Below are 53,753 nucleotides of genomic sequence, written 5' to 3'. Positions count from 1 at the left end.
AAGCCTGCAAACGAATTGAATTGAATTGAACTTGAAGTTATCAAGCTTGATTTGAAATCTTGGGATCGAACTCGAATTCGAACTCTTGTACGAGTTTAAATTTAAGCTCGAGTTCGATTTGATTTGATATTTATTAGGTTCAAGTTCAATTCAAGAGCTCGAAATTTTATTTATTTTTTACATTTTAATATTATTTTATCAATAATAGATATATAATATCTATACAATAAAATAATAAATGTATTATTATGTATAAAACACTTATATATATATTAAATAAAATAAAAAAAATTTATTCGAGCCTAATTGAGCTTTAACGAGTCGAATAATACAAGTTCAAATTCAATTTGATACTTTAATCCAGTTCTAATACTGATTTGAAATCGAGTTCAAACTCGTTCAAAATTGAATCTAAATCAAGTCTAAATGAATTGAGTCCGGACTATTCGTTAAGGATCGGTCAGTTTACAGCCCTACTCACCATTTTACAAACAAAAAGTGGAATATGACATTCTGACTTCAAACAAAAAGTAGAATATGACGTTCTGACTTTTATGCTTAACCAATTGTTCATTAAGGTCCAAAATAGTAGGAAACGAACTCATTGCAACATTAAAAATGAAGATGATTGAGAAATTCTGGGCTAGGATAACGGTGCACTGTCTACGTAGGCAACTAAGCTTTGTTAGTCCATGCCATGGAACTTTTTGGGGTATGATGTCCAGCCAAATGATTCAACTCAAAGATGCGAGAGATTAGAACTGTAAATGAGTCGAGCTGAATCGAACATCTCTTGTTTAAACTTAGCTTGTTTACTAATTCAGCCTGGTTCAAACTCGTTCGTCAAGTTGACAAGCTGGAAGAGGTTTTCACACTAGACTCGTTAACTGAATTTCCAGCTCATTTAGCATAATGAAATTGGAAACTAGGAAGAAATAATTCCACAAACATTCATCAAACTATCATATGACACCAAATGTACATTGCAGGGATTGATATTTGTAAACTCAGTCAAGATTCAACCGCAAGAAGTTCCAAACTGAGATTGCACCCTAATGAAAGCAAGCCAGGTAAATCAACTAAAATACGACATATATAAGCTTAAACTGCATTTGGATCATTTAGTAGGATACTTGGCTTCCATAGCAATTCCACACAAACCTTCCTTAGCAGCAATATCTCGTTGCATCCTCATGTATCCATCCTCTCCCCAGTCAACACCCCATGAGTTCTTAATCAGCCAATACTTCAACTTGCCATTACTGGTGCCGTAGCCAACTAATGTTACACCATGGTCTAAAGCAGTTCCACAGTCTCCAGTGAAGACACCACTCGAGTAAAATTGGAAGTCCATACCAGAAGCATCAACTATGACAGCAACTGGTTGGTTAGCTACTGCCTGCATAAGCGCATTCTCATTGTCAACTGGTACATTCTCATAGCCACTAATTTTTGCCACAGGTTCGTCTTCCTTCTTGGTGTCACAAGTGCCTACATTTCCTTTAGAAGGGTAGTTGCTCTCAGTAGTCAGCCCATGCTGTTTAATGAATTGGAAGGCGTCATCTGTAAAACCCCCTTCGCAACCATTGTGACCACCACCATCACAGTCCAGAATTTCTTGAACTGACAAGGTGTACAGCTTTCCAGTTTTGATCTTGGTAAGCCCTTCCACGGCATCAACAGCGGGAATTGTCCAAGCTCCTATACAATTATTATGAATTCTATAGAACAATTGCAAAATAACAATCAATAAAGAATCTAAAAACTGCTTCACACTTACCACATGTTGAATCCCTGATAGGTGTAACAGCTCCTTTCTTCCTCCAATCAATGCTAGGGGGAACTGAGGTGACATTTTCATACATGAGAGGGTTTGCTGTGCTCGACTTTGCTGTCTTGGAGAGGTTTCTTTGTCCAATATGAGCAGCTTTAAACTCATCATTGCTCAGGTCTGCAAATTCATTGACAGCTAGCTTATATGGTTTATTCCCTGCATTATTAACAAAATCTATATACTTGACATTTGCCTTGAATATGTTATAGCGCCTTTCCTTCTCTGCAGCGTCCTTGTACTGGCGTCCATAACTAGACATCCAGTCTTCATGCCTTTCTATCATGGAAACATCAGGGATCATTCGAGACAATGCCTGTGGTTCCCATGAAATGATAATGATCAGAAAACAGCAAACAAACTGCTTCAAGATACTTGATCCCATTAGTCTATAATTGTCTAGAATTGATTTGGAGAACTCTGATGACCAGTTGTTCACAAGATATATCATCTTATATAGGTCTAAGGAATAAGCAATGTACTATTAGCATTTAGCACTCAATTTTTTTTGCTTAAATACACTGATTTCCATTTCTTTCCTACCGTATGGAGCAAACTAATGTCCTTTTCTCTTGACTTTCGGCTTGTATTTTGCATATGTCGTCTGATGCTGTTTTTCTATCTGGATCCACAAGGCATTGCCTATCAGCTGAAACTTTTATGTTGACAAATGAGGACGTTATGGTGGTCCAAATTTCGATATTTTTGACAAATATTTGCCTTGATGTCTGATCATTAGGGCTCTAGAAATAAACGTAGTAAAAAAAAAACAGAGCAAGTAAAATTACAAAGATAAGCTCACAAGCAAAAGTTAGAATATGACATTGTGACTTTTATGCTTATCCTATCTCATTAAGGTCCAAAATAGTAGGAAACAGACTCATTGTAACATTCTAAATGAAGATAATTAAGAAATGCTATGTGAGATAAATGGAGGACCGTCTACGTACGTAGCTAACCTTTGGTTGTCCCTGTCATTGATAACAATGATATGTTACCGGGCTCATTCGGGGGTCTAATTTCTAGGCCAATTGGTTAAACGTAAGATGCAAGGGAAGTCTATCTATACGTGTTCTCACCTTCTAACGGAGAATATGGCTTCACATCCTAAAAAGCAACAAATTCCCAGTAAATCAGACCTGAAATTTGAAATACAGAATTTTGGACGATTACTAGCTGTCAGAAGATATATCATAAAATGGCGGGTATTAGCTTTCAGGTTCATGGTGATTTAACGTTTCTATTACTTCCACGGTTCCACCAAGCACCGACATCTCCTAGTTAGAGTGAAAATATGATGCTTGGGAACTTTGCCTCTCTAGCGATTCAAGTATTCCCCGCAGTGGAAAGCAAGAAGTCTCCCAATTTTCCTTCTTGTATGACTTTGTGCATATACTTATTGGTCCAAGTTTCTTATCAATTATCATCAAACTATGGAAAAATTACTGATTGTGCTATCGTTGGCACAATCTCCTCTCGTAGATATGAGGTTCTTTCTCTTAAACTGGCTTAGTTTTAAAGCCCATTTAATTCGTTGCATGGAAATCTTCGGAACAAACCAGTCGAAACTGATAGTCTGTCAAGGTTTGTCACATGCAACACCATACCAAGCTTCCAATGGTTCTTGATAATCTCCCTTCTAATTAAGTTGCTTCCTCTTGGGAAATGTAGCAAAGCGTGCTTATGAGCTATTTAATGTTTTTAACATTTGAAACTATAATTTTCCTATGATGATAGACAAGCCTACCAAATTCTCTTGATTACAATTTGTCCCCCCTCAACTGGCTGATTGGCTTTATCAAAAGGAACAAAAACTCAAACACAAAAGGGAAGATTGCTTGAAGCCTTTGGAGTTAGGTTGTGCAGAGGTAGTCGAACAGATGAATTAAACAGCTTGAGAGGACAACTCAATGTCATTTGGATCAACTTCATCATAATTTTTATACATCCATTGTATATTAACCATTGGAGTCGGCTGCAAAAACGAACCGAATCGCTCGCGAGCCGCTCGAGTCAATTTCGAGTTGGCTCGAGTCGAAATCGAGTTCGAACTTGAGTTCAAATTATTAAGCTCGTTAGGCTCGCCGGCTTGAGTATATATATATATATATATTTTTTTTTATTTATTAATAGTATATATATTTTATTTTAATAGTAAAATTATATATATATCCTTAATATTTTATTATTTATTAAGAAAAAAATATTATCTTATTTATTTTTAAAAAATAAAATAATTATTTTTTATATTTTCGAGCTCGAGATTGAGTTTTAAATTATTAGCTCGTCGAGTTCGAACTCAAGTTCGAATTCAATAAAATTAAGTCAAGACTCGACTCGATTAGATCAAAACTTGACTCGGTTCAACTCGTTTGAAATCCTAGGAGTCGCTCCAATGATTTTTTTTCGTTGAAGCGATAAATTCTATTTTATACCTATTTCTACTATAGAGAATGTGAATCCAACTGGATCAAAGAAGAATTCGGATGACATTGAATCACTATTAAATCAAACGAATGCACTGTATAAGTTAAAGGATTTAATCCCTTGATCCGCTTCCTAATGGCCAACAACTATCAAGGTCGTTGGTTAGTCGGCGCAATAATTACGGGAGAGCTTTTAGCATCTTCCCCGCTGCCAAATTAGAATTCGAGTCCTTGGCAGCTTGCGAGCCCCCAAGCCTCTACCCGAGTCTACTATTTGATAACTGATTTGCTTTATAAGATTCAAAGAATTCCTAATCAAAACTCAAAAGATTATTTTATAGAGGCGGTACACTGGTTAGAAAACTAAGCTGCGGCATAACCAAATTAAGGTAAGCCTCGATGGACTTCGACCGCAACCTAAAACCCTTTACCATTCTATAGTTTACGCCGGCGTGTGACCAACTTACAGGCCTAACCACCACACTCCCCGCTCATAACTCTTTGCAGAATCTCTCCCATTTGGGCTCCTCATTTCCAGCGCCGAGAGCAGAGCAGCCAGGCCTATTTGGGAATCTTCCTCTGGGAAACTTCATTCTCAGCCCTTGTTCTTATTCCTCGGTATTTCTGGTTTTTCTATCTTTGTTTTTTTTTCTTTTTTCTTTTCTTTCTTTTTGGTTTGGGAATTCTCGATGGAGTTAATTTGGGCCCAAAATGATCGAAATCTATATTCTGTAATTTTATTTTTTTTTGTTGCTTTGCTTTGTTTACTATTTATTTGGTTGTATATTTTGAGCATTTGATTTTCAATGTAAATGCAGAAGTTTCTGTGGTGTAATGGGTGTGATTGAGCTACTGGGCAACACAACATTGTCATCTCTTTGCATTGACAGACCAAAGCCCATCTGGCCATTTGAGGGAAAGCAGCAAAGCATCTGTAGCAGAGGCAACAGAGGATTACAGACTTCGATTAGCATTATGGCATCGTCAACTGTGCCTGCAGCTGCTGTCAACGAGAAAGACGATGGTGAACAACTAGAATGCTTGTCGAAGGTCTCTGGGGACTCGTTCATCCGATCCCATCTCCGAAAGTTGAAACCTTATCAGCCCATTTTGCCTTTTGAGGTGACTGAAACATTAATTTTAATAGTTCTGTTCCGTTTACTGTTGTATTCTTCTTTGAGTAATAGTTCCATTTTTTTTGTGGTTCTGTTATTTTATCAATACGGAAATGATAAACAGTTGTTTGAGACTGTTTTAATTGAAACAAATGCTTAAAAGTGAGCTGCTGAGTTGAGTTGTTTGAGAAATTTGTAGTGCTTCTAGAGGAGTGTGTTGGCGTGCTAGCGTACTTGATTTGGTTGTGCTTCAATTCAATATGCTATTACTTACCTTGTGAATTTTTTTGCCTTTCTCTGAAGCAGTTAGCTAGTTATGCGTTCTGTAGAGCAAAAGTCTACTCCTTTTAAAATGTGATCCTTTGCCTCTGTTGCCCTTTATCCTCAAGCTAGTACTATTTGGACCTTGAATATCTGTATGAGCTATGAGAAACTGCTACTTCCTATTAGCTTTTTGTTTGTTGACTTCTTGAGATCTTGAAACCTTTTACTAATTTATTTTTCTAAAGTGTTATTCTTTTCGCTTGTTTAGTGATCATGCCTTGTTATGAAGCCTGAGGATTTTGTGAACATTACAATGCTTCTTATTAGGTATTGTCAGCTCAACTAGGTAGGAAACCTGAGGATATTGTAAAATTGGACGCCAATGAAAACCCATATGGCCCACCACCAGAGGTAAGTCATGTGTTAAATAGTGTTTTTCTTACCTAAGTTTATCTATGGGTTAATATCAGTATAGGTCTTTTAAGAAAAATATGCTTTCCGTGCAATTTGTAGGTGATATTTAATTTTCCTGGCTGCTAAGATGTCACTTTCTTACAGGTTTTTGAAGCTTTGGGAGCAATGAAGTTCCCGTATATTTACCCTGACCCTGAAAGTCGACGACTGCGTGCAGCCCTTGCTGAAGATTCTGGTCTTGGATCTGAATACATTCTTGCGGGCTGTGGTGCAGATGAGCTCATTGATTTGATTATGCGGTCTGTTTTCTAAGATGATGTACTTTATAAAGTGCATTACTTTTGCAGGTTTCTTATTGTGCATTGTGACTTTGCAATATAATCTTTTGCATGTTTTTGACCTTTAGCTTTTGTTTGCATGTATCCCGTGCAGGTGTGTACTAGATCCAGGTGATAAAATTGTGGACTGTCCGCCTACTTTTACCATGTACGAGTTTGATGCAGCTGTTAATGGTGCCTTTGTAGTTAAGGGTAGACAGAATTTTGATATTTGTCTTCTCTTAATTATCTTTTCCAAAGTTGATTCTAACTCTGTTTACTTCCTGGTAATATACCAGATTCATGTGTCAATTATTTTGAATCCCATTTTTAACAAACTTTTTTTTTTATATTTTTTGGAGTATTTGATTTCATCCCTTTGGTCATAGGTTGCATTCCCTAACAATAACATGAGTTATTGAATTCCTTCTCAGTTCTGTTCTCTATCTTGTAATTTTCTTTCTGATCTAACATTTTTCCTAGCAAGAATGCACTTTTTAGTGATGATAAAGAGGACAATTGTGCTAATCATAAAATGAGGAATGGTTCAATTTCTAAAGCTAGGTTTTAGCTGGTTTAGTGTCTTATTTCTGGATGGTTATCTTCATTATTTCACGGATAATAACATTGGTCATCTTTAACTGTTACAGTACCTCGCAACTCGGATTTTAGCTTGGATGTTGAACGGATTGTGCAGGTTGTTGAGCAGGAAAAACCAAAATGCATTTTTTTAACTTCACCAAATAATCCAGATGGGAGGTAATCTAATACTTCATCTGTTCTTTAATGGTACTTCTTGCTTTAAATGTGGTCAATCTATGTATTACCTTGCATCAAATATGGTACTTGTTGCTCCATACTTGTTGCAACATTAAGTTTGAATTTGATCACTTAGGAGTCTCTACAGTATGTTCTTCCGAGTCAATGCATGTTTTTTCTAATGCAAAATTAATATTTGGTTACAAGAATGCTGATCTTTTTGTGGTTTAGTTTGCAATTTGTCTTTTGACAGAATGAGATTAAATTTACTGTCTAGTCATCTGGTCTTCCATTTTCTCATTGCTTAATTTTGATGTAGTTGTTATTTTTCATTTAGTTATTCTCTTATGTTTAATGAATGAAACTTTACCAATTGCTTGAATAAGACTAAAATATAGAACATGAATGGAACGAAGTACCGGCAACAAGAAGAAATGGAGAAATGAGAAAGCATACCTACAGGTTTTGTTTAGGTGGGTCGCATTACGGATATCTCATTTCTAGAGTGGGGTCTCTAGAAATAGCGGGTGTCAAATTTCTCTGTCAGATGTTTGTCAGCTAGGCAAAGTAATATGATTTCAAATTATCTTTTGTCCAGATAAGTAAAATAAGGATGGCACTTGATAGGCGAGGAAAACTATGACAAATTGATTTTAAATGAGCTCTAAATATTCTTTCTGCCAGAATCATCTCTTCAAAATGAGCTACGTAACCTTCTAAAGCGGAATTCTACATAGTTTAGCTATTAGTTGATACTAATTCACTATGAAGTAATTTCCGAAGTTACTTCAAATTGACCAAATTAGAATCTATCAAGCATCTTACTGACAACAATCCTAGTCAGTCAAGTAATTTCCTTGACTAAAAAACTCATACTAGTTCAAATTTGGGCTACAAGAGGCTAACATTAGTGCTGCAACAGTTGATGTTGGCTAATTTAGATTCCAAGTTGGGCATATTTGAGTCTTATGCTATATAGGAACTGGTTTAATTTTTTTGTACCTTTATTTTGAGAAGCATCTTTCTTAGCAGGTATATCTTCTATTATAGTTTATCACAAATACCTTTTGCAAGGTGATATTTCTCAATCAGATCCATGTATATATACTCTTAAATGTGCCATAGTAAAGGCTGAAGGAGAGGAAGGGGAGGAAAGTGGGGATTCTGATGTTTTATGGTTGTTTAGCAATTATAGCCCTCCAAATTGCTACAGATATGGTAGAGAACTATGAATAATAAGATTGCATAAGAACAACCAAATTATAGTAACTACAAGGTTGGCAAAGGGAAGCTAAAGTGTACGATTAGAACAGTAAGTGCTGCAGTAATTTATTTCCATGCAATTGTTGAACATGGAAACTGCCCGGAACTCATCATGCAAGCTTAATTATTGTAATTCATCACTTATTAGAGTATGAAGAAAGAGAACAAAGATTGTGGGAGTACAGTATCCCTGTTCTATAGTTATTTTGAATAAAAGATTAAGATGTTGTAATTAAGGAAAAAATGGAATGAACGGTCAGATTTTTTAGAAGACCAATTGCTTTTACTTTATTCATAGATTTATTCATATGTCTGGTAAAAAGATAGATGATTCTTTGTATTCAAATTTTACTTCTTAATCATACTGCAGTAAACAATGATGATATATTTGTGCTTAAATATTTGTCATTTAGTTTTTTCTGTTAAGACTTTATTTGCTAAAGGCAAATGATAATGTGAACTTCCTGGATTTTGTTTTAATATGAACTTTTTTGGTGTTTGTGTGGAACAGCATAATTGGAGATGATACTCTTCTGAAAATACTTGATTTGCCCATATTGGTTGTTTTGGATGAGGCATACATTGAATTCTCAGGAATTGAGTCTAAAATGCAGTGGGTGAAGAAGCATGAGAATCTGATTGTTCTCCGCACATTCAGTAAAAGAGCTGGTAGGTTTATACGCCCTCAGTTTTTAACGGTCTGGAATTTTAGGAAGACCTTTCTCCTATTTCTATTTCAAGGCGTATCTGTCACAACCTTGACCGGTCGTAACAGTTACTGTGATACTGTAATGCCTGACCAACCTCACTACTCACTTTGAAGAGAGGATGGTTTTATTTATTAGTTAATCAAATTGATTTAAGTCTTACACCCTGCCTTGCATAATATGGAGCCATACTACATGGACTTGGGTATGGATGTTGGACAAGGAAATATTTCTAGGTGTCTGATTCATGAAATGTCTTAACTAGGATTCTGCATGGGGATGGGTACGGGTGTGCTATATTACCCTGACTCTTCACTTTGCTCTGCCATACCTATGTCCAACTCTTCATTTTGCACTAGAGTAGTCGTGTTGGCGGGACTCCCATACCTCAGTCCGGGTAATATAGTGGGCGTCTTTCTTCTATCCTTATTTCTAAGTTATATATTTTGAAAATATGGCGACAGAGAACCAACTTAAATCTAATTGATGGCTCATGTTTAAATTATGTGTATGTGTCCAAGAATTATTTATTAGTCATGCATGGGGAGAATATAAAAGAGAAGAAAAGGCACTCAAATAAAACATCACATTTAGAACCCTGTGGAACTTTTACTCTCTGCTTTATACCTATCAGTTTGGATTGGAATGTTTGTCATTCAGGTTTAGCTGGTCTTCGTGTGGGTTATGGAGCTTTTCCCCTGAGTATTATTGAATACCTCTGGAGAGCAAAACAACCATATAATGTGTCTGTTGCAGCAGAAGTCTCTGCATGTGCAGCATTGAGAAACTCTGCCTACCTGGAGGTAAGCTCAAGACTCTGGCTTTGCAGAGGGCCTAAAAAATTCTGATGTTCAGATCGATCGGTAATCTTCACTTTTGATGTCCCATTGACCATCACCTATGTGATTTATTTTTGCCAGAAAGTAAAAGTGGCTTTGGTGCAAGAACGTGAAAGGCTGTTTAAGCTTTTGAAAGAAGTACCATTCCTTAATCCATTTCCAAGTTATTCTAATTTCATCCTCTGTGAGGTTGCATCTGGAATGGATGCCAAGAAGTTGAAGGTACAATACTTCGTTATCATGAAAAAATTTTTTGAGTTTTAAATGATCATTGTTGTTTGCCACTATGAAAGTTTGGGTTATTGTTCCGTCTCCATAACTCAGTTTAACCTCCCTATCTTTAAGATTGCTGCCTTTTCTTTCCCTTATGAAAAAATGTACTTGTGTGTGTATTTATGTATCTCCTGTGTATGACTGCTAAGTTGCTTGCTGTTAACCTCTTTGAAAAATATTCATGAACGTTACTATACAGCAGCTCTTCTATGGTTTGAGAATACAGAATCCACTCTGCTTCTTCCATCATTGTTCCATTTTTTGGCTATTCTTTTGAGCCACCACTTATCTTGGCCAAAAAACGGAGCTTCATCTCAGCATTTGACCCTTGATGGCTAGTCCTGTATGCAGTTGCAAACCCATCTTCAGCTTGTTTCCTTAGTTCATGAACAGGGTTCATATTCTTTTCTGCCACCTTGTACGCTAGAATTATTTGATGAGCCAATTTCCTGCTTACCACAGTCAGCAGGTAGCCAAGCAACCTGAAATTGGTTCTCTTTGTCATCTCCTCTAATAGTTGTAAATTTACTTCAGATTTAATCAAGAGGCACAATGTAGAAAATATATTATACTTATAGGTATAGAAGTGATTATCCAACTATATCTTGCTCTAGAGTCGAGTATGATCAATGGTTTTCAGTGTTGCAACCTACTCATTATGAATGTGTATGGCCTGGTTTTTCTTCATCTAAAAGAAACTCCAAACCTTTCCCGTCCACATTTTTTTGTAAGTTGCTACCTCATTACTTCAACAAGATGTTATTGCTCCATCTACTTCTTTGGCTTACTGGCATTCGGTGTCTTGCAGGAAGACCTTGCCAAAATGGGAGTGATGATTCGTCACTACAACAACAAAGAATTGTCAGGTTATGTTCGTGTGTCTGTGGGCAAGCCTGAGCAAACAGATGCCTTAATGAAGTGTCTCAAATGCTTATCTTAATTCTAAAGCAGCACCAAGTACTACTGGAAAAGGAGAATCTCGCCATTACCTGCTCTGGTGACTATATGCGGAACAAAAGCTGCAGCAGTGATTTGGTGACCATTTGAGAATGAAATAGAAAGTTGCTGTAATTCTGGAAGGGCATAAAAAAATCTTAATACCCAAGGAAAGATATCAGTTTCCTGGTACGTACGTTGAAAACTTTTAGCACCCTAGGAAAGACAATAAATAAGTTTCCTTGAACGTTGTAACCTTGTACTTTGAGAATATTATTATCTTTTGGACGTTTCATAGCACAATGTTCTACTGGCACCGGCTGCCTATTGTCCTCAGCACCAGTCTCTGCTTATCAAATGGAGCACACGCAGACAAGGACTCCCTCTTTGCATACGCTCCGTGTAATTTAAGAAAAATTTGTAACCTTTTTTTTTTTTGGTGTGAAAACTAATTAATGAAAATTAATTTCAGAGTTTAAATGGAAACATTAAAGTTTTTTACTTCTTTTTCTACTGCATCTCTCACTGCTTGGGTACCTATTGCTAGTTATTACACTGGTGAATAGGAGTTAATTTTTTTTCTTAGTGAAAAGGTAGGGAACCATAAAGCAATCCATCCAAATAGGAGCAAATGGTGTATGATCATTTCCACCATCAAAACCTATTTTAAGCTTCGAATGATTTATCAAGCAAAGCATCACAGAAAGACTTCCCTTACCCCCCACACAACCACCACACAAAAACAAAAAAAAAACAAAAAAAAAAATCCCTAATGGTATATCAATTGATGCAAAAGTAATTGTTGGCAGTTTGGCATAATGCTTGTACGATTATTACTATATGATCAGCTCAAAGCACTTGGGACTAATCAACAAACTTCAAGAAAATAAAAAATGGAAGATAAAACATTATCAATTCCTCCAACCAGCTGATCAATTTTTCTCGTTACAGCTTTTAGTGCCTCCCTCAGAACTACGTTAACAGCTTCCAACAGCCTACAAAACTCCAATTATTCATATTACCTCACTAAAAGCTCCAGGTTAAATCACTTGGATGATACTAATGTTACCTAAAAGGCTAACTGACAAGGACTAATATTATATCATCATGAGCAAGGACGCTAACAATGTTACAAATTTTTGGAACATGCAGGTTTTGATATTCACATTCTGCAAAATCATAGTACCACAAACAATCCCCCAGTGTATTCTAAGTGGCAAAGAGGTTCCTGCACTCCTAGTTCTTTGCTCAAAACCCCAACCCAGACAAAATGAAATGTACATGGCTAAGAGACTAATAGATTCACGGCTCATGATGGATGAAGGTAGAAATATGAGATAGAAAGAGGCCAAATGACTCCAGATAATTCCTGAGAATGTTGAATTTCAACTGCACTGGCGATGCCAATAAGAGTCAGAAATCGACTATCTGCAGATCCTAGAAATGACCAAGCGCCATGTTGTTAGCGATGCACTCCAAAGTCAGACTAACACAACAACATTTAGGTAATGTTAGCATAACAAATCTACTTGATGCATTGACAGGAGAAAAGGAGTTGTTACAGGCATCAAAGATCAAGAAGCATGTGGCAACAAACAACCTCATCATCTGTGTTAGAATGTTATCCACAACTAGTTTCTTGCAGGAACTAAGACCAAGTTGAAATTGGATTTGTCGTTTGACTTGACCACTCTAAAACAAATATATCCTCACTGTCATGATTAAAGGGATGTACTCGCTCAGAAAAGGCAACTTCATGATACAACGGCACACTTCTGGACTGGTATAAAAATTAATGGTGTAGCATCATGAATGATGCAATTGCTACATTTCCCTCAGCAGCCCCAGACGATAATGAAGGTTACCCTTATAAAGGTGAAAAGGTGTTTACCAGAAAGTAGGTTCAGTAGCAGAAAATATTGCAGGCTACAAGACAGTGATCTGACCCAGATAACTAGCTAACACAAACGAAGTTTGCCGCCAAACAACCACTCTGATGCCATACATGCAAAGACTCCACGATCCAAATATTCATTATGCAATCTTTTTGCAGGAGGTCACAACTGGAAAGAATAAAAACATTTGCTCGTTACAAACTCACTAGGCACCAGCTGCAATGAAGGGGCATGCAAAAAAGTAAAAAGGCCAAACCAATAGCCAAAACAAAAAGATAATGCCATCATAGAAGGCCACAGTGGCAGGGCCATTAATAAAGAAAAAGAAAGCTGCAAGTTTAGAGCCCAGCCATCGAGAGGTATCTAATTACAGCATTTATTTTGGTTAAACACATTCCTGTTTTGGAAATTTAGCATCTGGCTTCTACAAGTAATCACATCTACTTTGGGAATCGATCATCACTAGAATCATTCCTGTCGTCTCTGTGGTAAATTTAACACTAGTTTGAGCAGCATACTTGTTACTTTCTCATTCCTTGAAATCGCATTTCAATTAACCAGACAAGAACAGAAATTAATGATTGGCACAAACATACCATATATCTCGTACAAAACCAATTTCCCACATGAAATGGTGAAGCATGAGTATAAATCACTAATAGTAGACATTACTTTTCCGCACCTACAGAAAATTGATTGAACAGTCAATATTTAGGCACGTTTTCCACTGCTTGGATTGGACTTTGGGCAGAGGTCCCATCGACCCTTGGCACGACGTCGCCTGATAATTGCTCTTCCACTTGTGGTGCTCATACGCTTCCGAAAGCCATGAGTTCTAGCCAAAGACTTCCTTGACCTATTCCTCTTTGTTTGACAAAGAGCATATTTTTTAGCCTGCACAACCAAACCGCGCCTTTTCACTATCTTTGCTGCACCATTAGAATGCAAGTCCCATCCCAATGACAAACCTGAAATTTTTTAAGAGATGTTAGTGCCAGTAAAGAAGCCAACAATCCATCAGCATTCACTTAACAAATTGAAAGGAAATTAAGTAATAGTGGAAATGCCAATCACATAAGGTCCAGCACCACTTAGAGACATGTAAACCTTCAAAACACATGATGAAATCAGCAGTTAAAAGCTATAGCTTTTCAATCAGGGAAGACCACCATAGAACACACAAACAAAAAGGAAGTGAGTGACATAATTCAGAAGTCTGCTATCCACATGGGTATCTAACTCTGTATGAACTATATTTGGCATACTCGTATCCATTTTACCATAATTCTCTAATTCCCATTGATTTAACTTTTCTTTTTAATGTGTTGAAAATTTGAAATTTGACATGTATTACAATCAGAGAACACTTTAAACATTAAAAAAAAAAAAAAAAAAAAAGGAATGACCAGCCAAATGGACAAAAAAAAGCCTCAAATTTTTCATGAACAATTGAAAAGATAGTCTTCCTTCATTGCTTTCCACTTCTACTTTTCTTTTTCTTTTTCTTTCTCTTTTGGAGTGAAAGTGGGGAGGATTGGGAATTGAAGCAAATAAATGGGAATTTTGCCCAGCTTTGTCAAACTTGCAGTTTTTCTCCCCTCAATAAATTATCAATTTCCAAAAACCATACTACAAATTTCATTTCATCCCAAGAATTGACTAAGCCAATGTCTATGAATACTCAATAAATTCAAAAGAAGCAGCCCTTAATAAGGAATACAAGTCCATTTTCTAGAATAAGTGGATAAAGGTCCTTATTTCTTGTCTAAGAATGAGAAGATTCTACTCTTAAAGTCTCCAGCCTCAATGCCCTCCTAAGTCCCAGCTTCTTCCTCCCCATCCTTGCCCTTCTTAAAAGAGGAAAAGGAAAAACTAAATTTTTTAGAGAGAAATACAAAATAAAAGTCTAGAATCCACCATTTACCGTAAACCAAAACGCATAAAGCTAGGTACCAAGAAGCAGCCCAACAAAAAAGCTTCAATCTTTATATAGCCCAGCAATTCAGATTGATCAAACATCAACATTCAAAACCAAAAAGAAAACCAAGAATTTGCATTACCTGAAAAGGCAGAGTTGGAAGAAAAGGAGAGTGAAGAAGAAGGGGCTAAAAAGGAGCAGTGAAGCAGCCCAGAAGAACGCGAAGTGGCAGCCTTGGCCTTGGCTGCAAATTTGAGAGACCCATGAGAAGTTGTTTTTGGACCGGTGAGAATAGATAATGAAGCTGAAGGGACAGTAAAATTGGTTCTACAAGACAACATTGTGGCCATTGAAATGCAAGCCATTTTCTTCCTTTTGCCCTCCCTGTCTCTGCTTCAGTAGTACAATCTCCCTATTTCTTACTCCTACCTTACCGCTGGTTTTTTCTTGGGTTCTGTTGTTCTGCTGAATTCTCCCACCTTATCGCCTTTGGCTGCAGATTAAGGAGTGTTTTTGTCCTGGTTAGTCTAACCAATAGTGAAAATACAATTTCGAGAGTTAATAGTCGTGTGGCCCTCCATAATCTGGAAAGATGTCAATTTGCCCTCTAAATTAAATAAAGGAGTTTCCAAAGATGTTATAACTAATAATAAATGGTGTTATAAATCATCACTCACACAACAAACACATGTTGCTGTCAGCTTATTCTTGATGAAGAGAGAAAATTTAACACTCTTTGCTTGCTTTCAAAATTTTGGACATTACTAATTTAATGGAGACCTTGTTGAAAACAATGTTTTGAAAATTGGACCGGACCGGCCGGTTCGACCGGTTGAACCACGAACCGACCATGGCACCGGTCTGGTTCAATGCCATAGTTGACTTTGTCAGAAAATCGGTCAAAAATCGGTCGAACCGTAAAAATCACGATCGAACCGCTATTGAACCGGTTTTCAACCTTCCTCTTTTGTTCGTGGTCATGGCACCGGTCTGGTTCAATGCCATAGTTGACTTTGTCAGAAAATCGGTCAAGAATCGGTCGAACCGTAAAAATCACGATCGAACCGCTATTGAACCGGTTTTCAACCTTCCTCTTTTTTTTTTTTTTTGCAAAATGCAGTTATGAAGATTCAAACTCAAGACCTTTGTAATTAGAAGACCAATGTATTAACCGTTACACCATCACATCCTATTAAATTTTTTTGATAACTTATTTATATAAAGCAAACACTCATATTTCTTTTTTCCATTTTTCTTACAAAATCTCATCCTCTCATGACTCTTTCTTTTTAATTTTCAACTCTCTCTCTCTCTCTCTCTCTCTATCCTCTTTTTTTTTTGTCACTCCCTTTTTAATCAAACCTTTTTATTTTTAATTTATTGATGTTTTCTTCCATCTTTTAATTTTGTTTTTGTCCATTAAATTGAAAAAAGTTCAAAAAGAATTATTTTTTTAACCCAAATTATTTAATGCTACAACCACTCACTTTTATCTCATTTTTTATTTCTTATCAAGTTTACATTTCTATTTTCGATTTTCTTGACTTCCTTTGAACTCCAAACTTCCTTTTTTAAATTGCAATCTCTAAAACGTAAATTAAAATTTAAGTTCACAATATCTAAATTCTCATAGACGTGAATTTTGTATAATTTCAAAATATTGTGATATTTTTGGGTTGGATTTAGATATAATTGAAATTGAGATGAAATTTATTTGTTTTAACTTATAATTTAAAAAATTTATTTTTAAAAAATTCAAGTTATTAAAAAATAGTAAACCTTTCATCATATAAAGTATTAAATTAATCCATTACATGTCTTATTTTGTACATATATATATTTATATAAATAATTTTTAAAAAAATTCATTGAACCGAGATTGAACCGGTCCGACCGATTGAACCTCGACCCTTTCACTTCACCGGTTCAATGAACGGTCCGGTTTTTTAAACATTGGTTGAAAATCAAAAGTTTCAATGGTTAAGTCTTGTAAAAAAAAATTAAAAATTAAAAGAAATCCAAATTTCTTAACCGAATTCGTGATTACGAGCCCATGAAATGGTAACAAATACTAAGGTCTTCTCAAAGGCAAATTTAGATGGATACACGTAGGCCTGTAAATTTAGCCCAATCAATTTGGCCCAATGATCTAGGTTTCCACAAGTCGAGCTTGGGCAGAAGGAAAACTCGCAATTGTCGACCTAGCCCACTCTCAAAATGACATTTGTGAGGCTCTATCTGTACCCATTTATTGATCAGGGGATTTGAGCTAGGCTTAATTTTTGGAGAAAATGTGTAGTTTTACATTCTAAAAACTGTTAAACTATACTATTAACCGATTAAATTTTATAGAATTATTTACTGGATTAAGATGATACTATGGTTAGCTAATGCAAAAAAAAAAAAAAAAAATTAAAGAAAGTACTGCCTCTAAATTGTTTCATTATATCTTCTCTCACATACATGCTTTTTGTTCCTTTCAAAATAAAAATGAAGATTTTTTTTTTTTTGAAGATGAACTTATCATATCTGTGCAATATTTTGACTCAGTGCTTAGATTCAATTAATCATTAAACAAGTGTAACTTTGCTAGTTGAGAAACTTAGTATATTCAACACTTAAATTTTCAGGTCTCAAAATTCAGAGATTTCAAACTTTTGTTTTTATCAAATGGGCCTTAGTGTTTAGGAGCCTTTATGATTTAAGTTTTCTTCCATTATACATATGTTTGAGAAATGGTAAAGTTTCAAAATTGAACTTCCTCTGTATTCTCTCCTTTCTCTTTTTCCTATATTCCCTCCCTCTAGCCTAATTTTTTTCCCTAAATCTTAAAATCAGTTTCCTGCTATATTATATATGGTTAGATATATTCATCATATACTAGTATTTGTGTTAAAATGTACAAAATCTTGTGTTCGTTTGTGATCTTGTACTGTGTTTTTCGTTTAAATTGTTGCTAAAAGCAAGTGAAAGAAAAGAGGGATTAATTGTGTGTTTTGCAACGTTAAGGTTATGTGCGGAATCCCATGTTTTAGGTTCTGTTTTTAATTTATGACCTACATTGGCTACTTAATCTTTATAAACACTATTGAGAGGGGACCTTACTTGGAAAGTCCAGTTGGCAGAAGTCAGTTACTGGTAAAGAATAGCAGCTTGGATTTCATTGGTAAAATTCCGATTCCTTGAAACCAATCTCCAAGTCTAGCTCCAAGTTTCCAATGTCTAGCTCCTTGAACAGTTCTTTTATGGTTTGGACTAAAGTGTAAAAGTGGTAATATTTTTCCTCCATAATAGACCTGACATAAATGTTAAAATTACCCCCAATGTCATTATAAAAATTAGCTATTAACCACAAGGGATTATGTATAAATTTTTTTAAAAAAAATTATAAGAGGATTACATCGAAAACTACTAAACTATAGGACCTACGTACTTTTCCATACTACATTTATATATTTCAATCATTTTTATTTTTAAATTACGATAATCCTGACATTTCACTTGGTTTCCTTGTAGAAAATGATTGTCATGATTTGACATTTTCGTCCAAATTGCAAGAGAATCGTGTTATGATTTTTGAAAGCATAAAAGAGTTATGTTAATTTACCTATTTTTATGGATTTCAAGAGATATGCTTGTCATGGCTAAAAGTTTTGGGCAATCCTCCAAGGAATTGAAGTCCTGCATGCCGAAAAGTTGAAGTGAATATCAAGTCATCACATGCATGGAGCCAACTTTCCTAACTCTATCAATTTCGTAGCGTAATTCTTAGTGTTATGAGATTGAAATCTAAGGATTTGTTTGATAACTCTACTTACTACCAAATATTAATTCATTTAAAACTTTTTGAATTCAATATATTTGATAACAGAAATGCTTATTACTTAATGTATCAAGCACTGCTTAATTTGTTTACAAAGTTTTTAGCGAAAATTTTTCATTAAATTTTCTGAATTGACTACACATACTTTAGCTCTCAAACATATAACACGCTCTCAAACATACTCTAATAGTACAGAATACAGATTTTTCTCTTTCTGTTCACACACACGCATGCAAATATACACTTTCCTACATAAATATGCACATTTAAACACCACATACAAATTATTTCATTATCTTCCATTTCTCTCACTTATATACATGCTTTTCTTTCTCTCTAAATACACAAATAAACGTAATTTTTTTAAACAAAATAAAAAAAAATAATTTTATGATATTTCAGTTCAGCACTATGATTCAGTTAACTATCAAACATGTATAATTTGATCAATTCAACAAACACTTTCAACACTTAATTTTCTGATTTCAAATTTCGGATCTCAATCTTATCAAACAGACCCAATACAAACTTGAATTCGGAAGTGCTGGTTGCTCATCAAGGCAGTCACTGACCAGCCCTTCGTAGTATCGAAAAAGGTTCATGCAACGGAAATTTGGTTACTTCAAAAGTAAAAGAGGCGGTATAAGATTAACTGTCAAACAGATATGAATAGTTAGCAAATCAGAGAATCTCCATTTCAGAACGTGGTAATTACCTACCACATTTTTTTTTTTAACACCTTTATTTAGAATCATGATATACTAGTAAAATTAGAATATGGAGTTAGAACATGAAAATCACCAATCTTGATTGTTTTTGCCTATGAATCTCCCAACCTCTTTGCTTAAAAAGTGTGCCACTGAGATCCATTATTGCACATAGGAAATTGCTGTATGGATCCAATCCATTAGTGTATCAAATGCTTGTTTTGGGGAGTAGTGTATTTCTTTAAAGAGCACAATTCATGATATGGTTTGTACATTGCCGTAACAATTGAAATTATTGTTCTTTTATGTACACATATCACGCGCCACCAGCCGCTCAAGTTGGCGTCCACCCCCGCCTCCCGCCCCACCTACAGCCCACTGTCTAGAGTAACCACCTTGACCTTAGCCCATTTTGGATTCAGTATGCTCTCCACCAATGGATGTCTCTCTGCTTACACTACCACATTGCCCAGTTCTGGTCCAGCCAACATCCCATTACTGTTTTTTTTTTTTTTTGGAAAAAAATTTAGGTGGATTTGGCCATGGTTCGGCCATTACTACAGAGTAGAACATACTTTTAGAACTATAGATCGTTTACAAAAATTTTTATACACTGAAATTATAGATCATTTACAGGAATTCTTATAGATCGTTCATTAATACAGTCTTTATATCGATGATAAAATTTGAACGCACGATCTTTAATGAATAAGTAATCCGTTCTTATCATTGGAATCAACTTGTATTTACAGCTAAGATCGCAATATGGAGTTGATACACAACCGTACTCCACCCAAAACCATGAACTATTGGGGCCTTGAGAAAGTTCTTGAATTCGTTTGCGATATTGGTGCGAGACATTTGGAAGCTGAAGCGGATTCTCAAATGAGCGTTCATACAATAGATCATGCAATCGAGGAGCCTCAATACTACTATACAATTTGATTTGGCCGAAACTGGGAATGCTTTAGAACCCACGTTTTCTCGGGAAGGTAATTCATGTGCTAATATTCCATTAAAGCATAATTTCCTTTACTGGTAATAAAAAGCATAGTTTCAATTTGCAAAAAGGATTGCATCTTCTTCTTTCAAGTTTCAACTCACCACACATATAGTTAAACGATGTTTAGTTGAAGATTTAATGGGTATAATCCATAATAGAACTATGGTAATTTGGCTTCGGCCTCTGACTGACCTAAAAAAATAATTATAAACTATACAATAGGATGAATTATCTAGTGTTATTTGCCATAATTACAGAACTTAAACTATACAATAGGATGAATTACCTGGTGTTATTTGCCATGATTATAGAACTTACTTCTTAGCTTTCCAATTTTTTCTGTAGTATTTTCTCAAAATCCGTATGAAACTGCAAAATATATTCCAAGGCAAATTAGTTTCTTCATAAATAATAATACCAAAGTCTTCCCAATATTACACATAAAACTACATTTGTGAGGTTATCCATAATATGGTGAAAAGATTAAATTTTCCTATATTGTGACCCTAATGTTTTTTTTTTTTTTATATTGATGGCCTAGATTTATGACATACGACTGTAGTCAAATTTGAAATCTTTTTTTTTTTTTTTACGTATGTGGCATTTACATCCTGATTTACTAAAGTTAAAAAAAAAAAAAAAAATCTTTCCATTAAAAGTGTAGTAAACATTAATTCCGTGTAAATCCAAACACAATTTACTCAAATACTACGCATTTTTCATGAAAACCTAACATGAGGTGGGTGAAACGATCAAAAACAAAAGAAATGTATATAACTACGACAATCTTTTTGGAAGTCATAATCAGCGTCCAATATAAATTGAATTATCTAAACCCATTATTCAAGTGGTGGAGCTCAAGAGAAGATATTTGGAGGCCAAACTAATGTTACTGTCCACCGAAAAAGATTTTTTTTTAAATAAATTTTCCACTGGACAAAAATTGGAAAGCAAAGCACACAAGAATGATATAATCATGCAGAAACCATAGTTTGAAAGAGACTGCAAGTTGAGGCAATCCAGTTCTTCATCATTAAAACCAGAAAAAGAGTGAAAATGAGAATTTCATAATGCGGCTTGACTTGCTATTACCATAGCTGCCAATGTAAATGTGCTAATTATTTCATTGAAACCATCATTTTGTCATGCAATGATGACAATTATTGACACTCTAAAAAAAAGTTTCCAGCCCAAAGTTGACACCCAATTTGTCTAAGAAAACTTCAAGCTTCTCCAAATTGGAATTAAGGGAATTGAAACAAAAATAGAGCTGTTCCCTCAGGATTATGAGTTAGTTAGTTGAATGAAGCTCTATGTGGGGCGATTCCAATCAATTGAAGTTGATTAAAATGACCTCATACGCCTAATTATAAGCCTTAGCCATGTAGGTACCAATAATTGGCAATAATGAGCAATCAACTATTAACTTAAGACTCTCTATAGCCTCTTTTTTTTTTTTTTTTCCCAGAAGATTACATGCGCATAGAGGTGAGATCAATTAACCTCCAAGGGCTTTTGCAATCAATTAGCCTCGATCTAATTTTAATAATCGAGCTCAATTGACTTCAGCAAATGAACACTATATATAACTCGTTTTGATATGTGTTATATCCATATAAATACAAAAAAAAAAAAGTACTAAAATTCATATAGTTTATAACTCTTAATTTTGTCGTACAAGTCATTAACGCATAACTCAAAAGGAAAAAGAAATCCTTACTTGGCTCGCAAGGTCACGGGACTACTTTTTCTATTCAATAAGAAACTTCAAGATCCACTTGCTATATTAATCCAGTATTGTTGAGGACAATCAAATCAAAACTAAAGGTATCAAGCAGCAAAGTGTTGAGCCTTCTAATCCACTCATTTTTTGACAACCGAATCCACTCATTTTTTGACAACCCTCCTCGAGCAACCACCATTTCTTAATCATGTGACTTCTATTCTACTCTAGAATGCGGCTAATACATGTACGTCTAAAAGAGAGGAGGACCACAGCAGGCCCCATAGCAAAAACCACTAAGTTGCCATGAAACGGAGAATGCCAAGAATGAGTTTAATTAGAGGTGGTTTGCACTTGGAGGGACACAAGAAGACATCGACGACAATATATCGAGGCATGCATCCATTTCTCAGTCATTTGATGTTTGTTTGGTTCGTCTGAATTCCATGAAGGGGTGGATGATCAGTGATGACCTCTTGGAGTGTGCAGATTAGTTCTTCCAATTCCAAACGTGCTTATGCTATCATGGTCCTGTAGTGACAGTGATTTCCCATTCACTATCATCTTCAGAGGAAAATGCGCCATTGAAAATTCAATATCGTGGATTTATCTATCCGGATATGTATGTTTGGGTGAATTGTGATGATGGGCTTAAGATGGAGGCAACTTTTTTGGAAATGAGGATCATATAGGTTGCACGCAAGATTTGATCACATAGGAGTGGGAATGTTCGATGGGGTAGATTTGCTTTGGATTTTTAGGTAGTGCGAGACATTAGAGAAGTGATGATGGAGGTGATCAGCCACAAAGTTTGTATCATGGGAAGCCAGGGAGGGAGGCAGAGGTGTGTGTAAGGTTGGAGGCGGTGGCTTTCTTTTTTTTTTTTTACAAAGAAAAAAGGTTTTTAGCAGGAAAAAAGATGAAATTTTAAAAATAGAGAGAAGAAAGAGAAATTAAAATCTACGACATCTAAGTTCTTGAGTTTTAATTTCAATCATTAGAACAAAATCTCATCAATAACGGCGATGATTGCAAAAAAATGTTCCTCAATTAACAACTTTGTCCCTTTTAAGTTTTTAGACACGAAGAGTAGTGTTGTACAATTTTTTTATTATCGGGGCAGCATCCTACAAATGTATAAATTACGGGAGGTAGGTTTAAATTTTCAAACGCAGAGATCAGAGTCAACAAGTGTCAAATCGAAAAGCCACATTAGTGGTTTCTGATTTCCCTAACAAACTTACACCCGTGATCCATCCCCCAAAAAAAAAAAATACTTACCCCCGTGATACTAAACTCCTCCACTGTGACTAATTGTCTAATGACTGTGCGTTGAATTTTATTTCCAAGTTGTACGGGAGATGTAGCTTAGAAAATGAAATAATGAAAAATCTCTTCCCCCTCAAGCCTCCCATAGTTCTATGTTTCCCTGATTAATTATGATCTATTTCAAGAAAGACAAAGAAGAAGGGTTAATTTCATTTTGTACCTTTAAATTACACCTCAATTTTCACTTGATCCTTTAATTTAGTCTGCAAAATTTTGCTCTCTGAAGTTTTAAACTCGTTCCACTTTAGTCCAATCATTAACAAAATGCACAAAAAAAAAAAAAAACTGACATTGTAATTTCTAGCTACTCCCCATATCCTTGGCACTAAAATTAGAATATTTTATATTTCATTAATGTTGGACTAAAGCAAATTGAATTTAAAATTTCAGGGAAAAAAGCGTCCCAATTTTAACTTAGGGATCAAGTGAGAAATAAAGTATTGTTTAAAACAAAATAAGGGTGTAAAATTAATTAACCAAAATAAGAATAAGTACATGAATGACTTGGAAGGAGAGGTGGGTTGGGTAATATAAAAGGAGTGAGTATAAGTGAGAAGTTCTTAATTCGAAACCTCTCACTTGTAATAAAAAAAAAAATTAGATGCATGAATTTAAGCAAGTAACTTGAACTACTATTTTGTTTAACAAAATTTACGACTAATTTGAGTGCATGAATGGCTTTTAGAAAGTAATTTACTTTACCTATTTTTATTTCGTAAGCAAATGAAACTGTATTTACTACTTAGATACTAGCATACTCTATTGCATGCATGACTTCAATTTAGAAATTAATTTAATCATATATATATATACATATACATATATATATATATTGGTAAGTTATAAATAAACAATATTTGCAATTGCCGATTCAAGATTTTGAGCAGTATTGACACTATTACCATAAATAAACACTCTTTCCGAGTCAATCCAAAAAAACCCAACTCATGTAAGCGTGAGATACAGAAATCAATCCGCCTTCTACCACCTCTTGACCGTCTGATACCCCGAACCAAAAACCTCCAAATTCCCAACCTCACCATTGCTTATGTACCTGTCCGTTTCTTATCGTACGCAGAGATAAATATATCCCCCCTTGCCTGGTCAAGAGGACATCTTGCTCATTGCCAAAAAGAAAAATACTACAAAAAAGAGAGTACAGCTTGTTAGCCTTTACAATTTCGTCTCTACCTTTTGAACTTTTGGGTACCGAAATCCAAGAGGGATTTTTGGTACAAGAACCCGTGAACCATGGTTGTTTTTCATCAATCAATACTGTTGTTTGCTTCTGCTATTGTGTTATTTGCAGTGCAGCATGCAAACTCATCATCAGTTGAGACAGTGCATTATAATGTGACTGGATACAGAGGTCGACACCTGGGCGGTGGATGCAACTTGTTCCAAGGAAAATGGGTCGTCGATAGCTCTTTTCCTCCTTATGAATCCTCAGGATGTCCCTTCATTGACTATGAATTTGATTGCCAAAAATATGGCCGCCCAGACAAACAGTACCTCAAGTATGCTTGGAAACCTGACTCTTGCAACTTGCCCAGGTATCGAATGCACCTTCCCTTTTCACTTGTATTCAAAGCCAAGAATTAAAGATTCTACGCAATTTTCTTTTTTAAATTTTCAATGATTGTTTACATATTTTTTTTTTCTCTTTTTTGGGTCAAAAGGTTTGATGGCTTGGACTTTTTGAAGAGGTGGAAAGGGAAGAAGATAATGTTTGTCGGAGATTCTTTGAGCTTGAACCAGTGGCAATCTTTCCTGTGTTTGATTCATGCGTCGGTGCCAAGTGCTAACACCAATCTTGTGAGGAAGGAGATCCTCTCTTATGCGACTTTTCAGGTAATTATTATATGTAGTTCTCTTTTATTCTTTTTTTTTTTATTCCCTTTTGTTGTTTTTCTTGGGAGAGGCCAATTATTCCTCTGAAACATCCAAAACGGGGTGGCGTTTTCGTATCTTTGCTAAAGCCTAAACGTTTGGCTTTACTAGTTGTCGGGAACAAACATTTGGTACAATTTTGTTGTGTTTTACCATTTCCTATACTTGATAAATTCAATGTACAGCCAACATTATGACTACTACGTAAGCTCTTTCTTCAGTTTGCACCATTACAAAGGATTATGTTTCTTCAATTCTATGAAAAAAATTCCATCTCTCATGGCACTTGATACTGCTGCTACCAAGTTGTTTATCCAATAGCTCACAAATTACTGCACATCTGATTAAAATGTTGGTCTAATTTTATTGACAATGTCTTGTAGGACTATGATGTAACCATCTATCTTTACCATTCAACATACTTGGTGGATATAGCACAAGAAAATATTGGCCGGGTACTGAAATTGGACTCCATTGATCGAGGCAATGATGCATGGAAAGGAATGGATGCTTTGGTTTTCAACACCTGGCATTGGTGGCTCCATAGGGGAGATTCTCAGCCGTAAGAATCAGCATATTCCATTTTCTGTAACTTTGAGGCATTCCATTTTTACTCCATCTTCCCTTAAAAGTATCAATTCATGTAGATGGGCTCAAGCGGGGGAATCCTCTTTTGGCCAGAAAAGAAAGAAAGATGTACTTTTTCACATGATTATCATATTTTGTGCTTTTTGCAGATGGGATTATGTGCAAGATGGTTCCACTGTCTCGAAAGATATGGACCGTCTAGTGGCATTTTCCAAAGGCTTGTCGACTTGGGCACAATGGGTTAATCAGAATGTCGACTCTTCTAAGACCAAGGTCTTTTTCCAGGGGATCTCTCCCTCACATTACGAGTAAGTAACAGATGAACCTCCGGCTAGAAAAATCCATCTCTGGAAACTAAGTCTACTTTCTTTTTACCGTAAAACAGTGGCAAGGAGTGGGGTTCAGATTCCAAGAGTTGCTATGGAGAGCAAGAGCCACTACAAGGGTCAAGATATCCAGCAGGATTACCCCCGGCTGTGGACGTGGTTAAAAAGACCCTAAGCAGCATGCAGAAACCAGTTGTGCTGCTTGATATTACAACACTCTCACAACTGAGAAAAGATGCTCATCCGTCGGGTTACGGTGGTTCGAAATCGGGTAATGACTGCAGCCATTGGTGCCTTCCTGGGGTGCCTGATACTTGGAACCAGCTCCTCTATGCTTTGCTTTAGCTCTCGCAGGAATGATCTGCATGACCTGTATTCGTGGAAACAATCAAGGCTGCAGATTTACTTGTCCTATCATTAAATCTACGTAGAAAGGAATAAGACAGAGAAAATCATGCTTTTGGAATTACAAATGTAAACATATACAAGGCTGCTTCCGTTAGGAATCAACTCACGCTTGAATACTTGTACAAGTACAGCCAAGAATGCAGTCTATTTGTTATTTGCACCTCTATTCTGTTCTTAGCCCATGCCTCAAGTGAACAACAACATTCCTTTTTCACAAAGCCAAGTTGCTCGGCAATTCAATTAAACAAGAGATTCTTCATTAAGAGCAATACGGTAGGTGGATGCATGCTGCAGAGAGTGAAAACCAGAGAAGAAAAATGGGCTCTGTCTCAAGATAGCGTCTCAGTATAGCAAGCACCAACACAACCTCTCAACTACTGACATTTCATTTACCATGTAAAGTCAGTCAAAGATACGAGTAATTCGTTAGGCCCCTCATAATTATAGCTCAAATTCTACTACCAAACGAGAAAAGAAAAGCAAAGATAAAGGCTCAGGACGTGCAAAGGTAACCAATTGGCGGACTTTGGCAAAGAGAAATCTGTCTCAACCGGAAAAGTAGAGACAAAAGAGAGTACAAAAACTTAATCCTGTATACACCTCATGATCAAGTATCTTTCACGTGTTAGTAACACAAATGCAAGCAACCAGGTAGAGATGACCCCAATCATGATGTCGGCATATGAGAAAATTCTGATCCTCATCTTCTTTTGCCCTTACTCCCTCAAGTCTTGCTTTTAGCATGCATTGGGATCGGCGGATCATAGCAGCAAGTCAGCAAAGAATACTATTTTTGTCATGCTAGATGCGGTGGCGGTAGCGGGATCGGCAGATCATAGCAGCAAGAAATGCTGTTTTTGTCATGCTGGATGCAGCAGCGGTGGCGGAGGCGGTAGGTAGCGGTGGTGGTAGCGGTGGCGGTGGCGGTAGCGGTAGCCGTGTCGGTAGTTTGACATGCAGAAAATGCCAGAGAAGACATCACGAAAAACAGCATCATTGGTATCGGCATATTTATCAATCTCAGACAACATGTGGTAAAATTCAAACATCTCAAGGTCTATAAAAAGACAAGCAACACAACCACAACAAACAAAGGCATATTAGCAAATCTAAGCAAGACAGACATGTCGTGTTTGTCCACACACATCTCTGTGTGAGTCAGCAAGAAAAAACAAACAAATCCACTATTTTGAATCATTTTGTGCCTATTACGTTATCTGGAAAAAGAACCATCTATCCTACGCAGTTCTGGTAAGCCATCAAGGTGAAAGTGATATACTTGGTAATGAGGACAAAGGGATAAAGCTGACATCTTTAGACAGTCACGAAAACAACTCAATAGCCAACGTAAACAGCAGCATTCACAATGTAGCAGTCATCATTCTTATCACCCATTTCTTCTACGTGCACACCACTTGAGCATATCAGCCCACCATCCACGACTTCAACGCTCAAGATGCTTCCACTGTCAAAGAGACAAAAAGACAGCCATGAGTCGCAGAGAAAGAACATTTTTTGAGGCAATTAAAAGAAAAGGTTGAATTTTCTCCCAGTTCCCCTTCCCCCCACCTACTGTCCTTCTCGAGCTGAAAACCAACCCCCAGTAACAACAATAAGGAGAAAGAAGAAAAGTAACAACATGAAATCTAACACTTTCAGAGTTACCGAAAAGTTGGGAAATAGAAAGAAGCTTCTATATAAGACCCTGTATTCTTGAGAAAACTCCAGGACAAAAAGAACTTTTTCTTTGAAAAGATGGTAATACTTTTGTTAATTATGCATCATTGTTACTAAAAACTATAAGAGAATGCCATACAACAAGAAGAACAATAGACACACAGCTTGATATATCAGCAAAATTGACATATAATGGGATTTATCTAGGATATCTTAATTACAAGTTAAGAATAACCTAAGACAGAAATGGACAACATGACAGTACCTCAGCGATAAGAATCTGATGCAAACTTCATAAAGAAATTATGCTAAGCTCCAATACGTATTTGAGAATCAGAAGGTTGGGTTTATACACAGTACTGAAAAGAGTGCATTATACTCACTAAGGGAAAACAGACTTGACTTTCTCAATTTCCAGGGAATTCTGGAGAGGTCGAGGAACTCCCAATTTGATCTGTAGTTTCATCTCATTAAATGAAACACCAGGTATAGAACCTGCAATAAGCAAAGCATTCTACTACATAAGTTACTACTTACAACAATAAACATTCAATTTAAAGGCTTACAAATGACAACATAATGCCGCACTAAAAAAAGACCAACAACAGAATATCCAAATTAGGAGAAAAAAACAAGCCATAGTTTGACCTAGACAAAGCAAACCGTTTGCAACTAAAATATTTGAAGTGCATTTCCTTGTTGTCATAAATGCAGAATTACATTTTCTTCACATTGTTAATTTTTTCTCTTTGAATATTCTTAATATGGCTCAGCATAGAGCTTCTGGCTGGCACAAATAGATACCAACAGTTTCTAAAGTTAATAATCAAAGAGTGCAAGCTTCAAATTTGAGAGAGAGAAGAGAATCAAATATAGGATTTTTTCTTTATAAACAGATAAATATAGAAAGGTATCCGTGCAAGCACAAGGTTGCCGCAAAATGGTTTGCATCTCAAGATTTGCACACGCAAAGCTATGACAAAAGCTGAATCAAATGTTCTGCTTAACTTTAAAAACAACAAAGGGTTCAAATACATGTTTCAATTACTCATTCTAATTGGCAGCAACTAGAAAAACCCAATTGTACAACCAAGACAATTGAGGAACCAAAGATTTGAAAAAAACCAACATAGATTTCAGAATTCAAAAACCTGCACGGAACATCTGAGCTACTGCTTTGATGTTCTATTCTCTATCCTTTTGTCTATACCTTGTTTCTTCTTTCAAACAACAATAGAGGTTCAGCCAATGAATCCTGACCTTTCTAGTCTTTCAACACATTACACAAGGAATGTGCAGCGCCATCAAGATATCTAATCGTGGTAAAGAAGGAATGCATGGTTAAGTCAGCTGTTTATGATAAGAATACTATTATAATCAATACATACATCACGAAGAAAGCCGAGTAATAGAAATCACAGTACAACTGAATATGTGCTTGTTACTCATGGTATCTAAATAAAAGACACTATCGTTTTTGAAGCAGTTAAAAGGTACCTTGAAACCCAAGCTTGCTTATCAAAAGAGGACAAACAGCACTGGGGGTGAGGATAGGAAACAGAAAGCGAGCATGAAAACAAGTTTGGCAATTGATGGTCTTAAATTGGGCATTGATAGGTAATAATATCCTAGTTGTTCAGAGAAAAAGGGAAGCTACAGTGCTCAGTTCAGTGAGAAAGGCAGAAGGCATCTTCTAAGAAATGTTTGACTCTTGAAACGTTTTCACCCTAGTTATTCCAATGAAATACTTCTATCTGCTCAGAGTCTGAGTGGACTCTGCAATTTGGTAGCAAGCAGACTAAAATTCCAGATTCAGATAAGAATATTTCATCTTAAAATGTTATAGGATGCATAGTATCCAAGATTAAGAGCCAGAAACAAATATAGGCAGTCCCTCTGGCTAACAATTATCAAAACATTGGCTTTGAGTTAAAGAATAAATGGCCAGAGGACCCTCATTCATATCTTAGTCCCTGCAGCAACAAGCCTCGATCTCCAAATCGCAAAGACACTCAAGAAAAGGTAGGGGAAGTATTCTAGTTATGTTTCTTTCTAAGTTCAAAGATGTTCTACTTGAATTGCTAGCATTCTGGGGTAATCAGGCATACATTCTTTCTGAATAATGAAGCAGTAAATCCAACCCCACATGTGAATTCATAAATTAAGTTGGAGCAATGAAAACCAACAATTATTCCTCGATCAATAAGCACAACAAAAAGTGTTCACATATGACCTTGTAATTTTCAGATAGTTGCATATATTGCTTCCATACATAATAATAGATGAATAAATCATCAGAAACTTATGAACAGATTAACACTTTAGTTAATAATAACAAGGTGACAATTACCTCTCCTGAAGGCAGGAATGGAGTTGGAAGAGATAGCATCCCTACAAGCTCGCATGGCAGCTGAAGTAATATCTTGCCTGTTCATCCATTTGTTTAAACTGGATTCAGTCCAAAATCCCATTCTACTCAAACCAACATGCACATTAGCTTATTACTGCATATCATATGGTCCAGTCCAAAATCCACGAAATTCATCTAAACTATTGACCTGCCTGTTCATTCACTCATTTCCAATATGCTTAATCCAAGATCCTTTTTTTGTTTTAACGAAAAAACATACAGCAAACAAACTGCTCTGTATAATAGGGCTCAGGCCAAAGTCCCATCTCTTTGTATTCTTAAGAAATCACTAGCAAGCTACGTCTTACCTTTCCATTCTCTAATTTCAGCTAAAACTACATCCAAAATCCCGCTTTTATGCAATGGGCTATATACTTGAATTTTGAAACTTGTGTTGAAATTTTGAAAACAATATATTATTTCTAGTTTTAATTTGTTATTCCCAAACCAGGAAAATTTGTGAAAAATCCCCTCTAAAGTTTTAATGTCATAGAGGTCGACTTTAAAGTCAAATCTCTCAGAGATCGCTTTCTTCTTCCTTTCCTGTTTCTGCTCTCTCTCTTCTTCCGCTTATTTGACTCTTTATTCTTTTTCTCCCCATATTCCCTCACTCATTTTTCACTCTTCCCTCTCCTTCTCCATCAATTTCCCATACACATACGACTCCCAAGAAAGTATCAATTCCACATGACAACGTATGGAGAACCACAGTTATTCTATATATCCACTTCCCAATTTCTTTAACACTTGAAAAAAAACTCAGATATCGAAAAAGATTGAATATCGAAACAAAAAGGTGGTAAGGGGATTGAAAAAGAATAGAAAGTACCCATGTTGATCATATCCAACACCCATTTCAACGAACAACAGCTTCATTGAAGGGGAGGGAACAGTTTCACTAGCCATGCTTGTTTTGGGTTGCGATGGTGGTGGAGCTGCTGGTGGTGATGATCTTGAAATTGAAGCCGTGAGAACCAGGTGGAGGACACGGCGAGGCGGAGAAGAGGACTGTTTGGTAGGCGTCTTGTGTGTGAATCCAAGAAAAGGGTTAGAATTGCGGGTTGCAGAAGAAGAATGAAGAAGTTTAGCAGTGGAGGTGGCAGTGAAAGAAGTAGAAGCAATCATCATTTTGTTTCTTAGCTTCTTGATCTTGCTTCCATTGGGCACTAATAGCTGTAGTTTATTGCCAAAATAACTCTTCTTTTAAAATATATATCCAAAGTAATCTAATTTTAAAATTTATTATCTTTATAATTCTTTTTTTTTTTTCATATAGGTTGCATAATTGTGGTAAGATAGAGATAGAGGCACATAAATATTGGAAATAAATTCAATTGGATGAGGAATTTGACCAAGGAAATTCACATAAATATTGCTTAAAAGCTATTTAAATTTATAATTCATCCATTATCAAAAATCAAAACACGCTTTGAACCTGACAATAATTTGTGATTTATAAATTTAAATGTCTTCTTAAATAAACAATTAGAAAGATTTGGGAGGATTTCAAATTTTTTGTCAAAATTTTCAATACAAACGTGTGACGACCCCGCTTTTCCTAAGGGCGAACCCAAGGGTATCGGCGGGCCGCCTGCCTAACTCGCGCCAGGACTCAAAACTTAACGCAATAAAACTAGATAAATCGAAAGATCACTATATACAATATATACAATCCCAAAAGTTATATTTACATCTTCAAAAGTCTCGAGTCAAACCACTCTAATACACTATAACCACCACCAGCAGAAGATAGACCCTAAGAAGGGTTCTTATACAAACCACAAAAACAAAAACAAACATTCTAACTGTTCAACTAATACAAGTCAATCTAACTATACTAGTGTACGAGCCAAAACTCCCCGCGTCGGCCCCTGCTAAGGAAAACAAAAGCAATGAGGTAAGCTATATGCTTAGTAAGTAAACAGGGGCAAAAGCGTAAATTTCACGTAACAACAGTGACATAGTAAGAGTAAAGCAAAAGCAGAAAAATAACATCACATAATAAGGATACAGGTGGCTCCAAAACCAATTCGTATGCCATGCGTGATCTCCTGCCGACACTCCGTCGACCACACTTAATGGTCCGTAGAACTTCACTTGTACACCCACCGACACCTTATCACCCTCACTGGCCAGTCACCTCACAAATTTGCCCGGGCGAACGAAATCACAAACTTGAGCTTGAGTCACAAGCTCGGGTCACAAACTTGGTCCACATACTCGGTGAACCGGATTCACAAACTTGGTGACCTCCAACCAGGTTGGACTGACTTCGACCAAGCCCTAACCGGCTCGAATAGTCCATCTAGGTCAAGAGCTCGCCCCAAACTCACAAACTTCACAAAATTATTCAAAATCACCCCGAGCCACAAGCTCAAGGGTTTTAGTTCCAAAATGATTCACATACATATGTCATGTACAAATATGAGCGTAAATTCGGGTTTAGAGCGAGTGCGATAAAGTACACCCTCGCCTAAGTACCCTCTTCATACATGTCGAAACACATAAGCAACTAACACATAAAAGCGGCCTGAATACTTACTCAAAATACAAAAGTAGTACAAAAGCAAAATTGCTTCGCGCATGTTTCGCTAGTAGTGAGCCCCACCGGCTCCGCCTAACTCACCACTGTCTGAAATAGAAGATTGTGTCATAATATATCACAAACGGCCACTAACGTACTTAAAACAAGCCGAACGACAAAATTGGCACGCGCAAGTGCAGAAACGGCAAAAAGGGGCACACGCGTATGCGCGGAACGGCAAACGGGACGGCCAAATCTGCCATCTCAAACCGTTTTGGTCAAAAGTTAGGCTAAAAATGTTGGATCAAAGTGAACAAGATACCGTTTCGAAGCTATGAGATAGAGCTACAATTTTCATGAAGACACCTTAATCTAGATCTGAATCAAAGCAGGCCGAAATCGTGGAAGACGGTACCAGAAGTTTACGTCTTAGGGTGACGAACAGGGTTTTTGCTAGACCATAACTCCCAGCTCACAACTCCAAATCAGAAAATTCCAAAGGCATTAGAAAGCTGAGACATAAGGTAAAACTTTGATGTTTTGGCCAAGACCTGAATCCACTCAAAACAGAACGAAAATCGAGTGCCAAAGTACCCGTCAGAACTGTCCAGATACAAGGCAGTTCTGACGATCACTTTTATTTCGGTCATAACAGGAGCTACGGAACTTGGATTTCGACGCACTCTATACCATTTCGAAGCTGAGACCACGATCTAAATTTCTTATGAAGGGATCAGCACCCAATTCGCAAGGTATCAAAACGGAAAAACCCACGGTCAGAAGCTGAAATTCCAAACGTACACCAAGTAATGTCTAAAACAACAGGCCTGAGGTTTTTGTCCATAACTCAGAGTACACTAATCCATTTGACCTGAGATTTTACAGGTATATTCAGGACTCAAGGGGCTACAATGTTGAAGAAGACCACTCAATCTAGTTTCGAGTATAACTAGGTCAAAATGCAGTACAAAATCCCAGAACCGCAAACAGGTTCACAAAATGCAGTCTAGCGTAAACATCATAACTTAGCCTACACAAGTCTAAATCCAGAAATTCCAAAGTCATATGAAAGCTTAGAAACAGGGCTACATTTCATCAGAAGACCACAACAATCAATTCGGAAGCATTCCTAGCCAAAACAACCAATTACAATCACAGTTTTCCAATTCTGGGTAAACCAGAACAGCAATAGTAATTTCGAGTTATCTCACTCTACACTACTCCGATGGACCTGAAATTTGCAGGCACTTTTAAAACATCATTACCTACAACTTTCATGTTTTAAGCCAAGGCCAATTCGGCCTCTAACCATGAGATACAAAATCGGACAGAATTGGGGATATAAAACCCTAATTTTCTCAAATTCCTTCCAAATCAGAAATTGGGTGCAATTAATCACTTGTTCCACCTCCTAGAGTTATTATATACCATTTCCCATTATCATAGATAACCATACCATCATGCTTATATTAAAACAGAAAATTCCCAAAAATAATAAAACTTCATCACTACAACCACAAATCAAGAAATAAACCATAACTTTGCATCTTATGCTACCACTAAGTATGATTTAAGCATCAATTAAAGGAAGAAGGTGGTTCTTCACAACTTACCTTAAGAACAAGAGAGAGAGCTATTGACCACCTTAACTTTCCAAACAAATCCACAAAACAACTCATAACCACCACTTGAAGGTGTTTTATGGAGCAAAATCAAGGTTGGATGGTTGGTTTTGATGATTTGGAACAAGATTGAAGTGTTTCTTCCTTGTGCTTGGAGTAAGAGAGAGAGGAAGAGAAGAAGAGAGGGGCGGCTCTTATGGAGGAATTTTTGATAATTTTTGGGTCAAATTTTTGAGATATTTAAGCAAAATGGTAAAAGTATGAATAGTAAGTCAAATTGTAAGAGTTAATCTTATGGTGACACTTGTCACCTTATTTAATGCATCTCTATCACTTTGTCTCTCTCCACTCTCATCCATATAACAACCTTCAATTATCTCATAACACCTGGTAAATGAAATCCAATATCCAAAACTTAACCTAGTTGGCCGAATTTTTCCGAACTTTTCGCACTAGTGGGTCCCACATCCGATGTACGTTCTTAATTTCGCAAAAACTAACCGATACTAGAAAAATCATTTAAAATCTATATTTACTCATAAAAATTATCTGGGGAATTTTTCTAATAAAGAAAATGTAGAAAAGGCGGGCGATAAACAAAACTCCTCTTAAGCTTTCTAATATTGTAACACTAGAGGTTTACTAATCCAGAGTTTACTAACCATTTTCAAACTTGTTAAACCTCTGTAAACTATAACAAATCTTATTTTTACTTGTGCCAAAACACACACTAGAATACCGCAGAAACTAGGGTTTTATCATAAGCAAAGTTAGGGTTTTCAATCTTGGCCGAGATTAGGGTTTCTCCTTAGCCCTAAAACCTTAATTTAACCGTACAAAATAATGAATAACCCTAATCTCAACGTACGAACGGACTAGGTCCTCACAAAACGCAGTTGAATTGCAATTTTCTTTTTTTATTGTTGGATTTTCTTTCTTTATAATTCACCAATGTTTTCTTTACAAATTTATGAGATGCTTTCTTTATAAAATTAACCACTATCAAACACAAATTACAAGAGTTGAATTGTTAGTTTCATGAATAATTTTGAGTTTTTAAATGAATATTTTTTTCATAAAGTTTTAATTCATCTTTTACTTAACATACATTACATCTCAAAGAATTATTATGAGTGCTATTTTTAACACAAAGTCCAAATGTACAATTCAAAGAGTTTTAGTGTCACCACAATTTACATAATGTCTATCTTTTCTCCTTCCCATTGAATATCAAAAGGAAAAGGTATTTCTATAATATTTTGTTTACGTGGAAGCTTTCTTACTTAACCAAGAAACTAATATCCCATATTAGTTGAGTTAGGTCTTGAAACATTGAAGAACCCTTATTAAAATATTTTTGTACTTTTTATTTTTTTGACATTTGTTCAAGGATGGTTCTAAGTCTTGCAAAGGAAACGAAGATTATGGAAGGTATGAGGATGGAATTAAGGATCTCACGATTACTTAATTAATATCTCTATGGTTGACACTTGAAGTATTGTGTTTGGATATCCAATTTTTTGCAAATATCATTTTTTTTGCATCTTAAATATATTTTCTAAGCAATTTTTTATAATACGAATCACATTTTTATTTCATATATTTCGTATCATTATATTATGACGTCTTATTCCTAATCTTTCTCTTAGAATAATCTCCTATCTAACCACTCATGGAGGAGGAAGACACGAAACCCAATTCAAAACCTTCGATGAGCACAGCCGGCCCAAATTTCTGAAGGGGTTGTGTTCACTGCAATTGACTAATTTGATGGCGAACAAGAGAACATCCGCCCCACTTCAATTTAGCACTACGCCGGGACATGCTCCAAACTTACTTCCAAATGCAGTTTTCTCTTCGAGAAAATGCTTACGCAAGGGAAGAAAATCATGCCAATTCTTATTAAGGGTATGTTTGGAGTTGCATGGTTTATCAGGAAGCATGTTAATTAATAGAACTTTTTATCAAAGTACTAATTAAGTAGTTAATCATATTATGTAGGTACGTACTTGCATAAGTACTTTTTCTATTTGATAATAGGTGATTTTGAATTTCTAAAATATATTTATCTCTTCATTTAGTTCAAAATTTATAATAAAGTTGTTAAGTTAATTTTTTATATTTTTAAACATAAAAGTTGCTCTAAAATCAATAATTTTGAGCTTATGCTAAAAGAACTTTAATGGCCAAAAACTCTACTCCTAAATTCTAGGAATGATGTTGATCAAACATGTTAAAAGTGCTTTTATCTTCTAAAAGCACTATTTTAACAGAAAGCACCGCAACTCCAAATTAGCCCCGTTTGGAATTGCAATGCTTTTAGTAAAAAAGTACTTTTAGGTGTTAAAAGTAACTTTTAAAGTGTTTGATGAACATCATCTCATAAATTTAGAAGTAGAGTTTCTGGTGCTCAAAGCATTTTTAGCAAAATCTCAAATGTGATGCTTTTAGAGTAGCTTTTGTGATTTTAAAAAATAAAACATCAAATTTAATCATTTTATCCTATATTATGAATCAAATACAAAGATAAACACTTTTAAAAATTTTCAAATTACACACTATTCAATACAATGAGTATTTGTTGAATTATGTCTTCAAATAATATATTTAAAAGTATTTAAACAGTTAATAAGCATTTTTATTTAAAATCCTACTAGAGAAGAAATATTTTTCAATAAACTACCGCAGCTCCAAACGCACCCACAAATCATCGATTGAATTAGATTCGAAAACCTCGTGCAAACATTGGCCCTTGCAAATCTACGAAGGTGGGGGGCTCGATGATTTTGGCATCCACCAAATTTCAGTCTTCTTCTTTTAAGTTGAGAAACAATTGAGGTTATTATAAAATAAATCAATGTATATATTTAAGTGCAAAATGGCAGCAGGCAATTGTATATTCACATCTGTGATTATCCCTCTTGTATCTTTACACCAAAATGTCATGGAAGCCAGTTTCTGAAGCTGAGTTGGCTACAGATGAGATTATTAGTAAGCTGTGGACCTGCAAAGGTACTTGTGTTGTTGCTGATTTTGACATTGTACATGGCAGGACCTTGCCTTGTCCCTCAGCTCTTGAAACGCCCTCATTGTCTCCACATCAAAACCACCAGCGAACTGCAACAATGTACAACCAAAAATCAATTAGGCAAGCATTGTAGCAAAAATAAATTACCTAATGAAAACATGCATTTTGATTACTGATAACCATGCTTAATTACTAAAATGCCCTTGTAAATTACCAAATTAATATGGTAGTACTATATCTTTGGTAGTGTGTTAAGCCCCATTTGGAGTTGCAATGACGTATAAGAAAGCACTTCATGTACCGCAACCGCAAACGAGGGCTTATGGCCAATTCACCGGATTGACTGGTTCGACGTTAGAACGGGTTTTATAACTATGATATTCTCACCTTACCACCCAACTCTACCCTCCCCTGATGGTGTGTGAATTAGTCAATCTTGACATGAAATGCAAGACATACATTCAGCTCTACACAAGGTTTTAATTTAGGAAATTTCGCGAAGGTAAATGCATGTTTCAATTTTATACGTGTGTATATGGACTTGTATATGCATGTGAAGGAGAAAAGCCAAAATGGTAGGGATCGTCGTGTACTGAATGCAAGCCAAACATTACCTGGTGAACCCGGAAGGCAAACCTAACACCTTGAACTATAAGCTCTTCTTCCTCGGGACCACCACCCACGGTCTCAAGTTCTGCTGAAACTCTCTTCATGTACTTCATGGCCAATTTCACAGATGCCAGCTTTATCTGCAATAATGTCCCCGCCCCCATGCATTATTATCAATCACAAGCCCTCATCTCATTTGTGGCATTCCCCAACCAAGAGGGAATTGAAACAGTTCTTGAAATGGATTATGGCCAAAATTTGCCATCTTTAATTCAGAGGACCATCATAATTCTCGGTGATAGTAAATTTATTTCCCAAGTGGGGTTTTCATGTTATTGGAACACTTGCGCTTTTGGAACACTTACACAGATTAGGATAGCACCCCAACCAATTGTAGCAATTACATGTTACAATTTAGGTGGATATTCACATAACATTTGAAGCTCAAAAACACCTAACCATTATTGTACAATAGATTCTGTGTGCATATCTATCTGAATCTGAGCCATCAACTTGCGTGTAAGGTTAATTTGTTGCAAATCCCAAATATGGAAGGTAACAACCACCACCCGCGTAAAAGCAGCAAAAAGGAAGAAAACGATAAAGCAGAGCATTAGGTAAACAATGCAAGATGATTGATGCTCCCAAGGAAGGAAAAATCCTTTCTCTTACTTTTGTTTTTTGTTAATTCTATTGTATTATTATTTCTAATACACTACTACTAGTCAATCAATCTATTGCAACAACATCATAGACAATACACGTAAAATATGGAATTTAAGATCCAATTTGTCTTCCTTAATAAACATTAAATTAACACATTAAAGTCTTAATTGCCTAAACAAGACACATGAAGAAAGGAATGACTCTGCATGCAAACCTATGCATATTGGTTTATGTAAATCCAAAGAGAATTGGAAGGAAACTTCACACCTTTCCACTTTAGACTCGCAATTATTAAGGCCACCCCCCCCATTAAAAGAATTCCGGTCAACACAAGTGTGGAAATATAAAAAACCATAGTGATATATATTAAAAGGTCAACAAGTAGAATCTGATTCTTTTTATACTCACCTACAACAAACATCAAAAGCAATGCAGACAAGCAAATAAAATGCTAGAGATCTGAGTATTCACATGTGCCCATGCAGGCGTGGGCATAGTAATTGAGGTATGCTAATAATTTTTCTATTTCTCTTTGTCATCTAGTAAGACCTATCGATACTTTGGCATAATTCTTGGTAGACCAAAGTCTTTCAATTTTTTTATTCACCATCTCTTGGTACTCGGGTACTAGTTTGTATAACAAGAAGTCCACTGGTTTGGGCAAATCAGATTGGCCTTACATGGATAAAAAGTTGTACATCTAAACATGAACATGTAATTATTACTTTTTTTTTAATGTAAAGTTTAGGAGGATTAAGGGTTCAATTACTTACTAGTTCCTACTATCAACGGAGCTGGTCCGTCTGAATTGCTATTTTCTAGAGATTTTATAAAAAAAAAAATATATTGGAACGATTTAATGCATGCAAAGCAAAAAAGTGATTGAAAAATGTGCTCATAAAAAATGTAAAAAAATTTTCGAGGAAAAATGACAATCCATAGGAGGCAAAACCCAAATATTTCTAATGCGAGGTCGAGTTCTTGCCAATTGAATCATACCAACAAACATACAATTATTGCATGGACCACCTATAAATGATTATATTATTAGCAATAGTTGGCTTTTCTGTACGTGTACAATATTGTAGTTTGCTTGCAGATGTGAGCAGGGGACAGAAAATCAGTGAGCAATTATGAATTTGTAACTGGGCTGTTTTCCTAATCAGAATTTTAAAGAGTTTTACTCCAATTACGAGGGCCAAACCTGAATTTAAAAGTAAATTATACCTGACTAACATATCCAGTATCTAGCATCCACTCCATTGGAATATGAAACCCTTTGTATCGGTTTGTTGCAGATTCCCTCATTCTTGACAAATTGTAGACACCATGCTCTACTCTGTTGCACAAGAAAACAAGCATCTTGTTTAGTAGGGTGGAAAACAATCAATTACGATATTCGTCTACTAGCTAGGTACGCTTAAAAAGTCATGCAGAAACGAAAAAGCTAACTACCAATTAGGTTAAACAACTATGAGAAAAACTTATTTAAATATGTAGGGTCTGAAATTAAATCACCTATATCATTCTTAGAATAATAGACCTACGTACAAATTCATGCATCATAGTTGGTGTGTCCTTATCATCCTTAGATTGCTATTTTTTTTTTTGAAAAATCTGTAGAAAAATGTGCTGTTTCGATTTGATGTATGTGAGGTAAAAAGGTGATTGAAAAATGTGTTCGCCGAAAACGTAAAAGTTTTTTTTTGGGAAAAAATGCCAATCCAAACAAAAATTTATGGGATTTTATAGTAGAACTATTCTTGTAAAGAAAGATGAGAGACTGAAAATAAAAGATAGTTTAACGAGTGTAAGTGAGAGAAATGCATTACTTATCAAACAAGGCCTGCATTTTCTTGAGAGCCGAAGAACAAGGGTGTCTAGGATCATCACGAAATGAAGACGCCTCAGATTCGAGCTTTTTCAGATCACAATACCCAAATGCAGCTTCTCTTAATGCATCTGCCTTCTGCTCAGGCCAATTGAAGTGTTTCAATACTGCCCTTTCATCAACCTAAGGAAGAAAATTGAGAACCTCAATTTTAAGTGGGCAGATACCAAAAAATAAAATAAAATAAAATAGTTGTTGTAGATTAAGACGAAGGTTACCAGGAAAGATAGCTCATCATCAAGCCACTTTACAAAAGGCACAACATCCTCAATATCTGTAAATGCAGCATTCTCAACTTCTTTGATTAGGAACCTGATAAAATCTCCTTGTGTTTCTACATCTGTCTTAATCTGAAATTTATCCACATCATAATCTGAACAACTAACCAATAAAAATGGGATGCAACAATTTAAACATTTCAAACAGTAGTAGTGACAAATGTTAAATCCCCATATCTGTTCTAACAATTCTCATATACTTGGCAAAGATATAGGTATAGTTGTAGGCAACAACAACATGAAATTTTCACATTTGAGGTAGCCAATTTTATGAACAATATGAAATCTGGGGCCAAGTCCCACCAACAGACAAAGTACGAAAATTTTCAAGAACCGTTGTTCTTCTGCATTGAGTGTAACTTTGATTTGGAAGAAGTTCTTGGCATTGAATTGTCATAATTGCCCACATGCTGGCATTAAGATGACAACCCTTGCATTAAAAACCAAATTGGATTTGTCGAATCCATAGGCTGTCTTATCTTGTATAGAAAACAAAGGAAAAACCAACAAAAAGCGCAGATAGGGGTATAGCAAAAGCAAAAAGACACTAGGGACTGGTCAGCTTTCAATGACAGAGGGTCTCAAAGGACCAAAACCCAGTGGCAAAATAGTAAATAGACTCAGACAAAGATAATTGGGCTCAGAAAAAAAAGAAAAAAGAAAAATAAAACTTACAGCTAGTAAATGAGTAGACCGGTTCTCAATCTCTCCTATCATATCCTTAGCCGTCGCACCCGCCGCAGGAACCTCGGCGGCGCCACCTGCTCCGCAGCCAGTATCCCGCCGCGAATCCCTTCTCATCAGGGAATGATAAAACTCCACCACCTCGGGCACCCTCCTCACCTTAGCCGGCACAGGCTTCAACCCTCTTGGCGGAGGAGGGGGAGGAGGTGGTGGCGGAGCCGCCTTGGAATGCCGTGAAGGCGGCGGTGGAGGAGGAGGAGGAGGAGGTGGTGGAGCTATTGCTTGTTTTACTGCTGCTGCTGCTGGGGGGGCTGGTGGAGGTGGCGGCGGTGGAGGAATATTAGATATTTCTGCCAGTGCCCGTTCTGCTGAATCAGATAACCACCCGTATGAAGGTGAAGATAATGAAGAACGCAATGAAGCAGATGATGAAGATGAACACGATGAAAGAAGCGAAGACGACGGCCGTGGAGGCGGTTTAGGAACCCGGGGAGCGCGGGATTTTAAACCCATTAAATTTTCTGAAGAATCTACTATTTCATCAGAGTTGCGACGACCATGCCTTGGTTTTTCGTTCTCAACCAGTCCTAATGTGCTATCCTCCTTTTTTGTCTCGTATTCAGATTTCAAATTTAAAGCACCATTATTACTACTATCAACTGTAGCTTGAACATTCACTTGACCATTTGTTTGTATGCTCAAACTTTTCCTAAAACTCTTCGACTTGATGAGAAAATCGACTTGTTTTTGTGACGATGAAACGGCGGTTGCGAGTTCTTCATTGGACTTCTTCATCTCTGAAACTTGTGATTCCAAACAGTTTATCTTTTCTTCGTATCTACAATTTTGCTTAGAAATTTCCATGTGTAAAACCTCCACTTCTTGGCGTAATCTTTCGTTTTCATCCTCTAAGCATTCGATCTTCCTCTTGGATTTTTCGATTTCCACGTCTTTGTTAGAGATTTGACTTTCCAGAACCGGGAGAATGGCGATAGACTCTCTCAAGAGTTTTTGCTCCAGCAGTTCTGTTTTCAACCGGGACTCCCTTTCCCTTAGCTCTTCCACTAATCGAAGGAGCTCGGCCACGTCTGGCGGGCGAGGCTGGACTTGGGCGGACGAGCGGGGGAAATAAGCTCCAAATGAACGCGAAAAACCAGGTCCTTTTTGGTTTGACGGCTGCTGCTTTCCAGAACTGGCTGATGAGGAAAATGCTGGTTTTGGGGATGACTCTGAAGAGGGTTTTGGCTTTGGAGTTATGAGTGGTGATTTTTGTAATCCCATGGCGACTTTCACTTTTCCAGCAACCATTGTTGTTTGCCTGTTTCTTGAGAAGCCCAGATCAGCCCCAGACCTCTCTTTCTTTTCCCTTATCTCCCAGTGAAATGGTAATCTCTCAATTTTTGCCAATGCTATCTGTTTTGAAGTTAAGGAAAGATAAAGACATGACTAAAACTCCAAATGGGTCACTTTCTCTTTTGCCAGAAGATTGAAAGGCTGTATGAAGAAGAAGCCAATGGTTGGTATTGGAAGTAAATGGTAACTATTCTGATGGGGCGGTAGTGATGGAGAAGGAAGCCAGGAGGTCAGTCAAAACTGAGAGAAGAAGACTGAAGTCACTAAACTGGGCTGTAGGCTGTAGCACTAGCCACTAGCCTGTAGTGTAGGATATAATCCTAGTCCTTAAGAGAGATTTTGTGAATGTAATTAAGGCAGCAAAATCGAGGAACGGTCTTCTTTCCTTGGATCCAGTTTGAAAAGGGCAAAAACAAAATGAACTTGGCAGTTTTAAAAACTGGAATCAGATTTTAACTTGTTCACGCGCCCCGGTGTCCTTTCAAGTTCACCTGTTTTTCAGCCAGAGAACCAAATAGGATTGTGATAGACGTCACAATTTTGAAAGTCATAATAGATTACTTTTGGTTACTAATTTTTCTGAAATTTTGAAAGTCATAATAGATTACTTTGGTTACTTTTGGTTACTATTGTTATCCTATCTGGTTATCTTTATCTTTATGTTTTAGATATTTTCACCATGATTTTTTTAGACATTTACGCAAGCATTCAAAATCTCAAATAATAGAAGTAATAACGACTGAAGAAGTTTTGTAAATGATTGTAACTTTTAAAGTTACCGTTAGGCTACTAAAATCCCTTAACAAGAAAATAACTAGGAGCACAAGCTATCATAAAGATATGAAATTTAAAAGCTTGATCAGTTATATGATATACCAATCCAGTTATGAACGGGATGTGCTAAGTTTTTTCTGTTTGAGGTTGTTTGGTTTATTGAAAATTCGGTTTGAACTCAACTCATTTATATAACGAGTATAAAATTGTGTACGAGCTTGTCTCGTTAATTTAAAGAAATCCCAAATTTGAAGTCAACTCATTTAACACAAATTAATCAAGCTCGAATAAGTAGAAAATCCTATAAAAAAAATAACTCATCAAATTTAATCATTTTAATAAACCTACTAAAAAAGAAAAATTTTATCAAATATAAGAAGATGCCCAAATGCTAAATGTAAAATAAATTTTAAACTATCAAGACCAGATAAGTTTACTTAATCACCAACGAAATTAAAATAAGACTTCACCTCCATTATGAAAAAAGAATACTCATCTCATCCATCCATATTCTCTTCAACATAATAGATTTGGTCCGCATTTTCATTGTTGTACGTCAATGGAAGTACTTTGATGCTATTGAATTGGAGTGTTAGACTCCAATTAATCTATATACAAGTCTAAATAAGCTTACATGAATGTTTATGAGTTGAACTCAATTGCATTTGTTTAATAAATGAGTTTAGTTTTGGGCAATAAATAATAAAAAAGTGTACATTTTTCTTATTTTGTATGCGTCCAGATGAGTATGCATACACAACTTTATTATGGATGTACATATATGCAAATATTAGTTAGAAGTTGGTTTTAAGCAATAAAAGAAATTGTAATTCAATAGTTAAATTGATATTTAAGTGGAATAGAAACAATCATGAATGCAAAAGTTGGCTACAAAAAACATCGAACACATTTGATAAACAAACCAATCGAGTTTACAAGCCATACATATCGATTGATTCTCATGTATCTTTGGTAGGTCTCAAACAAAATGAAAATTTGTGTATAATTTGTAGTTACAGTGCCATAATTTCTTTTGGAATAGTTTAAGCCCTAGAGCAAATAATAGTAGATAAAACCTAGTAATTTTACTGAATGAAAATATGATTAGAATTGTTTTGTACCACATTATATGAAACATGAGCTACTATTTAAATCATACATAGGGTTCTTGAGAAATTTGTAAAAGGTTAAACATGAGTTACTATTTAAAATCACATGCGCAATGATTAAGAACCTTTTTTTTTTTTTTGGGTTGAGGCTGTTGAGCATAAGCATACACGTCTTGTTTGAACTCATAACCTACGAAGGCTTAAAAAAACATACAGTAATTAATGATGCAATAACCATATGAATTTTCACTCACGTTAGCGAGAGGGAGTGTTGTTAGGCTAGGCCGATTGGGCTATGCTGCAGAAGAGTAACGCGCTGACTGAGAGAGTGGAACTTCTGGTGCAAAGCTATATATGGTGATTAGTTGGAGGAGTACAATGTGAGAAATTTTTCAGATATGGGATATAGTAGAAAATTAGGAAAGTGAAAAGAGGTTTCCAACGCCAACGGTCGGCTTTTTTTTTTTTTTTTTTTAACTTAATTGAAAATCGCGCGATATATTGCATATATTCGTGGAATTTTGGGGGTTACTTGGTTTGAATTCAGGGGGTCTTATTTATGTCCAAATTTTGACTTGGGGGTTTGACTTAATGTTGAATGAATTCCAAGTTTTACACTACTTTTATCTTTAACAAAAAGATCCATTATGACATTGGTTAATTCGATTTAAAGGTTTTCTTAGTCATCATGATGTTGGGATTTGTTAAGAGTGATGTCACCCGTTTGTTTTGGTATTTCCTTTGTTATATTTTTTTAATTTTTTTTAGACACTGATAACCATGATTTTACTCAATTTGAATTTTGCTGATTATGTACTTTAAGTATTGACATCTATAACTTTTCAAAAAAGGGAAAAAATGATTAGGTAATTGATGTTATGTTGTGGTTATGAGTCCATTTTTCAGGACACAAAATTCATAAATTCTTGCATTTAAATAAACATTGCTCTGTTTGGATTGTAAATTATTTGAGATATTTTTACTGTAACACTTTTTGTGATGTGATGTATGTGAGATAAAAAGGTAATTGGGAAGATAAAAAGGTGCGTTGGAAATTGTAATGATGATGTAAGCAAATAAATTTTGGCTAATAATTCTCTACCCAAACAAACCCAATAAGCTATAGCTGTATGCCATGTATGTATTTCACTTGTTTGTTTTGCAACTTTTTTTTTATAACATTGACAGCCATGAAAAATTTTACTTGATTTGATCATTGCTGATTATGTATTTTGAGTGTTGCTATTTAAAACTGTTCAGAAGAGGAAAGCCAGATCAGTATTTTAAGTAATGCTGTGCTTATGTAGGAGTCCATAGTACAGGACACAAAAGTCATTATTAATTCTTGCCTTTAAACAAGCAATAGCTATATTTATATGCCGTAAGTGTTTTGTTTAGTAAAAGTAATAATTCTATTGGAGACCATTAACAGTCGTTTTGGATAAAAAGCAATGATTTTAGAGAAATCACTAGTACATGTATGTTATAGACTAAACAAATTGATAAATATCATAGAAATTTTTTTTCCCTTGAAGGACTTTAGAAAAAAAAAGAATAAAATTTTTGGTCCTTTATTAAGCTGAAAATTTGTTTATTACTTACCCTAGACAACATAGGAGTGACAATTGGCTTCCATTTGCATTAATGTCTAATTGTTCAAATTAATCACTCCTCTGCACTTGCAATTCTTGCAGTATTTAAATTTACCTGAGATTATGGAGGTTATTTCCTACACATTAACAAAGAGAGAATACTTGTAATTGGTGTAATTGAAAATGCCTTTGCTAAATTTATGCCATGATCTTGATATCATTAGTTTCAAAAATGTTATTAAGTATTGTAGTTCCCATTGGTGGAAGTACTAACTCCATTAAAGTACATAATCGTTTCTTTAATTGTAAATGCATGGGAATCCAAATGTGTGCGCGCGTGTGTATGTATATGTATATATCCGTGGGAAACAATGAAATTTACGAGTTAATAACTATTCATTGCATATTACAAAGCAACAAAAAAAAAAAAAAGAGTACAATAAAGATTTGTTCCTTATTAATAAAATAATCTTAGAGATGAGAACAAGGTCAAGTACTGATTAAAATACTAAAATGAACAACTACCCAAGCAAAGCATTTGAACTAATAAAGTTTAATCTCGTTCTTGCAATAACAAGATCATTATGAGCTTCGATTATGATTCAAACATTAGTTAGCTTAAAAGCGAACAGCAGGTGAACTTGAAAACAATTAGATATAACCAGCACCTTCTATAGCCCTTAATTACTTGACAAAAGGACAAGGAAAGGAAATGTTTGCATGGCCAACTATTTAGGTGAGGCAGTTGAACAGAACATGCAAAGCACTAATGGAAGGGATGAAGAGATTTTGTTTTGAATTTTGATAGGGCTGATACATCACTTTCACTGCATTATGCTGAGCCTGTCAAATGCTGACAAACAACCAACTTAGCTCGCCCCACCCCTCTTTTTTTCAACAGCCTGAATCAGACTTTTGTTGTTTTATAAACCTAATCCCAGAATTAACCTCAAAAGCCGGCAACTCTTGAGGCAATCCCAGGGCCCCACCCCTCTTCTTACTGAGTAATTTGTCTTATTTTATTCACAGTTGTTTTGGAATTGGAGAAAAGAGTTGAATACCAAAAAGAGCGAACAAGAGGGCTCCTGTGCTGAAATTGATGTATGAATATCTGAACTCCTTGCTCAATTTAGTGCTCTTTTTCTAATATATTTTGGGCCAGTGCCTTTCACCTTTTTGGTCACCCCATCTGGAAGCTGGACATTAGGGCACAAACAGTTGGTAGATCAATTGTTTCTGCTGATTTTGTCCATTACACAATATGTATATTTATTTCTTCAGAGTATAAATACAAAGTAAATATGAAATAACTTTTTATGGACCTCGTATGCAATGTTAAAATCATTGTACATACAATGATTGGAGCATTACAGTTTTTTTTTTATTATTTTATCAATTTTCAACCGCTCCTGCCCTAAGTTCTTATAGCTCCATTTGAAAGCTGGCCTTTGGTACGCAGTTACATGAGATTTTATTTTACTAAAATTGATTTCCTTAATGCAATATGTGTAGATGGCTTATTCTAGTGCACTTTATTTGAAGATACACTCAGTGCTTAACATACCAATAGTAATTAGGACTAAATCTGTGTTGTAATCTGCTATTTTTGTTACTCCAATATTAATTGGAAATAGGAGAGTCAGGTGTAATATTGAAAATTTAAGGGCAATAATTAATATTGTCAGAAATTCGAGGGAGGTTTCTGAAATGATAACTATAACATTAACTATAAGTCCTCTAAATTTTGATGATGGTGCTTGGCGTGTCAACGTTAAAGTAGATTAGAAGTAATTGTATGTATACACAAACTAATAAGATATTAGCAATTTCTTAATACGTCAGAGTGAATTTAATTTAGTCAATGGCATACTAATTCTACTTCTACCGAAATTTACATAAATTGGTAGATAATAATACTTTATTAGCATATGAACTTCCTCAAATAATTATCGCAAATTATAATTTTATGTGGTCTTACCTTTGTTGATAGAGACATTAATTTAACAAAATGAGATTTTTAGTTCGACTTTTAAAGTCTAACATTTCCTTTCTTCATCCATTTAAAGTTTAAAATCTCCATTGACCCAACAAAAAGCTGCAATTTAGCCTCACTACGCTACAACTCCCTTCTTAATAAGAATTAGAAGATTAATATTGTTACCTATCTTTTACCGTTGTGACACCCCTTTTAATAAGAATTGTAAAACCAACTTTCTTTGCCTAGTTTTTACCGGTGCAAAACATGTAAAAATTTTGACGTTTTCTGTCAAACAAATTGAGTTCAAGAACTAACCGAACATTAGGTTTCTGCAAATCAATTTGATTCTGCAAAGAAAGAATCAAAGAATCAAATGCAGCCTGAATCATCATCTCAAAAGGCGAGGCAGAAAATGCTAAAGCAATGCAAGATTTGAGCAGCTAGCGTCCGAAGAGCAAGAAAGGAATGTGACAGAGAAGAGCTGGGAACGAACTAATAAATGAAAGTGGTCCTTAAATTGCCCGCATCCCCAAAATTGTCCGATCGTGGATGGCTTCACGAAGGATGCCGGTAACGTAGCCAACCAAGGGTGATTGATGATTAAATGCATTTAGGAACTACTTGCCTGCATGGACTTGCATTGATGATTTATTCTTCTGCTGGCAACATTTGGCTTTGATTTTTGTAACTTCCTATTTGTAAATCCTTTTTGGCCTTCTGAATATGTGACATGCAATTTGTCCCAAGTCCCAATGGGTTACCCATGCCCATAGGGACTTTGGGCGCAACGGATCTTCTGTCCTACATCATGTGCCACTCCCTGTCTCACTTTTTATTATATTGCTATTTCTCCTACATAAACATCATGTTTTAATTCTTTTTTGTTTCCTTAAGATCCAATGACTATTAATTGAGTAATACACAATATTTAACAAACTCAAAAAATCAAAATGCATAAAAAATGAGATTTTTGATGAATTTTCTGCTATATTTTTTAATTTCTATTATATATTACTTTTTTGAAGCTGTTGTATTTATTTTTTAATGAATTAATAGTTATTAGATCTTAAGGAAACAAAAAAGAATTAAAACATGATATTTATGTAGGAGAAATAGCAATATAATAAAAAATGGGACAGAGAGTGGCACAGAGTGTGGGACAGAAGATTCGTTGTGGATTTCGGGCGGGATGGATACTGGAATTTGATATTGGGTTTAAAATGGGACAAATCCCAATTGTACCCATTAATTGATGAAAAATTTTGGGAAATACTTGGGTACCCATTGGGCTCAAATAGCAAGGGCTCTGTTTGGATTAGCTGTTTTTTGGGATGTTTTTGAAATATTTTATTGTCGCAATGTATATAAAAAATTTTTACTATAAAATTTTTTTGAAATATTTGATATACTAATATGGATGAGATATTTTTTGAATTATTGTATATTACTGTAACATTGTATTTGAAATTTTTTTTTGTTGAAAATATAGCCAATCCAAACGGAGTCTTAGATTCAAAAATTATTTTTAACAATTTTTATAGTCATACTAGCGAATATAACCTAGCAGTCTTCCTAGTCATTATCCACAAGAATTTCCAGCATTTTAGTCCGTTTAGACCTGTCATCCTTAAACAATGATGAGGATAAATATTTAACACCCTAAGTGCCTTAGTCATCTTGATATATGTTGGAATATGGCTGTATTATAGCAATTTGCAATCTGAAGTTGATAGCAAATCTATTGTCACAAATTAGTAGTTGTACACGTATTATCTCTTGTACTCACTGGCTCTACCATATGTGGAATAGAATATTCTTAAAGGGCAAGATGGTTTGACATGATAACAATTAATATTTCAAAAAGAAACCAGAGACTTGAGCAAATATATATATATATATATATATATATATATATATATATATATATATATACTTATGATATACCTTAAAGATCATTAATGGACAATATAACTCAAGCTTCAAGCAGGTAAACTACATCATTTTTCAGTGTCTAGATTGTTCTTCTTCTTTTTTTTTTAAATGTTTAGTAGAAATTATTTTGATTACTGCACAATATCTTGGGTGCCTAGAACATCTAATATAGCAAGTCATAGGCTAGCACTTTTTGCATCAAAGCTAGTTAATGACATAGATTGGGTAAATGGCTTCCCAAGTTGGTTGATAGAAGCAAATAGAATAGATGAAGGGGCTGTTGCCCCTTTTGCAATTAATTCTTGTATTATCAAGTGTTAATATATATAAAGATATTGTCGTTTGTTGATAAAAAAAAATGGTATTGTGAGTTACATGACATGGCACAAGACTACAAAGGGAGTAACTAATGCAATATATCTTACTTCATATCAAGGGCCATTCCAAATATGTTTATATTGAATACCTCTATAGCAAATGCGAACCAAATAGGGACCCAAGAAAAAATAGTTTAGCCAACCTATACATGCAGATTTAGCCAATTAAGCACATGAGTAAGCAATGAGCAGAAGGTCGGTGATTTCCTTTTGTTGGTCCAAGAATTGATTGTCTAAGTATAACAACAACATTGCTTATTCTTCTTATTATGGAGAAAGTGACCAAATAGCAGAACTGTATCTGTCAAATATACAAAACAGTTGGGCAAAATCATCCCAGTAGTATGTAGTTGGCAAAGGCTTCATGACTCATCAAATCAACAAACTTTTTTGAGAGTTATGTATGGGATACTCTAGAGTTAATATTGGCGATTACGTGTTTTCACTATCATACAATCTGTGATCTTTGCATAAAACTCAGCTTTCCATATGTCTGGAAGTAATATCATGGTCCACCACGAGGGGAACAAAATTTTTGGTGAATCCTATTTTGGTATATACTTATTTCTAACAATTTAATAAAATTCTCCAATTTTGCTCCTCCAAAATAATTAATAGTAACTTTCACATCCTTTCTCTACATAACTTTCACATAAGATAACAACCTCTAATTCTTAAATAAATTAAAAGTATCGATCAAATCCTAATTAGACTCAACTGAAATACCAATTAAAATAGAAGTAAAAAATGAAAATAAAATCAACATATAAAGTCAATACGTCACTGTCACAAACATGAAAAGTGAAAGTTTCTTATTTGAACTTATCTATCAATCTCTAAACTCCAATTCCAGTACTATTGCTAATTTTTCAATACTCTAGAGATATTGCTCTATTATATTTTCAATCTTTAATTATTCTTTATTTAAAGAATTATTCTTAAGTGGAGATTATTATTCTTAACACCTAACTTTAATGCAATATGGTAATATGTGATTTTTTTTTCTATATTATTATACTTTAGTATCAAATCAAACTTAATTTCTTTGAATTCTATTTTTTTTTTTTGCAAAAAAGTATAACCACTCATAATTTTCTACGTAGTGAGTGATAATAAAATAATATTTTCATCGCTTAAAACTCGAATTGCTAAAGAATAAAATGATAGAGAGTTTGATTTTGACTGTTTTGTTTAAGATTTGTCCTAGTATTAAATGCTAGTTAAGGTACTTTGAATTTGGAATGTAATTTGAGATACTTTCTTTGCTTCATTATTTTGAATTTCTACATCCTCTATTATTTACCCCTCCCCCAAGCAAAATTTCTGGCTCTGACCAATTGGCGATCACATCGAATTTCTCAAACTTCAGTTCAGTTCTTCCTCTACGTTTACCCCATATGGTTTCAGGGTAAAATTAATCCTCAAGCAAATGATACAATTCTTTTCCCTATCCAGATCACATTGAAATAAAAGGAAAAGATAGATAAACGATAGTGTATTATTATTACCTCTCTGGGAGTATCGATAGTCGTGTTTTGGAGTATACTTGTTTGGAATTATTTTACATGTTGTGTTTCTTAAATATAATTTGGTATGCCCATGCATAAATGTTTCAAGATATAAAAATAAGAGGCCACAAGAAGTCGTTATCCTGAATATTTTGATCTATACTTCATTTTTTTTCTTTTTGTTTTTTTCAGGGCATACATTAATAAACCACAGCACGTTTACCCTTTTATAATCAAAAAAAACAAAGCAACAACTATTTTCAGGAAGCAGAAGTCTGAGTTGGCCAATGATAATCTACAATTCCAGTACTAGTCTTAGTCTAAACGTCTTATCAATAGACATTAGGCTAATAGTTAACTTCATGAACAAAGTCATGCTCAAAATAGGTAAAGGCCACCGAGGGATACATCATACATGTGAAACAAGCATGCTACTAGTTTATATCTGTATTGACTTCAATTTGAACCCTTTGAGCTATTTATTATGGCTTGTCAAAAAAAAGGAGATGGATTGATTTTGTTAATCAATGAATGTTTTCATAAGGACACCGACCAAGGGGGGTCATGCATGTACTGTTTTTTCATGGTAGCTATGGCCAAATTGAAGGTGATCCAATTCTCGTGAAGATATTGCATGGATTCTCGGGGGGTGATGACCGATCATCTTCCTTTGTGGGGACTATAAATGATAAAATGAAGTAGGCGATAACAGTAGTGATCATATTCAGTTTGCCAGGCTCAGGAGACGATAAATCAACATCAAGAAAGCTATTCTGCCTCACGACCGGGGCCGCGTTGGCCGGATTCACGAGTCCCGGTGGATTGCTGGTGGCAATGCATTAATTTCCACAAGTTCAAGAAAATTTTTTTTTTAATGAGCATATGTTGATTGAATTGGAAGGAAAAAAAAAAAAGCGGAGAAAAGAAATGAAATCCGGACTAAGAGTCAGAAAGTACCTGTTCCAACCCCGACCCATCTCCCCCTTA

The 53,753-nt window shown here is 35.4% G+C and overlaps 6 protein-coding genes across 8 annotated transcripts; 2 read left to right on the top strand and 4 right to left on the bottom strand.

Moving 5' to 3' along the window:
* Positions 1-939: 939 nt before the first annotated feature.
* On the bottom strand, positions 940-2,267 carry LOC113723934 (senescence-specific cysteine protease SAG12-like). Its single transcript, XM_072077221.1, has 2 exons — positions 1,781-2,267; positions 940-1,701 (listed from the first exon to the last, which is right to left on the bottom strand). Exons 1-2 carry the CDS (start codon positions 2,214-2,216, stop codon positions 1,118-1,120), a joined length of 1,020 nt encoding a protein of 339 aa, XP_071933322.1. The 5' UTR covers positions 2,217-2,267; the 3' UTR covers positions 940-1,117.
* Positions 2,268-4,430: 2,163 nt separating this feature from the next.
* LOC113726139 (histidinol-phosphate aminotransferase, chloroplastic-like) lies at positions 4,431-11,480 on the top strand. 2 transcript variants are annotated; one of them, XM_027249684.2, is made up of 11 exons: positions 4,431-4,646; positions 4,765-4,875; positions 5,076-5,379; positions 5,964-6,047; positions 6,195-6,349; positions 6,483-6,580; positions 7,018-7,126; positions 8,901-9,058; positions 9,757-9,899; positions 10,017-10,157; positions 11,017-11,480. In XM_027249684.2, the coding sequence occupies exons 3-11, from the start codon at positions 5,092-5,094 to the stop codon at positions 11,146-11,148; spliced, it is 1,308 nt and encodes a 435-aa protein (XP_027105485.1). In that variant the 5' UTR covers positions 4,431-4,646; positions 4,765-4,875; positions 5,076-5,091; the 3' UTR covers positions 11,149-11,480. The 2 variants fall into 2 exon arrangements, with proteins under 2 accessions (XP_027105485.1, XP_071930566.1); XM_072074465.1 differs by lacking the exon at positions 4,431-4,646 and having other exon boundaries at positions 4,653-4,875; positions 6,483-6,499.
* A 2,063-nt stretch (positions 11,481-13,543) lies between these two features.
* LOC140035054 (large ribosomal subunit protein bL34c-like) lies at positions 13,544-15,459 on the bottom strand. The gene is made up of 2 exons (XM_072074464.1): positions 15,100-15,459; positions 13,544-14,007 (listed from the first exon to the last, which is right to left on the bottom strand). Exons 1-2 carry the CDS (start codon positions 15,320-15,322, stop codon positions 13,751-13,753), a joined length of 480 nt encoding a protein of 159 aa, XP_071930565.1. The 5' UTR covers positions 15,323-15,459; the 3' UTR covers positions 13,544-13,750.
* Positions 15,460-24,453: 8,994 nt separating this feature from the next.
* On the top strand, positions 24,454-26,920 carry LOC140035053 (protein trichome birefringence-like 38). The gene is made up of 5 exons (XM_072074463.1): positions 24,454-25,095; positions 25,222-25,393; positions 25,816-25,994; positions 26,170-26,328; positions 26,406-26,920. The coding sequence occupies exons 1-5, from the start codon at positions 24,794-24,796 to the stop codon at positions 26,689-26,691; spliced, it is 1,098 nt and encodes a 365-aa protein (XP_071930564.1). The 5' UTR covers positions 24,454-24,793; the 3' UTR covers positions 26,692-26,920.
* A 335-nt stretch (positions 26,921-27,255) lies between these two features.
* Positions 27,256-32,018, bottom strand: LOC113731053 (uncharacterized). Of its 2 annotated transcripts, XR_003458476.2 has the most exons (5): positions 31,671-32,018; positions 30,782-30,858; positions 28,815-28,926; positions 28,034-28,219; positions 27,256-27,619 (listed from the first exon to the last, which is right to left on the bottom strand). XR_003458476.2 is itself a non-coding variant. In XM_027256089.2 (4 exons), exons 1-4 carry the CDS (start codon positions 31,967-31,969, stop codon positions 28,090-28,092), a joined length of 618 nt encoding a protein of 205 aa, XP_027111890.1. In that variant the 5' UTR covers positions 31,970-32,016; the 3' UTR covers positions 27,256-28,089. The 2 variants fall into 2 exon arrangements, 1 of the variants encoding a protein (XP_027111890.1); XM_027256089.2 differs by having other exon boundaries at positions 27,256-28,219; positions 31,671-32,016.
* A 5,808-nt stretch (positions 32,019-37,826) lies between these two features.
* On the bottom strand, positions 37,827-43,632 carry LOC113731050 (protein INCREASED PETAL GROWTH ANISOTROPY 1). The gene is made up of 6 exons (XM_027256087.2): positions 42,135-43,632; positions 41,400-41,531; positions 41,123-41,304; positions 40,518-40,629; positions 38,630-38,764; positions 37,827-38,104 (listed from the first exon to the last, which is right to left on the bottom strand). Exons 1-6 carry the CDS (start codon positions 43,449-43,451, stop codon positions 37,976-37,978), a joined length of 2,007 nt encoding a protein of 668 aa, XP_027111888.1. The 5' UTR covers positions 43,452-43,632; the 3' UTR covers positions 37,827-37,975.
* Positions 43,633-53,753: the final 10,121 nt, after the last annotated feature.

Source organism: Coffea arabica, chromosome 2c (assembly GCF_036785885.1).
Source record: "Coffea arabica cultivar ET-39 chromosome 2c, Coffea Arabica ET-39 HiFi, whole genome shotgun sequence".
NCBI lineage: Eukaryota > Viridiplantae > Streptophyta > Magnoliopsida > Gentianales > Rubiaceae > Coffea > Coffea arabica.
This window is presented reverse-complemented; position numbering and strand designations above follow the sequence as displayed.

Excerpts from the sequence above, each read along its gene's own strand:
- LOC113723934 (XM_072077221.1), bottom strand. The coding sequence starts at position 2,216 with ATGGGATCAAGTATCTTGAAGCAGTTTGTTTGCTGTTTTCTGATCATT. Across the intron at positions 1,702-1,780 it reads TATCAGGGATTCAACATGTG|GAGCTTGGACAATTCCCGCT; the intron begins GTAAGTGTGAAG and ends ATAATTGTATAG.
- LOC113726139 (XM_027249684.2), top strand. The coding sequence starts at position 5,092 with ATGGGTGTGATTGAGCTACTGGGCAACACAACATTGTCATCTCTTTGC. Across the intron at positions 9,900-10,016 it reads GAAACTCTGCCTACCTGGAG|AAAGTAAAAGTGGCTTTGGT; the intron begins GTAAGCTCAAGA and ends TATTTTTGCCAG. Across the intron at positions 10,158-11,016 it reads TGGATGCCAAGAAGTTGAAG|GAAGACCTTGCCAAAATGGG; the intron begins GTACAATACTTC and ends GGTGTCTTGCAG.
- LOC140035054 (XM_072074464.1), bottom strand. The coding sequence starts at position 15,322 with ATGGCTTGCATTTCAATGGCCACAATGTTGTCTTGTAGAACCAATTTT. Across the intron at positions 14,008-15,099 it reads TTCCAACTCTGCCTTTTCAG|GTTTGTCATTGGGATGGGAC; the intron begins GTAATGCAAATT and ends AAAAAATTTCAG.
- LOC140035053 (XM_072074463.1), top strand. The coding sequence starts at position 24,794 with ATGGTTGTTTTTCATCAATCAATACTGTTGTTTGCTTCTGCTATTGTG. Across the intron at positions 25,096-25,221 it reads GACTCTTGCAACTTGCCCAG|GTTTGATGGCTTGGACTTTT; the intron begins GTATCGAATGCA and ends TTGGGTCAAAAG. Across the intron at positions 26,329-26,405 it reads ATCTCTCCCTCACATTACGA|TGGCAAGGAGTGGGGTTCAG; the intron begins GTAAGTAACAGA and ends ACCGTAAAACAG.
- LOC113731053 (XM_027256089.2), bottom strand. The coding sequence starts at position 31,969 with ATGATGATTGCTTCTACTTCTTTCACTGCCACCTCCACTGCTAAACTT. Across the intron at positions 30,859-31,670 it reads GTTGGATATGATCAACATGG|GCAAGATATTACTTCAGCTG; the intron begins GTACTTTCTATT and ends ATGGATGAACAG. Across the intron at positions 28,927-30,781 it reads CATTCCTGCCTTCAGGAGAG|GTTCTATACCTGGTGTTTCA; the intron begins GTAATTGTCACC and ends TGCTTATTGCAG.
- LOC113731050 (XM_027256087.2), bottom strand. The coding sequence starts at position 43,451 with ATGGTTGCTGGAAAAGTGAAAGTCGCCATGGGATTACAAAAATCACCA. Across the intron at positions 41,305-41,399 it reads ATGATGAGCTATCTTTCCTG|GTTGATGAAAGGGCAGTATT; the intron begins GTAACCTTCGTC and ends TTTCTTCCTTAG. Across the intron at positions 38,765-40,517 it reads ATACTGGATATGTTAGTCAG|ATAAAGCTGGCATCTGTGAA; the intron begins GTATAATTTACT and ends ACATTATTGCAG.